General features: G+C 45.6%; 1 protein-coding gene across 1 annotated transcript; it reads left to right on the top strand.

Annotated features, from left to right (window-relative positions):
• Positions 1 to 44,796: 44,796 nt before the first annotated feature.
• On the top strand, positions 44,797 to 46,767 carry LOC122927195 (potassium voltage-gated channel subfamily V member 2-like). The gene is made up of 2 exons (XM_044278817.1): positions 44,797 to 46,032; positions 46,504 to 46,767. The coding sequence occupies exons 1-2, from the start codon at positions 44,797 to 44,799 to the stop codon at positions 46,765 to 46,767; spliced, it is 1,500 nt and encodes a 499-aa protein (XP_044134752.1).
• Positions 46,768 to 72,089: the final 25,322 nt, after the last annotated feature.

Here is a 72,089-nt window from a genome sequence, read left to right as displayed (position 1 = left end):
AAAACTCATGAATGCCTCTAACATTGTCCAGAATCAGATAATCATTGTCACCAATCAACACACCTTGGTTTTATACTGCATGACAGCAAAGGAGGGAGTTATTTGTCAGGTTGTAGGAACTACTTGTTGCCATTATATTGATCCCCAAGGTAACCTACAGGTAAAAGCTGGAATAGGAAAGGTGAAAACCATGAGAGACAAATGGTTACAGGAAAATAGTTCAAAGACTCATGGTAGGGAGACACCTTTTCCTTTCCTTGTCGTCCTACAGCAGCAGCACCCACGGGGATTTCTAATCCTCCTGAAAATGTAGAACAGGAGATGTCAATTAATCAATTTAACACAGCTCCTATAAAACTGCCTAACTTAGTCCCTCCTATTGTGTTTTTTTCTGTCCTTCCTGGGAAAGGACAGCCTTCTGGAGAAGGGGAGATGTTGAGAAGTATTTTGTTCTATTTATGATCTTGCTTTCCCTCCGCTATTTCTCTCAGGACTGGTGTCCTGTTGTTATATCATTAGGAGACGCTAGTTCTGGCGCTGCATTAACTGTATAGGGCTGCGGCTCTTAGGTAACTTACCAGGCGGCGCATCCCTCAGGTGGTTCCACCTCCCCCCGCTGGCGCTGTGTGCGTGCGTCTTGTGCGTGTGCCGCCTAGCAGGGAGGAGGGAGGGAGAGATAAAAGTTGCTGGCGTCCATCATTCTGTGCCGCTCTGCTGCCCTTTTGCCACGCTCCCACGAGGTAAGTAATCCTTGAGAATGTTGGTTTTACCTCCGGAGCTCTCTGCTGTGTTGCTGAAGCAATCACATCTTGCTAGTATGAGTGAGTGAGATTCAGGCTGGCCGGGCTGCAGGGAGTTGCTGCCATCTAGTGGATGGTTGCTCAAATTTCACTCACTCACAATACGGTTGTGTAGTAACCTTATTCAGTGATGGTTTCTCTGTTCTTAAACTTACTGCATAATAAAGGAATTAAGTTATAGTCATTTTAGAGCAGATTAAACTAATGCTTCTCTGCTCTATTATAGAAAAATGTCTCACGGTTCTGAGGATAGAGGCCCCACCACAAGGAAGTCTGCTGGGAAGCGAAAACATATGTCTTGCAGATCATGTAACACCCCCCTGCCAGATGGCAGTGAATTTTATTTCTGCCTAAATTGCAGAACTAATGACTTTCCTGTAGAGGATCAGCCCTTATCTAATAAAGACATGTTATTATGGATGAAGGACTTTGTACATGATGCGTTTAAGCAGTTCAAAGACAATGAAACTGGAGCTTCTCAGACAGAGTTAAGACCAGCGGCTACTACTAGAATGGATTCTTCTCCCAGAGAGTCCGACATGTTTGAGGAATATAGAGTCATAGACGAAGTTAACTCCTCAGAATCAGAGGAGAGTGATCAGGAAATAAATTTATTTCCGTTGCAAAGAATGTCAAGATTGTTCAAATCTCTTGAGCCTGAGTGTGTAGTGCAGACTGAAATAGTCGGTGAAGACGGTATCCCTAAAAGATCTAGAGCATTCGCAGTTGACCCCTTAGTGAAGAAACTTATGGTCAACGAGTGGAAGACACCAGATAAGGGGCCAATATTTAATAAAAGGTTCAAATCCATGTATGTGATTGACCAAGAAGAGGAGAGACAGTGGGGAGAGCCCCCCAAGGTTGACGTCGCTATTTCAAAGCTGTTCAGACGTACATTGGTTCCAAGTGAAGATGGATCTAATTTTACAGACCCAATGGATAAGAGGATAGAGAATGCCCTACGCCGCAGTTATCTCGCGGCCTCAGGGCAGTCTAAAGCAGCACTTGCTTCTTATGCAGTTGCCAAGAACCTGAGATCATGGCTTCTCCAGATGGAGGAGGACATAGATAAGGGGGTACCTAGAGATGACATCTTAGTATTTTTTAAGAAGATAGCTCTGGCCTCTGACTTTCTTTGTGATGTGTCGGTACAACAAGCAAGATCCATGGCATTGTCTACTACAGGCAGAAGATCCCTATGGATAAAGCCTTGGGGGGCAGATGCCCACTCTAAGAGTACACTGTGTGCAATGGAATACCGTCCAAATAAACTCTTTGGGCCTGAGCTAGACACACTCATGGAGAACTTGTCAGACAAGAAGGGTAAATCCCTTCCTTATGTTTCCAGGAGAAAGTGGTTTTCTTCCTTTCGCACAGCCAATAGAGGCACGGGACGCAGAAGATCAGATGGAGGAGAAACATCAGTGTCACGAGGAGGTAGCTCCAGAGGAGCCTCTACACTGCGGAGAAGAGGCCGTGGAAGAGGAGCTCCACCCCCCAGACGCAAGCTGGAATTCTGACCCAAAAGTATGCGTGTAGGGGGCAGATTGACCAACTTTCATATAGAATGGGAGAAGGTAGTAAAGGATCAATGGGTTGTAGATGCCGTAAGAAATGGCTATCGTATAGAGCTACAGGCCAGGCCCCCAGACAGATATGTCATAACACAAAGGTTAAAAGGCCAGAAGCAATGCCTAATAAAACAGGCTATAAAGGAGTTCATTCAGATGAATGTTCTGGAACCTGTTCCGGAAGAAGAAATCTTCCAAGGAGTGTATTCAAAGGTTTTTCTAGTTCCAAAGCCTCAGATGAGGTGGAGAACTATTATAGACCTAAGGTATCTCAACAGATTCATACGGAAGAAGAAATTCCGTATGGAGACAGTTCAGTCTGCACTAAGTCTACTGGACCCAGGAGATTACCTTGCTACAATAGATTTAAAGGACGCGTATTTACACATCCCCATTCACAAGGGTTACCGAAAGTTCCTTCGCATCACAGTCTTCTTAAGGGGACAACTACATCAACTGCAGTTTACGTCTCTCCTGTTCGGGATTTCGTCAGCCCCATTCACTTTCACAAAGGTGATAGCGGCAGTAGTAGCAGGCTTCAGAGAATTGGGAATAACAGTAATCCCATATTTGGACGACTGGCTGGTGAAGGGGTCAAGTGTGGATATTCTCAACGCACATCTCCAGGTAATATTCGACAGACTCCAGTCTCTAGGCTGGTTAGTCAATACGGAGAAATCCAGTATCAGACCAGCCCAGCAGAAGCAGTTTCTGGGGTTTATCCTGGACACCAAGGCAATGACTGTTTCTCTTCCTATGAACAGGATGAATGTTCTGCACCAGAATATACGATTGTTGAGACAGATCCGACCGATTTCCCTTCGTCAGATGATGAGGACGCTCGGTCTCATGACTGCTGCCAGCCAGGCAATTCTGTGGGCAAATTGGCACACGAGGCAGTTACAGTGGGAGATACTACAGAAATGGGACAGAGACAACAATTCTCTGGATCAAATGACAATAGTCTCAAAGGAGACAAGAAACTCCCTGAGGTGGTGGATGGCTGTGAACAATGGCAGGACGTTTGCCCTTCCCGTATGGACCGAAATCACAACCGATGCTTCAGCTACAGGTTGGGGTGCCCACATGAAGGGGCAGAGGGTGAAAGGTACTTGGACCCCAGTAGAGAGACAAATGTCGTCAAATCTCAGAGAGATGAGAGCAGTCTACAATGCTCTAACGCAGTTCCACCCTATGGTCCGGGATCAAGCCATAAAGATAAAATCGGACAACAAAACCACCGTTGCGTACCTAAATCGCCAGGGAGGTACCAGATCCTTAGCCCTCCTCAAAGAGGCGGAACGGATCTTCGGATGGGCAGAGGCCAATATCAAACAGCTGTCAGCTGTATACATCAGAGGGAGGAGCAATGTAGTAGCCGACAGACTAAGCCGCGACTTACCCCTTCCGGGAGAATGGTCATTGGACCCACAAATATTTGCGCAGCTCATGAAGCGCTGGGGGCGTCCCCAGATAGATCTAATGGCTACTCGGAACAATGCAAAGGTTCCTCTATTTTGCTCCCTATTCAAGGGGGACAACCCCTGGAGGTTGGATGCCCTCTCAGTCCCGTGGGACTTCACACTGGCCTACATATTTCCGCCCATACCTATGATCCCAAAGGTCTTGCAGAAGATCAGACGGGACCAGGTCTCAACAATTCTAATCTGTCCGTTCTGGCCCAAGAGGGCATGGTTTGCCTCACTGGTGGTGATGAGCAAGAACACCCTTTGGAAGCTCCCACAGATTCCGCACCTGGTGACGCAGGGCGACAGATGTGGTCCGCATTTACGCCACCTGCAGTTGACAGCATGGATGTTGACTGCCCCCTTTTAATACAAGAGGGCTTGTCCGAGGCAGTGATAAGAACCCTGCTACAATCAAGAGCAGGCTCTACAAATAGAGCTTACCTAAGAATCAAAAAAACCTTCAATCTTTGGTGCGAGAAGAATGGAGTACCCTCTCAGTCTCCTACTATTTAGGATAGAATTTTCTGCAGCAGGGGTTCGAAAAAGGCTTGAGGCCTGGCACGATTAAAGTCCAGATATCAGCCCTATCAGCGGCATTGGGAAGGAGATTATCACAGGAGCCTCTAATACAGAGGTTTGTCAAGGCGATAAGGAGGCTTAAGCCACAGGTCATCGAAAGTGGGACCTCTGCGTGGTTCTAGATCAGCTTTGCAATGCTCCCTTTCGAACCACTTCAAGAGTCAGAGATAAAGTTTTTGTCCCTCAAGGTCTGTTTTTTAGTGGCAATCAGTTCAGCCAAGCGGGTGAGTGAAATTCAGGCCCTGGCATGTGCTGAGCCTTACACAATTTTTCTTCAAGATAAAGTATTGCTGAGGACTTTACCTTCCTTTCAACCGAAAGTGCCTTCTTTTACAAATCTAAATCAGCAGATTAAGTTGCCCGTTTTTTTCCCAGATCCGGTTTCAGAGGAGGGGTGTAGACTTCACTCCCTGGATGTGGGCAGAGCATTAAAAATATATGTCCAGAGAACAGGACAGTTTAGGAAGACAGACCACCTGTTTATATCATATTCAGGGAAGAACAAGGGGGAAAAACTAACAAAAGCCTCAATATCCAGATGGATATGAGAAGCTATCACTATCTGCTATGAACTTAATGGATCAGAAGCGCCAAAACCCATAAGGGCTCATTCCACTCGCGCTATAGCCACATCATGGGCAGAGAAAAAATCTGTCCCCATAGACCAGATCTGTAGAACAGCGTCCTGGAGCTCGTCCAACACGTTTGTGAAGCATTACAGACTGGATATGAGACAAACAGGAGAGATGGCTTTTGGCAGAGCGGTAATACAGTCCGCGGTATAATGGAGAGCCCTCCCTGTAGGATTACTTGCTAAATCCCCATGGGTGCTGCTGCTGTAGGACGACAAGGAAAGTGTAATTTTTCTTACCGTAAATTCTCTTTCCTTTAGTCCAAAGCAGCAGCACATACTTACCCACCCAATAAAGTGATTGTTGAAACTTACCTTGAGTGTTATTTTTTATTTGTTTATTATGACTGGAAGTTCAGTTGGAAGTACACAATAGGAGGGACTAAGTTAGGCAGTTTTATAGGAGCTGTGTTAAATTGATTAATTGACATCTCCTGTATTACATTTTCAGGAGGATTAGAAATCCCAGTTTGTGCTGCTGCTTTGGACTAAAGGAAAGAATTTACGGTAAGAAAAATTACACTTTCTCAATCCTGCCAACTGGTTCAACAAGTGGAGTGGCTGGTTAATAAGGATTTTTCAAACAGTAGTACAAGTAGTGCTAATTATATTAGTCATTCACATTATAATCAAACGTATGCTTATGTGTATTAAAAAAGTTGGCAAAGAGAAAAAGAAACAGTATTGAGATTATGGAGAGTATCTGTAGTACTATTTCCCCCCTGGAAGGGATCCCAAAGGGCAGAATAGAATTAGCTTGTTCACAGACAGTCCACAGATGTCTCAAAGATGGAGGGTCCATCTTGAATATTTGTATCACTGATTGTTGGTTTAATCTTGCTTGTATTAGTAGTATATTGTATTCTGACATGTATTAGAAGGCTGCTTGGAAAGACTGCAGGCAGAAGTACCTTTTTACCAATTCCGCAGTGAGACTATGGATGAGCTCGAAACCCCAGTTCAACTGAACTTTGCATGGCTACCAGCAGATGTATATTTCTTCCATGAGGTGGAACATCTGGGGTACGTCCGGACGGATCTTACGGGCTCACCATGGTCTCAAATAGAGGAGATGTGAGGGATAGAGGAGATGTGAGGGATCTTTGTGTCTTTGTGTCTGCAGTGGCCATTTTACATTGTATGACCTTTTTTGAAGTTAATAGATCAGTTAATAGATCAGTCACTTTTTGCATGTCAATTTCTGCAGATGCTGGAAGGAGTAACTTAGCCCCCACCTTTACTATTCTCGAGAAATGAAAACTGCTTGGTGTGACATATATCTACTTTCTGTATTCTGATAAATGTATGTCTCTGCGGTTAACTGACATTTACATTTTCTGCTTTATAAACTTTTCTATATGTCTAGATGTTTCGTGATAAGTGTGTGGGTGTATAACCGGAAATGGCCTTGATGTGGTATAAGTATTTGCCTTCCATAAAAAAATAGACTGAGACTTGTTTGAATACAGCCTTGATGATTGTATTATTCAATTCTTCCGAGGAACTCAGCATAAATCAGAGTAGGGGTCTTTGCCCTGACATGACCAAGATAAAGTTTGGAAACTGTTTAGATTACCGTTTATGCCAAGTAAAGCTGTGTTCAACGTTACTACAAGTCTGGACTCAATTATTCCTTCATCATCCAAGTTACTCACCCCTTTTTGCACTGCTTCGCCTGACCACGTCTGGGATGTAAGGATATCCAGGTAGGAGCACTGTGACACATGCCTATAACATCTGCAGAGACATTGTAAGCCACTCTACACCACTTTGGCATTTCTACCCTGGGTTCCACCAATACCATCTACAAAGGGGACTCCATGTCCTTGTTGTTTAACTGCAACTGGCGTCACAACTACTTGCTCTGTAAGAGGGACATATATCGTAAAAACCTCCTAAGCGGCAAGGGATACCCCAGACGTCCGGCCTACGGGTGTTGCATAAAGTATCCTTTTCTATGTTTGTGTACAAACCTCCTTTCCTCCAGACACAGAGGATGTCCCCTTGTCACAGTCACAGTCTTGGAGATAAATAGATGATGGGAGAGATCTCTTTACTGACCCCTGATATATTTATACATAGTTTATTTATACATTAGATATCCCCTCAGTCATCTTTTTTCGAAAGTAAATAACCCTAATTTTGATAATCTTTCAGGGTACTGTAGTCTACCCAGTCCAGTTATTACTTTAGTTGCCCTCCTCTAAACCCTCTCCAGCTCTGCTATGTCTGCCTTGTTCACATGAGTCCAGAACTGTACACAGTACTCCATGTGTTTTCAGACTAGTGATTTGTAATGTGGCAGGACTATGTTCTCATCACGGGCATCTATGCCCCTTTTGTTGCAACCCATTATCTTATTGACCTTGTCAGCAGCTGCCTGACACTGGTTTCTACAGCTTAGTTTGCTGTTCACTAAAATTCCTAGGTCCTTTTCCATGTTAGTGTTGCCCAGTGTTTTACCATTTCGTATGTACTGGTGACTTGCATTATTCCTTACCATGTGCATAACCTTACATTTATCAGTGTTAAACTTCATCTGCCACTTCTCTGCTCAAGCATCCAATATATCCAGATCCATCTGTAGCAGTATACTGTCCTCTAGGGATGAGCGAACTCGAACTGTATAGTTCGGGTTCGTACCGAATTTTGGGGTGTCCGTGACACGGACCCGAACCCGGACATTTTCGTAAAAGTCCGGGTTCGGGTTCGGTGTTCGTCGCTTTCTTGGTGCTTTTGTGACGCTTTCTTGGTGCTTTTTGAAAGGCTGCAAAGCAGCCAATCAACAAGCGTCATACTACTTGCCCCAAGAGGCCGTCACAGCCATGCCTACTATTGGCATGGCTGTGATTGGCCAGAGCACCATGTGACCCAGCCTCTATTTAAGCTGGAGTTACATAGCGCCGCCCATCACTCTGCTCTGATTAGCGTAGGGAGAGGTTGCGGCTGCGACAGTAGGGCGAGATTAGGCAGATTAACTCCTCCAAAGGACTTGATTAATCGATCGATCTGCAGCTGTGCATCATTGAGCTGCTGAAATTCAATTGCTCACTGTTTTTAGGCTGCCCAGACCGTTTGTCAGTCACTTTTTTCTGCGGTGATCGGCGGCCATTTTGTGTCTTGTGGTGCGCCAGCACAAGCTGCGACCAAGTGCATTTAACCCTCAATGGTGTGGTTGTTTTTTGGCTAAAGCCTACATCAGGGTGAAGCTGTCACACCAAGTGCATTTAACCAGCAATAGTCTGTTTATTTTTTGGCCATATACTACATCAGGGGCAAGCTGCGCCTGTCACCAAGTGCATTTAACCCTCAATGGTGTGGTTGTTTTTTGGCTAAAGCCTACATCAGGGTGAAGCTGTCACACCAAGTGCATTTAACCAGCAATAGTCTGTTAATTTTTTGGCCATATACTACATCAGGGGCAAGCTGCGCCCGTCACCAAGTGCATTTAACCCTCAGTAGTGTGGTTGGTCAAGCTGTCACACCAGGTGCATTTAACCAGCAATAGTCTGTTCATTTTTTGGCCATATACTACATCAGGGGCAAGCTGCGCCCGTCACCAAGTGCATTTAACCCTCAGTAGTGTGGTTGGTCAAGCTGTCACACCAAGTGCATTTAACCAGCAATAGTCTGTTCATTTTTTGGCCATATACTACATCAGGGGCAAGCTGCGCCCGTCACCAAGTGCATTTAACCCTCAGTAGTGTGGTTGGTTAAGCTGTCACACCAAGTGCATTTAACCAGCAATAGTGTGGTTATTTTTTGGCCATATCCCAGTCTAATTCTGTCAGGAAATCCATAACGGTCACCCAGCGCCTAAATACTAGGCCTCAAATTTATATCCAGCTAAATCTGTTGTTACTGGTGTGGCTGGTCAAGTTATTTAGTGTCCGTCAAAGCACAGTTTTTGTTCTGGGTTGAAATACAATTCCCAATTTAGCCATTTCAAAATTTAGTGGTTTCTGCTATATCAGAGCTATTTGAAATCTATCCCTAAAAGGGTATATAATATTCAAGGTGCACATAGGGTCATTCAGAATAACTTCACACACACGCTACTGTGCATTTCCAAGTCTAATTCTGTCAGTAAATCCATACCGGTCACCCAGTGCCTAAATACTAGGCCTCAAATTTATATCCCGCTAAATCTGTCGTTACCGCTTTACTGTTGTGGCTGGGCAAGTTATTTAGTGTCCGTCAAAGCACATTTTTTGTTCTGGGTTGAAATACAATTCCCAATTTAGCAATTTCATAATTTAGTGGTTTCTGCTATATCAGAGCTATTTGAAATCTATCCCTAAAAGGGTATATAATATTCAAGGTGCACATAGGGTCATTCAGAATAACTTCACACACACGCTACTGTGCATTTCCAAGTCTAATTCTGTCAGTAAATCCATACCGGTCACCCAGCGCCTAAATACTAGGCCTCAAATTTATATCCCGCTAAATCTGTCGTTGCCGCTGTACTGTTGTGGCTGGGCAAGTTATTTAGTGTCCGTCAAAGCACATTTTTTGTTCTGGGTTGAAATACAATTCCCAATTTAGCAATTTCATAATTTAGTGGTTTCTGCTATATCAGAGCTATTTGAAATCTATCCCTAAAAGGGTATATAATATTCAAGGTGCACATAGGGTCATTCAGAATAACTTCACACACACGCTACTGTGCATTTCCAAGTCTAATTCTGTCAGTAAATCCATACCGGTCACCCAGCGCCTAAATACTAGGCCTCAAATTTATATCCCGCTAAATCTGTCGTTGCCGCTGTACTGTTGTGGCTGGGCAAGTTATTTAGTGTCCGTCAAAGCACATTTTTTGTTCTGGGTTGAAATACAATTCCCAATTTAGCAATTTCATAATTTAGTGGTTTCTGCTATATCAGAGCTATTTGAAATCTATCCCTAAAAGGGTATATAATATTCAAGGTGCACATAGGGTCATTCAGAATAACTTCACACACACGCTACTGTGCATTTCCAAGTCTAATTCTGTCAGTAAATCCATACCGGTCACCCAGCGCCTAAATACTAGGCCTCAAATTTATATCCCGCTAAATCTGTCGTTACCGCTGTACTGTTGTGGCTGGGCAAGTTATTTAGTGTCCGTCAAAGCACATTTTTTGTTCTGGGTTGAAATACAATTTCCAATTTAGCAATTTCATAATTTAGTGGTTTCTGCTATATCAGAGCTATTTGAAATCTATCCCTAAAAGGGTATATAATATTCAAGGTGCACATAGGGTCATTCAGAATAACTTCACACACACGCTACTGTGCATTTCCAAGTCTAATTCTGTCAGTAAATCCATACCGGTCACCCAGTGCCTAAATACTAGGCCTCAAATTTATATCCCGCTAAATCTGTCGTTACCGCTGTACTGTTGTGGCTGGGCAAGTTATTTAGTGTCCGTCAAAGCACATTTTTTGTTCTGGGTTGAAATACAATTCCCAATTTAGCAATTTCATAATTTAGTGGTTTCTGCTATATCAGAGCTATTTGAAATCCATCCCTAAAAGGGTATATAATATTCAAGGTGCACATAGGGTCATTCAGAATAACTTCACACACACGCTACTGTGCATTTCCAAGTCTAATTCTGTCACTAAATCCATACCGGTCACCCAGCGCCTAAATACTAGGCCTCAAATTTATATTTAGCTGAATTTGAATACAATACATTGGGTCAAATAATATTTTTGTTGTTGTGGTGAACGATAACAATGAGGAAAACATCTAGTAAGGGACGCGGACGTTGACATGGTCGTGGTGGTGTTAGTGGACCCTCTGGTGCTGGGAGAGGACGTGGCCGTTCTGCCACATCCACACGTCCTAGTGTACCAACTACCTCAGGTCCCAGTAGCCGCCAGAATTTACAGCGATATATGGTGGGGCCCAATGCCGTTCTAAGGATGGTAAGGCCTGAGCAGGTACAGGCATTAGTCAATTGGGTGGCCGACAGTGGATCCAGCACGTTCACATTATCTCCCACCCAGTCTTCTGCAGAAAGCGCACAGATGGCGCCTGAAAACCAACCCCATCAGTCTGTCACATCACCCCCATGCATATCAGGGAAACTGTCTGAGCCTCAAGTTATGCAGCAGTCTCTTATGCTGTTTGAAGACTCCGCTGGCAGGGTTTCCCAAGGGCATCCACCTAGCCCTTCCCCAGCGGTGGAAAGACATAGACTGCACTGACGCACAACCACTTATGTTTCCTGATGATGAGGACATGGGAATACCACCTCAGCATGTCTCTGATGATGACGAAACACAGGTGCCAACTGCTGCGTCTTTCTGCAGTGTGCAGACTGAACAGGAGGTCAGGGATCAAGACTGGGTGGAAGACGATGCAGGGGACGATGAGGTCCTAGACCCCACATGGAATGAAGGTCGTGCCACTGACTTTCACAGTTCGGAGGAAGAGGCAGTGGTGAGACCGAGCCAACAGCGTAGCAAAAGAGGGAGCAGTGGGCAAAAGCAGAACACCCGCCGCCAAGAGACTCCGCCTGCTACTGACCGCCGCCATCTGGGACCGAGCACCCCAAAGGCAGCTTCAAGGAGTTCCCTGGCATGGCACTTCTTCAAACAATGTGCTGACGACAAGACCCGAGTGGTTTGCACGCTGTGCCATCAGAGCCTGAAGCGAGGCATTAACGTTCTGAACCTGAGCACAACCTGCATGACCAGGCACCTGCATGCAAAGCATGAACTGCAGTGGAGTAAACACCTTAAAACCAAGGAAGTCACTCAGGCTCCCCCTGCTACCTCTTCTGCTGCTGCCGCCTCGGCCTCTTCTGCTGCTGCCGCCTCGGCCTCTTCCTCCGCCTCTGGAGGAACGTTGGCACCTGCCGCCCAGCAAACAGGGGATGTACCACCAACACCACCACCACCTCCGTCACCAAGCGTCTCAACCATGTCACACGGCAGCGTTCAGCTCTCCATCTCACAAACATTTGAGAGAAAGCGTAAATTCCCACCTAGCCACCCTCGATCCCTGGCCCTGAATGCCAGCATTTCTAAACTACTGGCCTATGAAATGCTGTCATTTAGGCTGGTGGACACAGACAGCTTCAAACAGCTCATGTCGCTTGCTGTCCCACAGTATGTTGTTCCCAGCCGCCACTACTTCTCCAAGAGAGCCGTGCCTTCCCTGCACAACCAAGTATCCGATAAAATCAAGTGTGCACTGCGCAACGCCATCTGTAGCAAGGTCCACCTAACCACAGATACGTGGACCAGTAAGCACGGCCAGGGACGCTATATCTCCCTAACTGCACACTGGGTAAATGTAGTGGCAGCTGGGCCCCAGGCGGAGAGCTGTTTGGCGCACGTCCTTCCGCCGCCAAGGATCGCAGGGCAACATTCTTTGCCTCCTGTTGCCACCTCCTCCTTCTCGGCTTCCTCCTCCTCTTCTTCCACCTGCTCATCCAGTCAGCCACACACCTTCACCACCAACTTCAGCACAGCCCGGGGTAAACGTCAGCAGGCCATTCTGAAACTCATATGTTTGGGGGACAGGCCCCACACCGCACAGGAGTTGTGGCGGGGTATAGAACAACAGACCGACGAGTGGTTGCTGCCGGTGAGCCTCAAGCCCGGCCTGGTGGTGTGCGATAATGGGCGAAATCTCGTTGCAGCTCTGGGACTAGCCAGTTTGACGCACATCCCTTGCCTGGCGCATGTGCTGAATTTGGTGGTGCAGAAGTTCATTCACAACTACCCCGACATGTCAGAGCTGCTGCATAAAGTGCGGGCCGTCTGTTCGCGCTTCCGGCGTTCACATCCTGCCGCTGCTCGCCTGTCTGCGCTACAGCGTAACTTCGGCCTTCCCGCTCACCGCCTCATATGCGACGTGCCCACCAGGTGGAACTCCACCTTGCACATGCTGGACAGACTGTGCGAGCAGCAGCAGGCCATAGTGGAGTTTCAGCTGCAGCACGCACGGGTCAGTCGCACTGCGGAACAGCACCACTTCACCACCAATGACTGGGCCTCCATGCGAGACCTGTGTGCCCTGTTGCGCTGTTTCGAGTACTCCACCAACATGGCCAGTGGCGATGACGCCGTTATCAGCGTTACAATACCACTTCTATGTCTCCTTGAGAAAACACTTAGGGCGATGATGGAAGAGGAGGTGGCCCAGGAGGAGGAGGAGGAGGAGGAAGAGGGGTCATTTTTAGCACTTTCAGGCCAGTCTCTTCGAAGTGACTCAGAGGGAGGTTTTTTGCAACAGCAGAGGCCAGGTACAAATGTGGCCAGCCAGGGCCCACTACTGGAGGACGAGGAGGACGAGGATGAGGAGGAGGTGGAGGAGGATGAGGATGAAGCATGGTCACAGCGGGGTGGCACCCAACGCAGCTCGGGCCCATCACTGGTGCGTGGCTGGGGGGAAAGGCAGGACGATGACGATACGCCTCCCACAGAGGACAGCTTGTCCTTACCCCTGGGCAGCCTGGCACACATGAGCGACTACATGCTGCAGTGCCTGCGCAACGACAGCAGAGTTGCCCACATTTTAACCGTGTGCGGACTACTGGGTTGCCACCCTGCTGGATCCACGCTACAAAGACAATGTGCCCACCTTACTTCCTGCACTGGAGCGTGATAGGAAGATGCGCGAGTACAAGCGCACGTTGGTAGACGCGCTACTGAGAGCATTCCCAAATGTCACAGGGGAACAAGTGGAAGCCCAAGGCCAAGGCAGAGGAGGAGCAAGAGGTCGCCAAGGCAGCTGTGTCACGGCCAGCTCCTCTGAGGGCAGGGTTAGCATGGCAGAGATGTGGAAAAGTTTTGTCAACACGCCACAGCTAACTGCACCACCACCTGATACGCAACGTGTTAGCAGGAGGCAACATTTCACTAACATGGTGGAACAGTACGTGTGCACACCCCTCCACGTACTGACTGATGGTTCGGCCCCATTCAACTTCTGGGTCTCTAAATTGTCCACGTGGCCAGAGCTAGCCTTTTATGCCTTGGAGGTGCTGGCCTGCCCGGCGGCCAGCGTTTTGTCTGAACGTGTATTCAGCACGGCAGGGGGCGTCATTACAGACAAACGCAGCCGCCTGTCTACAGCCAATGTGGACAAGCTGACGTTCATAAAAATGAACCAGGCATGGATCCCACAGGACCTGTCCGTCCCTTGTCCAGATTAGACATTAACTACCTCCCCTTAACCATATATTATTGTACTCCAGGGCACTTCCTCATTCAATCCTATTTTTATTTTCATTTTACCATTATATTGCGAGGCTACCCAAAGTTGAATGAACCTCTCCTCTGTCTGGGTGCCGGGGCCTAAATATATGCCAATGGACTGTTCCAATGTTGGGTGACGTGAAGCCTGATTCTCTGCTATGACATGCAGACTAATTCTCTGCTGACATGAAGCCAGATTCTCTGTTACGGGACCTCTCTCCTCTGCCTGGGTGCTGGGCCTAAATATCTGACAATGGACTGTTGCAGTGGTGGCTGACGTGAAGCCTGATTTTCTGCTATGACATGCAGACTGATTCTCTGCTGACATGAAGCCAGATTGTCTGTTACGGGACCTCTCTCCTCTGCCTGGGTGCTGGGCCTAAATATCTGACAATGGACTGTTGCAGTGGTGGCTGACGTGAAGCCTGATTCTCTGCTATGATATGAAGACTGATTCTCTGCTGACATGAAGCCAGATTGTCTGTTACGGGACCTCTCTCCTCTGCCTGGGTGCTGGGCCTAAATATCTGACAATGGACTGTTGCAGTGGTGGCTGACGTGAAGCCTGATTCTCTGCTATGATATGAAGACTGATTCTCTGCTGACATGAAGCCAGATTGTCTGTTACGGGACCTCTCTCCTCTGCCTGGGTGCTGGGCCTAAATATCTGACAATGGACTGTTGCAGTGGTGGCTGACGTGAAGCCTGATTCTCTGCTATGATATGAAGACTGATTCTCTGCTGACATGAAGCCAGATTGTCTGTTACGGGACCTCTCTCCTCTGCCTGGGTGCTGGGCCTAAATATATGACAATGGACTGTTGCAGTGGTGGCTGACGTGAAGCCTGATTCTCTGCTATGACATGCAGACTGATTCTCTGCTGACATGAAGCCAGATTGTCTGTTACGGGACCTCTCTCCTCTGCCTGGGTGCTGGGCCTAAATATATGACAATGGACTGTTGCAGTGGTGGGTGACGTGAAGCCTGATTCTCTGCTATGACATGCAGACTGATTCTCTGCTGACATGAAGCCAGATTGTCTGTTACGGGACCTCTCTCCTCTGCCTGGGTGCTGGGCCTAAATTATGACAATGGACTGTTGCAGTGGTGGCTGACGTGAAGCCTGATTCTCTGCTAGGACATGCAGACTGATTCTCTGCCGACATGAAGCCAGATTGTCTGTTACGGGACCTCTCTCCTCTGCCTGGGTGCTGGGCCTAAATATCTGACAATGGACTGTTGCAGTGGTGGCTGACGTGAAGCCTGATTCTCTGCTATGACATGCAGACTGATTCTCTGCTGACATGAAGCCAGATTGTCTGTTACGGGACCTCTCTCCTCTGCCTGGGTGCTGGGCCTAAATTTATGAAATGGACTGTTGCAGTGGTGGCTGACGTGAAGCCTGATTCTCTGCTATGACATGAAGACTGATTCTCTGCTGACATGAAGCCAGATTGTCTGTTACGGGACCTCTCTCCTCTGCCTGGGTGCTGGGCCTAAATTTATGAAAATGGACTGTTGCAGTGGTGGCTGACGTGAAGCCTGATTCTCTGCTATGACATGCAGACTGATTCTCTGCTGACATGAAGCCAGATTGTCTGTTACGGGACCTCTCTCCTCTGCCTGGGTGCTGGGCCTAAATTATGAAAATGGACTGTTGCAGTGGTGGGTGACGTGAAGCCTGATTCTCTGCTATGACATGAAGACTGATTCTCTGCTGACATGAAGCCAGATTCTGTTACGGGACCTCTCTCCTCTGCCTGGGTGCTGGGCCTAAATTATGAAAATGGACTGTTAGCAGTGGTGGGTGACGTGAAGCCTGATTCTCTGCTATGACATGCAGACTGATTCTCTGCTGACATGAAGCCAGATTGTCTGTTACGGGACCTCTCTCCTCTGCCTGGGTGCTGGGCCTAAATTATGACAATGGACTGTTGCAGTGGTGGGTGACGTGAAGCCTGATTCTCTGCTATGACATGAAGACTGATTCTCTGCTGACATGAAGCCAGATTGTCTGTTACGGGACCTCTCTCCTCTGCCTGGGTGCTGGGCCTAAATATATGACAATGGACTGTTGCAGTGGTGGCTGACGTGAAGCCTGATTCTCTGCTATGATATGAAGACTGATTCTCTGCTGACATGAAGCCAGATTGTCTGTTACGGGACCTCTCTCCTCTGCCTGGGTGCTGGGCCTAAATTTATGAAAATGGACTGTTGCAGTGGTGGCTGACGTGAAGCCTGATTCTCTGCTATGACATGAAGACTGATTCTCTGCTGACATGAAGCCAGATTCTCTGTTACGGGACCTCTCTCCTCTGCCTGGGTGCTGGGCCTAAATATCTGACAATGGACTGTTGCAGTGGTGGCTGACGTGAAGCCTGATTCTCTGCTAGGACATGCAGACTGATTCTCTGCTGACATGAAGCCAGATTGTCTGTTACGGGACCTCTCTCCTCTGCCTGGGTGCTGGGCCTAAATTTATGAAAATGGACTGTTACAGTGGTGGGTGACGTGAAGCCTGATTCTCTGCTATGACATGAAGACTGATTCTCTGCTGACATGAAGCCAGATTGTCTGTTACGGGACCTCTCTCCTCTGCCTGGGTGCTGGGCCTAAATATATGACAATGGACTGTTGCAGTGGTGGGTGACGTGAAGCCTGATTCTCTGCTATGACATGCAGACTGATTCTCTGCTGACATGAAGCCAGATTGTCTGTTACGGGACCTCTCTCCTCTGCCTGGGTGCTGGGCCTAAATATATGACAATGGACTGTTGCAGTGGTGGCTGACGTGAAGCCTGATTCTCTGCTATGATATGAAGACTGATTCTCTGCTGACATGAAGCCAGATTGTCTGTTACGGGACCTCTCTCCTCTGCCTGGGTGCTGGGCCTAAATTTATGAAAATGGACTGTTGCAGTGGTGGGTGACGTGAAGCCTGATTCTCTGCTATGATATGAAGACTGATTCTCTGCTGACATGAAGCCAGATTGTCTGTTACGGAACCTCTCTCCTCTGCCTGGGTGCTGGGCCTAAATTATGACAATGGACTGTTGCAGTGGTGGCTGACGTGAAGCCTGATTCTCTGCTATGACATGCAGACTGATTCTCTGCTGACATGAAGCCAGATTGTCTGTTACGGGACCTCTCTCCTCTGCCTGGGTGCTGGGCCTAAATATATGACAATGGACTGTTGCAGTGGTGGCTGACGTGAAGCCTGATTCTCTGCTAGGACATGCAGACTGATTCTCTGCTGACATGAAGCCAGATTGTCTGTTACGGGACCTCTCTCCTCTGCCTGGGTGCTGGGCCTAAATTTATGAAAATGGACTGTTGCAGTGGTGGCTGACGTGAAGCCTGATTCTCTGCTATGATATGAAGACTGATTCTCTGCTGACATGAAGCCAGATTGTCTGTTACGGGACCTCTCTCCTCTGCCTGGGTGCTGGGCCTAAATATATGACAATGGACTGTTGCAGTGGTGGGCTGACGTGAAGCCTGATTCTCTGCTAGGACATGCAGACTGATTCTCTGCCTGACATGAAGCCAGATTGTCTGTTACGGGACCTCTCTCCTCTGCCTGGGTGCTGGGCCTAAATTTATGAAAATGGACTGTTGCAGTGGTGGCTGACGTGAAGCCTGATTCTCTGCTATGACATGAAGACTGATTCTCTGCTGACATGAAGCCAGATTGTCTGTTACGGGACCTCTCTCCTCTGCCTGGGTGCTGGGCCTAAATTTATGAAAATGGACTGTTGCAGTGGTGGGTGACGTGAAGCCTGATTCTCTGCTATGACATGAAGACTGATTCTCTGCTGACATGAAGCCAGATTGTCTGTTACGGGACCTCTCTCCTCTGCCTGGGTGCTGGGCCTAAATATATGACAATGGACTGTTGCAGTGGTGGCTGACGTGAAGCCTGATTCTCTGCTATGACATGCAGACTGATTCTCTGCTGACATGAAGCCAGATTGTCTGTTACGGGACCTCTCTCCTCTGCCTGGGTGCTGGGCCTAAATTTATGAAAATGGACTGTTGCAGTGGTGGCTGACGTGAAGCCTGATTCTCTGCTATGATATGAAGACTGATTCTCTGCTGACATGAAGCCAGATTGTCTGTTACGGGACCTCTCTCCTCTGCCTGGGTGCTGGGCCTAAATATATGACAATGGACTGTTGCAGTGGTGGCTGACGTGAAGCCTGATTCTCTGCTAGGACATGCAGACTGATTCTCTGCCTGACATGAAGCCAGATTGTCTGTTACGGGACCTCTCTCCTCTGCCTGGGTGCTGGGCCTAAATATATGACAATGGACTGTTGCAGTGGTGGCTGACGTGAAGCCTGATTCTCTGCTAGGACATGCAGACTGATTCTCTGCCGACATGAAGCCAGATTGTCTGTTACGGGACCTCTCTCCTCTGCCTGGGTGCTGGGCCTAAATTTATGAAAATGGACTGTTACAGTGGTGGGTGACGTGAAGCCTGATTCTCTGCTATGACATGCAGACTGATTCTCTGCTGACATGAAGCCAGATTGTCTGTTACGGGACCTCTCTCCTCTGCCTGGGTGCTGGGCCTAAATATATGACAATGGACTGTTGCAGTGGTGGGTGACGTGAAGCCTGATTCTCTGCTATGACATGAAGACTGATTCTCTGCTGACATGAAGCCAGATTGTCTGTTACGGGACCTCTCTCCTCTGCCTGGGTGCTGGGCCTAAATTTATGAAAATGGACTGTTGCAGTGGTGGGTGACGTGAAGCCTGATTCTCTGCTATGACATGAAGACTGATTCTCTGCTGACATGAAGCCAGATTGTCTGTTACGGGACCTCTCTCCTCTGCCTGGGTGCTGGCCTAAATTTATGAAAATGGACTGTTGCAGTGGTGGCTGACGTGAAGCCTGATTCTCTGCTATGACATGCAGACTGATTCTCTGCTGACATGAAGCCAGATTGTCTGTTACGGGACCTCTCTCCTCTGCCTGGGTGCTGGGCCTAAATATTATGACAATGGACTGTTGCAGTGGTGGCTGACGTGAAGCCTGATTCTCTGCTATGACATGCAGACTGATTCTCTGCTGACATGAAGCCAGATTGTCTGTTACGGGACCTCTCTCCTCTGCCTGGGTGCTGGGCCTAAATTTATGAAAATGGACTGTTGCAGTGGTGGGTGACGTGAAGCCTGATTCTCTGCTATGACATGCAGACTGATTCTCTGCTGACATGAAGCCAGATTGTCTGTTACGGGACCTCTCTCCTCTGCCTGGGTGCTGGGCCTAAATATATGACAATGGACTGTTGCAGTGGTGGGCTGACGTGAAGCCTGATTCTCTGCTATGACATGCAGACTGATTCTCTGCTGACATGAAGCCAGATTCTCTGTTACGGGACCTCTCTCCTCTGCCTGGGTGCTGGGCCTAAATTTATGAAAATGGACTGTTACAGTGGTGGGTGACGTGAAGCCTGATTCTCTGCTATGACATGCAGACTGATTCTCTGCTGACATGAAGCCAGATTGTCTGTTACGGGACCTCTCTCCTCTGCCTGGGTGCTGGGCCTAAATATATGACAATGGACTGTTGCAGTGGTGGGTGACGTGAAGCCTGATTCTCTGCTATGACATGCAGACTGATTCTCTGCTGACATGAAGCCAGATTGTCTGTTACGGGACCTCTCTCCTCTGCCTGGGTGCTGGGCCTAAATTTATGAAAATGGACTGTTGCAGTGGTGGGTGACGTGAAGCCTGATTCTCTGCTATGATATGAAGACTGATTCTCTGCTGACATGAAGCCAGATTCTGTGTTACGGAACCTCTCTCCTCTGCCTGGGTGCTTGGCCTAAATTTATGAAAATGGACTGTTGCAGTGGTGGCTGACGTGAAGCCTGATTCTCTGCTATGACATGCAGACTGATTCTCTGCTGACATGAAGCCAGATTGTCTGTTACGGGACCTCTCTCCTCTGCCTGGGTGCTGGGCCTAAATATCTGACAATGGACTGTTGCAGTGGTGGCTGACGTGAAGCCTGATTCTCTGCTAGGACATGCAGACTGATTCTCTGCTGACATGAAGCCAGATTGTCTGTTACGGGACCTCTCTCCTCTGCCTGGGTGCTGGGCCTAAATTTATGAAAATGGACTGTTACAGTGGTGGGTGACGTGAAGCCTGATTCTCTGCTATGACATGAATACTGATTCTCTGCTGACATGAAGCCAGATTGTCTGTTACGGGACCTCTCTCCTCTGCCTGGGTGCCTGGGCCTAAATATATGCTAATGGACTGTTCCAATGTTGGGTGACGTGAAGCCTGATTCTCTGCTATGACATGCAGACTGATTCTCTGCTGACATGAAGCCAGATTGTCTGTTACGGGACCTCTCTCCTCTGCCTGGGTGCTGGGCCTAAATTTATGAAAATGGACTGTTGCAGTGGTGGGTGACGTGAAGCCTGATTCTCTGCTATGATATGAAGACTGATTCTCTGCTGACATGAAGCCAGATTCTGTGTTACGGAACCTCTCTCCTCTGCCTGGGTGCTGGGCCTAAATTTATGAAAATGGACTGTTGCAGTGGTGGCTGACGTGAAGCCTGATTCTCTGCTAGGACATGCAGACTGATTCTCTGCCGACATGAAGCCAGATTGTCTGTTACGGGACCTCTCTCCTCTGCCTGGGTGCTGGGCCTAAATATCTGACAATGGACTGTTGCAGTGGTGGCTGACGTGAAGCCTGATTCTCTGCTAGGACATGCAGACTGATTCTCTGCCGACATGAAGCCAGATTGTCTGTTACGGGACCTTTCTCCTCTGCCTGGGTGCTGAGCCTAAAATTATTAAAATGGACTGTTACAGTGGTGGGTGACGTGAAGCCTGATTCTCTGCTAGGACATGCAGACTGATTCTCTGCCGACATGAAGCCAGATTGTCGGTACGGGACCTCTCTCCTCTGCCTGGGTGCTGGGCCTAAATTTATGAAAATGGACTGTTGCAGTGGTGGGTGACGTGAAGCCTGATTCTCTGCTATGATATGAAGACTGATTCTCTGCTGACATGAAGCCAGATTCTGTGTTACGGAACCTCTCTCCTCTGCCTGGGTGCTTGGCCTAAATTTATGAAAATGGACTGTTACAGTGGTGGGTGACGTGAAGCCTGATTCTCTGCTAGGACATGCAGACTGATTCTCTGCCGACATGTAGCCAGATTGTCTGCTACGGGACCTCTCTCCTCTGCCTGGGTGCTGGCCTAAATTTATGAAAATGGACTGTTGCAGAGGTGGGTGACGTGAAGCCTGATTCTCTGCTATGATATGAAGACTGATTCTCTGCTGACATGAAGCCAGATTGTCTGTTACGGGACCTCTCTCCTCTGCCTGGGTGCTGGGCCTAAATTTATGAAAATGGACTGATGCAGTGGTGGGTGACGTGAAGCCTGATTCTCTGCTATGATATGAAGACTGATTCTCTGCTGACATGAAGCCAGATTCTGTGTTACGGAACCTCTCTCCTCTGCCTGGGTGCTTGGCCTAAATTTATGAAAATGGACTGTTGCAGTGGTGGCTGACGTGAAGTCTGATTCTCTGCTATGACATGCACACTGATTCTCTGCTGACATGAAGCCAGAGTCTCTGTTACGGTACCTCTCTCCTCTGCCTGGGTGCTGGGCCTAAATATCTGACAATGGACTGTTGCAGTGGTGGCTGACGTGAAGCCTGATTCTCTGCTAGGACATGCAGACTGATTCTCTGCTGACATGAAGCCAGATCCTTTGTTACGGGACCTCTCTCCTCTGCCTGGGTGCTGGGCCTAAATTTATGAAAATGGACTGTTACAGTGGCGGGTGACGTAAAGCCTGATTCTCTGCCACAACATGAATACTGATTCTCTGCTGACATGAAGCCAGATTGTCTGTTACGGGACCTCTCTCCTCTGCCTGGGTGCCTGGGCCTAAATATATGCTAATGGACTGTTCCAATGTTGGGTGACGTGAAGCCTGATTCTCTGCTATGACATGCAGACTGATTCTCTGCTGACATGAAGCCAGATTGTCTGTTACGGGACCTCTCTCCTCTGCCTGGGTGCTGGGCCTAAATATCTGACAATGGACTGTTGCATTGGTGGCTGACGTGAAGCCTGATTCTCTGCTATGATATGAAGACTGATTCTCTGCTGACATGAAGCCAGATTCTGTGTTACGGAACCTCTCTCCTCTGCCTGGGTGCTTGGCCTAAATTTATGAAAATGGACTGTTGCAGTGGTGGCTGACGTGAAGCCTGATTCTCTGCTATGACATGCAGACTGATTCTCTTCTGACACGAAGACAGATTCTCTGTTACGGGACCTCTCTCCTCTGCTTGGGTGCCGGGGCCTAAATATCTGAGAATGGACTGTTCCAGTGGTGGGTGACGTCAAGCCAGATTCTCTGCTATGGGACCACTCTCCAATTGATTTTGGTTAATTTTTATTTATTTAATTTTAATTTTACTTCATTTCCCTATCCACATTTGTTTGCAGGGGATTTACCTACATGTTGCTGCCTTTTGCAGCCCTCTAGCCCTTTCCTGGGCTGTTTTACAGCCTATTAAAGTGCCGAAAAGTTCGGGTCCCCATTGACTTAAATTGGGTTCGGGTTCGGGACGAAGTTCGGATCGGGTTCGGATCCCGAACCCGAACATTTCCGGGAAGTTCGGACGAACTTCTCGAACCCGAACATCCAGGTGTCCGCTCAACTCTACTGTCCTCTACTTTACACAGCGTCATTTACAAAAATTTATATTTTACTGTGCAAACCTTCTACAAGATCATTAATAAATATATTGAAGAGAATATGGCCCAATACAGACCCCTGTGGTACTTCACTAGTGACAGTGACCCAATCTGAGTGTGTACCAATAATAACCACCTTCTGTTTACTATCACTGAGCCAGTTACTTACCCACATACAGACATTTTCCCCCAGTCCAAGCATTCTCATTTTCTATGGCAACCTTTTATGTGGTACAGTGTCAAATGCTTTGGAGAAGTCCAGATATATGACATCCATTGATGCATCCCGGTCAAATCTAGAACTTATCTCCTCATAGAAACTGATTAAATTAGTTTGACTTGACATATCCCTCATGAAGCCATGCTGATATGGCGTTATTTGCTTAATTTCATTGAAGTACTCCAAGATAGCATCTCTTTAAAAACTTTCAAACTGTTTACCCACTACAGATGTTAAACTTACAGGCCTATAGTTTCCGGGCTCTGTTTTTGGCCCCTTTTTGAATATTGGCACCACATTTGCTATGCACCAATCCTGTGGAACACTCCCTGCCAGTACAGAGTCCTTAAATATCATAAATAAGGGTCTGGCTATGACATTACTTTTTAATTCTCTTAGCATATGGGTGTGTCTGCCATCTGGGGCCGGCGATTTGTCTATTTTAAGATTTTTAAGACGCCGCTGTACTTCTTCCTGGGTCAGACAGGGCACTTTTAATGGGGAATATACTTTTGCATTCTACATTTTATCTAACAGTGGAGAAAAAAAGATTCAATAGTTTTGCTTTCTTCTCATCGCTCTCTGCAAATCCCCCCTCATTACTATGTAAAGGGCCGACACCTTTAGATTTAAACTTTTTACCATTAATATTGAAGAATATTTTACGGTTAGTTTTACTCTCTTTGGGAATTAATCTCTTGGTCTCTAGTTTGGCTGCTTTTATTTGTCTCTTACATATTCAATTTTTTTCCATATAGTTTTCAATGCTTCCTCGCCACCCTCCTGTTTTAGTGATTTAAATACTTTCTTTTTGTCATTTATTGCTTTCTTTACATTTCTATTTTCCATATTGTTTTTTCTTGTTCCTTAACCTTTTATTCCCATAAGGTATGTACCTCTCACAATAAAATTTTAGGATGCTTTTAAAAATATCCCATTTTGTGGCTGTATTTTTATTTTTGAGGGCTTTGTCCCAGTTAGTTAGGCCTATGGTCTCTCTTAGTTGGTTAAATTTAGCTTTTTTGAAGTTTGGTATTTTTCTTCCTCCCTGAAGAAACACTCTTTTGAATGACAATTGGAAGGTTATTATTTTATGGTCACTATTTCCCAGGTGTCCCCCAACCTGTACATCTGGTGTTCTGTCAGGTCTATTGGTTAATACTAAGTCTAGTGTGGCTGTCCCTCTAGCTGGGAAAGGTACTTATCTTTGGTTATTGCCAAGAACTAGTGATGAGCAAGCATGCTCGGCCGAATACCTGTTCGGCTCGAGCATTGCTATGCTCAGCACATGGCGGTACATCATGTGCTTGAGCGCCATGCTCGAATCTCCTACCCGCACGTTTTGCGGCTGCTAAGCAGCCAATAAACGTGCAGGTAAGTACTTCCATCACTGTAATGCAAGTAGCCATGTTGGCTGCTGGCATTACAGTGATTGGCTGGCCAGAACACATCATCGGGTGCTATATAGCACCCAATGGCACGCTCTCGGATCAGTCATAGTCAGGGAGAGAAGAGCATAGGAAGGGAAAGGCAGTGTAGGGAGCAAAATTCACAGTTATTCTAATAAAGCTTTTCAAAGTCCCAAAAGTCCTTTTAAGGACTATTGTGTGTATGTGTGTGTGTTTTAGAGCGTTTTCTGTGACATATACTGTCCTCCATCTGAAAACTGTGTCTATATTGCAAAATCAAATAATCTGGGCCTAAAATAGTGTCCATAATCTGTGGTGTTCTGTGACATATACTGTCCTGCATCTGAAAACTGTGTCTGTATTGGAAATTCCAATAATCTGGGCCTAATATAGTGTCCATATTCTGTGGGTTTCTGTGACATGTACTGTCCTGCATCCAAAAACAGTGTCTTTAGCTGACTGTAAAATAATCTGCGCCACATCTAGTGACAAAACCATTAATATGAAGAAGGAGAGCACTAAGAAACGGGGAAGTGGGCGTGATACTGATGGTGCACGCAGGGGCCGTGGCCATGGGCGCAATGAAACTGCCAGTGCACCAGAAAAAATTAAAACATCCACCGTACCCAGCTTCATGTTCAACTTAGCTGGGCGGCGCAGGACAACACTGTCCAGTGCGAACAGTTGGTCGGTTGGAATGCTGAAGATAATACTTCCAGTCGGTTAGGCACCACCCTCTCTTCCACCAAGTCCAGTCTCTGTAGCCATCAGTCTGGTCAACCAAATCCTCACTCTGATCATCCTTCCTCCCACCATGGAGAGGCTTGCCAAACGACTGATCCCACACTCGGATATTTCGAGGAGCTCTTTCCAGCGCCACTATTACATTTGGCCCTTGCGCCCAGCACGCTTGAAGAGGGACCTGAGATATTGTGCCCTGATTCCCAGCCTCTTGAGCCTTCACAGTCTCAAGAAGATGACGGTGGTGAACGGCAATCATTCGTTCACAAGATGGATGATGATTAGACACAGTTGTCAATCACTGTGGTTAGGTCAAGTCAGGAGGATGAGCAGAGTGAGGAGATGGTTGACGATGAGGTCACTGACCCAACATGGGAAGGTGAAAAGCCGAGCGAGGATAGCAGTACAGAGGGGGAGGGATCTGCAGCACAAGCTAAAAGAGGCTGTGGGGTTGCAAAAGGGAGAAGTCGGCCCACACTAAACAGGCCCCAACCGTTGCACCGAGCACCCTTATGCGTAAATCTACCTTACCAAGGAATAGGTGTTCCACAGTATGGCACTTTTTTTTAGGAAAGTGCAGACGACAAAAGAGTAGTAGTTTGCAACCTGTGCCATACCAAAATGAGCCGGGGCATGAACACTAGCAACCTCACCACTACCAGCATGATCCGCCACATGGCATCCAAGCAGCCTAATAAGTAGGCCGAACGCCTGGGTCCACAATCTGGGTCTGTGGGTCACACCACTGCCTCCTCTTCCCCTGTGTTACACACTGCTGGCCAATCCCCTGTCGAAGGTGCAGACCCAGATGCGCCTCGCTCTGCACCTGGACCTTTGCATGAACCATCAGCAACAACATCCACTTCCCTGTCCCAGCAAAGCGTCCAAATGTCCATAACACAGTCATTTCAACACAAGCGCAAATACCGACCCACAGACCATAGCACAAAATGCGCAACTTTTGAAATTACTGGCCCTTGAAATCTTGCTATTTAGGCTTGTGGACACTGAGGGCTTCCGCAGCCTGATGTCGACGGCCGTCCCTCGGTATGCAGTCCCCAGCCGCCACTATTTTTCACGGTGTGCCATGCATGCCTTACACCAGCATGTGTCAAGGAACATCACCTGTGCCCTGACCAACGTACTGGGAAGGTCCACTTAACCACGGACACATGGACAAGTGCTGGTGGCCAGGGACGCTACATTTCCCTGACTGCACACTGGGTGAATGTTGTGGAGGCCAGGAGTGAGTCGTATCCTGGGATGACACAGGTGCTACCCACGCCCAGGATTGCAGGCCCTACATCCATCAGGGTCTCCGCCAGCAGCTATGTTACTGGCTCCAGCCCCCTCTTCTCCTCCTCTGCCACCTCCTCCTCCACTTCCATCCCCAGCCGCAGTCAGCCATCAGTCGCTAGCGGGAAGCAGTGCAGCACTGCTGTGAGTAAGCGTTAACAGGCCATACTGAAGTTGATCTGCTTAGGGGACAAACAGCATACCGCCGCAGAGCTGTGGCAGGGTATAAGGGATCAGACTGAGCTGTGGCTCTTACCACTCAACCTACAACCAGGCATGGTTGTGTCTGACAATGGCCATAACTTGGTGGCGACTTTGGAGCTACTGCAATCTGACACACATCCCATGCCTAGCCCACGTCTTAAACTTACTGGTTCGGCGGTTTATCAAAACCTACCCCAATTTGCCAGAGCTACTAGTGAAGGCGCGCCACGTATGTCCCCATTTCCGCAAGTCGTCCACAGCTTCAGCCGGTCTGTCAACGCTGCAGCAGCGCTTGCGGCTTCCAACTCACCGACTGTTGTGCGACGTCAGCACGTGCTGAAACTCTACGTTCCACATGATGGCCAGGCTTTGTGAGCAGCAGAGGGCAGTTGTGGAATACCAGCTGCAACATGGTCGTCGCCTTTGGAGTCAACTGCCACTATTCACAAGCGAGGAGTGGGCATTGATGTCAGACCTCTGTGAGGTTTTAAAATACTTTGATGAATCCACACAGATGGTTAGTGGCCATAAAGCTATTATCAGCATAACCATCCCACTGCTGTGTCTACTCAAACGATCGCTGCTCACAATTAAGGACGACGCTCTGAATGTGGCAGACGAGGAAATGGGGGAGGACATTGCACAGGGTGATAGCCAGACCACCCACAGTTCGTCTTCTCAGCGCGAATTGGACCATGAAGAGGAGGAGGAGGAGCTGGAGACAGTTGCCTCTGCTGCAGAGGGTAGTACCCATGGAACTTTAATGCCATCTGTTCAGCGTGGATGGGTAGAAGAGGAGGAGGATGAGGAGATGAAGAGTCATCTTGATGTCGACATCGACATCTTGCCTGTTGGTACTCTGGCAGACATGGCTGACTTCATGTTAGGCTGCCTTTCCCGCATTATACACATTTTAGATAACACGATTTACTGGGTGTTCATCCTTCTCGACCCCCGCTACAAAGAGAATTTCTCATCTCTAATTCCTGTGGTGGAGAGGAGTAAAATGGTGAAATACCAGAAGGTACTTGTTGAGAGATTGCCCCAAAATTTTCCATCTGACAACGCAGCCGGCAGAGTCCGTACTTCCTTAGGCAACCGAGAAATGGAGACAAGGGGAACACACAACAGTTCCAACAAAGGCAGGGCAACACTCACCAAGGCATGGGACACTTTTTATGACACCCCGCCAGCAACCTCACCCAGAAGCGCGGCCTAGTGGTACAAGGGGGGAAAAGTTTTGGAAGATGGTGAGGGAATATATAGCAGACCGTGTCAGCGTTCTAAATGATACCTCAGTGCCTTACAACTACTGGGTGTCCAAGCTGGATAAGTGGCACGAACTTGCGATCTACGCCTTGGAGGTGCTGACCTGCCCTGCCGCCAGCATTTTGTCTGAGCATGTATTTAGTGCTGCTGGTGGCATTATAACAGATAAGTGTAACAGATCCCCTTGTTTAAAGTTAAAGATGGCTTTTAGCCAGGACCTTAGATACCTACTTTTAACAATGGAGCAGACATCTATGTGTAACAGGTACATAGGTGTAGACACACTTCCAGACAGTCAGTCCACTCTAACATCAAGACTGACCTACTTAATTGCAATACACAAGAAAACACTCTGGTCTATTATCTGGGTAAAGACACAGTGTCTACTTGCAAGCTATGTGACCAAGCCCCGGTTTGTGAGTGCATTATCTTTTACTGTATATTGATTGGTTGCTGTAGTTTGTGTTCCTGCATAAAAGGCTGAGCTGTGGTCATCAATAAAGAGAGTTCTTCTTCACCCTCAATCTAGAGTCTTGTCTCTTATTGGGAGTAACAAATATACAGCTATCACACTAGCGCTTGGAAGAGCTTCTTCCCTTGGATCACCACTGGATGCTGAGCAGACTCCACAACGATCGGGAAAAGGACACCATCCAGCGGTGAAAACCCCTCTACTCTCCAGGGGTAACCGCTACAATAAGCGTATCTACTTGTCCACTTGCAATGCTGACAGGTTGACTCAAGGTCTGGATTGCCCTGACTTTTCAACTCCACCAGAGGAGAGCTGAGCTGATGATAAATCATTTATAATGTACTCAATCTACTGTAGTGTATTCCCATGCACCTTTTCCACCACAAAAAAAGAGTATATGGTTGAATCTTGCTTCATCCTCCTCCTCATCCAGATTATATATATTCCCTCCACTCTAATTTTTTTTAATAGGTCAGCTCAACTGCAGGCCCTCAATTCAATTTTTTTTATAGGGCCAGCTTAACAGCATGCACTCGCATATAATGTTTTAGAGTGTCAGCTGTACAGCATGCACTCGCATATAATGTTTTAGAGCATCAGCTCACCTGAAGGCACTCGCAAATAATGTTTTAGAGCGTCAGCTGAACAACATGCACTTTAAAATAATGTTTTAGAGCGTCAGTTCACCTGCAGGCACTTGCAAATAATGTTTTAGAGCATCAGCTGAACAACATGCACTCGCATATAATGTTTTACACCGTCAGCTCACCAGCAGGCACTCGCCCCCTAATGTTTCAGAGGGTCAGCTCAGCAGCAGTCCCTCAAATATAATGTTTTACAAGGTCAGCTCAACTGCAGGCCCTCGCATATAATGTTTTACAGGGTCAGCTCAACGGCAGGCCCTTGCATATAATGTTTTGCAGGGTCAGCTCAACTGCAGGCTCTCCCATATAATGTTTTACAGGGTCAGCTCACCTGCATGCCCTGGCATATAATGTTTTACAGGGTCAGCTCAACTGCAGGCCCTCACATATAATGTTTTACAGGGTCAGCTCAACTGCAGGCCCTCCCATATAATGTTTTACAGGGTCAGGTCACCGGCAGGCCCACACCTAAAATCTTTTACAGGGTCAGCTCAACTGCAGGCCCTCGCATATAATGTTTTATAGGGTCAGCTCACCTTCAGGCCCTCACCTACAATCTTTTACAGGGTCTTGCCTGTGGGTACTCTGGCACACATGGCTAACTTCATGTTTGGCTGCCTTTCTCACGACCCGCGCATTATACGCATTTTAGACAACACGGCTTACTGGTTGTTCACCCTTCTCATTCCTCTGGTGGAGAGGACAAGCAAAACGGTGCTATACTAGAAGGTCCTTGTTGAAAAATTGCTCCAAAGTTGATAGGGCAGACATCCAAATGGATCGTCGCCATCACAGGGACGTGCGATCGCCTAGAAGTTCTCTAGAGTCAACAAAGTGGCAGAAGGCCCTCACCTACAAGTCCAGTCTCAGTAGCCAAGAGTCTGGTCAACACAACGTTGTGGGGACCAGGAGCAAGTTGGCTGCTGGCACCAGACTTGCCCTCCAATAGATCCTCGTTAACAGAAAGTGTACTCATTCCAATAACAGGGCCGCTTAGGAGTGCTGTATTGTTATTTATCATCACTACCTTCCTGAGTCAGGAGTGGGTAATTGCTGTGCGCCTGCTGCCTTCCTTGGATTCTTGTGCTTTAATAACTTGACCCACCCTCTCTGGGTGGTTCACAATTAGAAAAAAAAAGTGGCAAGGCAACAACAGCCAATCAGATTTTAGCCATTGACCTCCCTTGGATGTGGTATCCCTTTCTCAAGTTCCCTCTCCGACATCGAACCCTGATTCCCCATTACCCATGATCACCATGGTAGGCGCAGAAGAGAACATCGAAAGTTGATAGGGCAGACATCCAAATGGATCGTTGCCATCACGGGGACGTGCAATCGCCCAGAGGTTATCTAGAGTCACCAATGTTGCAGCAGGCCCTCGCCCTTGAGGTTTTAGATGGTCAGAATAGCAGGCCCTTGCTCCAAATATTTTTGAGGGTCACCAGCAGGCCATCAATCATAATTTTTCAAGGGTGTGTATGATGCCCTCCTTTATGTGTAACAAAGGGTGTTTTGGAGTGCCAGTTCCTTGTAATTTTTGTCAGCCCTTTCATGAGTGTATCCAATTGTACCACAATGTAAATGAGGCCCTCCTTTATGTGATATACAGGCTGTTTCGGAGTGCCTCTTGCTTATAATTTTTTGCAGCACTTGCACTTTATATACAATTGAATATACAGGAAAGAATGCTTCCTAACAATTTTTCCTGTAAAATGTATTTTTGTGGGGGTTTTGTGCTTATTTTTGTCACTCCGTAAAAGTGACCTGGGAGTCCAAGATGCATCCAGACCTCGTCCCCATGCTGTTCCATTCATCCGGATTAGTGGATATCTGTTGATTATCCCTTCTTTTTAGGCGTTGTCTTTGTGTAAAGTCTTTGTAACATGCTTGCATGCACCTCAAACCAACAAAAAATTCAGGTCACAGAAAGGTGGAGTTTGTCTTCTCTGGTAAAAATTAAGCATTAAAATTACATATTCATTTGTCAAAGTAGACATTTTATAAAACTCTGGAGGCTCCCACAAACTTGCCTCTTTAGCTGCTCTCTTAGCATACTGATCACCCAATTTTTCATTTCTGCATGAACTGAACCTTTGGAATGACCTTTGACCTTAATTATTGCACATGGGGGCCTTCCTTTCTATAGCAAGTTCCAATTATAACTCAATAATCTTGCATGCACTAAAGGTCTGCCATCTATAGATCTGAATCCATTGGCAACAGAGAGGGGTAGTATGGTCAATGTGTTCACCACATATGAACTGTCACTGTGAATATTTATACCTATCTCCGGACACTCCTGCAAAATACTCACAATCACAGCCAACTCTGCATATTGAGCCAAATGTACCTTACGTGAACGCATTAATATCTGATCTGAAAACACAGCTGAAAACGTAGTATGAACCTTACCTCGATCATGGTAAGAAGAACCATCACAATATATCCATCCCAAGCACTAAGGTATCAGAGAGAGAATTGGAAGGAATGGAAAGGTTAGAGGGTAAAGGGCTTTCATATGGATCTTCTGGGTATAACAAGAAAGCCACTAGCAACATTATTTGTTTTGGGATAATCGTCCAAATCTTAATCCAGCAATCAAAGATAGAGTTTTAATGCATGGGTCAATGAGAAAGTACAAAATCCGGCTAGAAAATTAACCCTTCCACATAACAGTTACTTCAATATTTTATTTATAATCTCAAGACATATACTGATTGTCCATAGTGGGTAACTCCACACAGCAGGCTATGTAGGTTAGCTATGGGCGGGGACAATGTCCCTATTATGAACCCTAGACTAAACCCTTTGCCCAGGGACGGCCCCTAATGGTGGGGACTCCCTGTCCTCGAGCCTAAGGCTAACAGCTCCTATATAACCCTTATTGGTTTGCTGCTAGAAGAAAGCCTATCAGTGGAGGACCTACATGGACAGCAAGACAAAACAAACACAAAAATAGTGCAAAATGTATACACCCCTAATGATGTAGAAACATCAAAAGGTACATGATGCACAAGACTTACTTATTAAAAAACACCCTATTATATGGATGTTTGTGGTCACCAAGAATAGATACGTGGACCAAACGAATGATACACTTGAACCCCAACGCGTTTCCCCCACGGTGTGGGATCATCAGGGGGTGAATGGATCTATAGGTTTAAATGGATAATGTATCAACATAAATTCTGCAATAAATCAGCAGCATATAACCTCATAAATCACACTGAGAGAGGGTGAAGGCCCATGTAATGAGACTGCTGTATTAGTGGGTGTTTATCACCGTTCTCAGTGTGATAGTGTCTGTTATCGCACAGATATCAATAAGGACTGGACCTATTGGCATTGGACGATATTATTATTGGGAGGAAAGGGAGGCACATCAAGCATCGTATACCGCTTGTACACGGTTATTAAATACAGAAATGCAGGACTTCAGAGTGGATTTCTGTAAAAAGAAAACAGAAAAACACACATGTATAGTTGCATGACATATTCAGCACTGACTCATCACCTGATAGTTGTGTACCCACCACCGCGCTAATCACACAGCACTTATGGGTGACTCACTCTGTCCAGGTATTTTGATGTCAGTCCTTATGTGGTATATGGGATGCCACCAGGGCACAAGTTAAGTAGTGTGGAACGAGCATCCACGTATGATATATACGTGCAGCTGAAAAAGTGAGACACACATATAAGGTTGATAATCAATGTTTGAGACCACCACCTTTCGAATCTCATAAGTATAACGGTAACGCTACCTCAGATACGTCCCTCGTTTAGTAAGCATGAGCCCATATATACGGCTAGTTGATTAAGGTGACCTAAATAATAAAAGGATTAAATAGTAGAAAAAATAATGTCCAAATCTGTCTGCATCAACATCAACGTCCATCGTGATAATTGGATTTAGGAAATCATGTTGTTGGTGGACTGTAAAGAATTATGCTGTGTAGCCCAGAAGGTCGCTAATAGATGTCTTTCACATGCAGTATACTTGACTTCTACCCAGGGGAGGACTAGCAATAGACCCTACAGAGAATTTTCCTGGTGGCCATAGGACTATGCAAGCTCTCCTCACTGCCACTGGCTGAGTACATGCTAATGGGAGAACGATAGAGGTATTTTTTTGAGAAGTCCAGGAAGCAAGTTGAAGGTACTGTAGGACGGCTTGGTGTTAAGGTTCACATCTAACCTCCCAATCCCAAGAGGAAAAAGAGGAGAACAGAATGTGGCAGATATTGATGGTCATGACAGAGGGACCACTTCTAAGGAGGAGTACCAGTGCTGCACTGTGGTATTTGGTTCTGTGGGATGGTATTATTTGCTGCACTGTGGTATTACTGACCCTGATAAGTTGTATAGGCCCCATCTACTTGTGTTGCCCCACCTTCTGTCAATTTGGACCCACCTACAACATTGGAGCCACTTTTAGTTTTTTTCCAGGGGCACGTTAAGTTCCAGTTCACCCTGGCTTCCACCAGAGATAAAACTTGAGACCCATAGGCAATGGGGCGCAACCGTCCATGTCTTTACTGGCATAAGACCGCTGATAACGCTTCATCTGTGGCTGCTACTTCTAGAGAATAAGTATATTAAAGAGGTTATCCCAAAAAAATGAAAATCAGACATAATATAGTACATGACAATCTCTAACAAAGCTAGAACCAGCCCTTGTACCTCTCATGGATCCCAAGATCCCCCATTCATTGCTCTGCTAGATTTATATCAAGCTTCCAGCTCAAGTGCAGTGTTTTTTTCTGCTGCAGATAAGAGGGTGTGTCTCAGCTCTTCCTATCACAGCTCAGGAGACAGTTGAAGGATTAAACTGAGCATGTGCGGCCTTCTCAGTGAGCAGGTCAAAGAAATAAGAAAAAAAAACAGCAAGTGGCGCTATCCAGATACATTTTATTGACTAAGTAAGTGGCTATGCTAATTTTTTAATTTCATGCAATTACAAAAGTATTCAGATCCAGATGCTGGTTTGAAAACTGTAGAATATTTTTCGAAGAAAAACCCTTTTAACCCCTTAAGGACACAGCCCTATTTCACCTTAAGGACCAGGCCATTTTTTGCAAATCTGACCAGAGTCACTTTAAGTGCTGATAACTTTAAAACGCTTTGACTTATCCAGGCCATTCTGAGATTGTTTTTTCGTCACATATTGTACTTCATGACACTGGTAAAATGAAGTCAAAAAAATTATTTTTTTTGCACCAAAAAATACCAAATTTAACAAAAATTTGGAAAAATTAGCAAATTTCAAAGTTCCAGTTTTTCTACTTCTGTAATACATAGTAATACCCCCAAAAATTTGGATGACTTTACATTCCCCATATGTCTACTTCATGTTTGAATTATTTTGGGAATGATATTTTATTTTTTGGGGATGTTATAAGGCTTAGAAGTTTAGAAGCAAATCTTGAAATTTTTCAGAAATTTACAAAAACTCAATTTTTAGGGACCAGTTCAGGTTTTAAGTCACTTTGCGAGGCTTACATAATAGAAACCACCCAAAAATGACCCCATCTAAGAAACTACACCCCTCAAGGTATTCAAAACTGATTTTGAATACGTTGTTAACCCTTTAGGTGTTGCACAAGAGTTATTGGCAAATGGGGAGGAAATTTGAGAATTTTATTTTTTTGTCTAATTTTTCATTTTAACCCATTTTTTCCACTAACAAAGCAAGGGTTAACAGCCAAACAAGACGGTATCTTTATTGCCCTGACTCTGCCGTTTACAGAAACACCCAATATGTGGCCGTAAACTACTGTACGGCCACACAGCGGGGCGTAGAGTGAAAGGTGCGCCGTTTGGTTTTTGGAAGGCAGATTTTTATGGACTGGTTTATTTACACCATGTCCCATTTGAAGCCCCCTGATGCACCCCTAGAGTAGAAACTCCATAAAAGTGACCCCATCTAAGAAACTACACCCCTCAAGGTATTCAAAACTGATTTTACATACGTCGTTAACCCTTTAGGTGTTGCACAAGAGTTATTGGCAAATGGCGATGAAATTTGAGAATTTCATTTTTTTGCCTAATTTTCCATTTTAACCCATTTTTTCCACTAACAAAGCAAGGGTTAACAGCCAAACAAGACTGTATCTTTATTGCCCTGACTCTGCTGTTTACAGAAACACCCCATATGTGGCCGTAAACTACTGTACGGCCACACAGCGGGGCGTAGAGGGAAAGGTGCGCCGTTTGTTTTTTGGAGGGCTGATTTTTATGGACCGGTTTTTTGACACCAAGTCCCATTTGAAGCCCCCCTGATGCACCCCCAGATTATAAACTCCATAAAAGTGACCCCATCTAAGAAACTACACCCATCAAGGTATTCAAAACGGATTTTACAAACTTTGTTAACCCTTTAGCTGTTGCACAAGATTTAATGGAAAATAGAGATACAATTTCAAAATTTCACTTTTTTGGCAGATTTTCCATTTTAATTTTTTTTTTCCAGTTACAAAGCAAGGGTTAACAGCCAAACAAAACTCATTATTTATGGCCCTGATTCTGTAGTTTACAGAAACACCCCATATGTGGTCGTAAACCGCTGTACGGGCACACGGCAGGGCGCAGAAGGAAAGGAATGCCATACGGTTTTTGGAAGGCAGGTTTTGCTGGACTGTTTTTTTTTACACCATGTCCCATTTGAAGCCCCCCTGATGCACCCCTAGAGTAGAAACTCCAAAAAAGTGACCCCATTTTAGAAACTACGGGATAGGGTGGCAGTATTGTTGGTACTAGTTTAGGGTACATATGATTTTTGGTTGCTCTATATTACACTTTTTGTGCGGCAAGGTAACAAGAAATAGCTTTTTTGGCAGCGTTTTTTATTTTTTTATTTACAACATTCATCTGACAGGTTAGATCATGTGGTAATTTTATAGAGCAGGTTGTCACGGACGCGGCGATACCTAATATGTATACAATTTTTTTTATTTATGTACGTTTTACACAATGATTTCATTTTTAAAACAAAAAAAATGTTTTAGTGTCTCCATAGTCTAAGAGCCATTGTTTTTTCAGTTTTTGGGTGATTATCTTAAGTAGGGTCTCATTTTTTGCGGGATGAGATGACGGTTTGATTGGCACTATTTTGGGGTGCATATGACTTTTTGATCGCTTGCTATTACACTTTTTGTGACGTAAGATGACAAAAAATGGCTTTTTTTACACCGTTTTTATTTTTATTTTTTTACGGTGGTCACCTGAGGGGTTAGGTCATGTGATATTTTTATAGAGCCGGTCGATACGGACGCGGCGATACCTAATATGTATACTTTTTTTTATTTATGTAAGTTTTACACAATGATTTCATTTTTGAAACAAAAAAAATGATGTTTTAGTGTTTCCATAGTCTAAGAGCCATAGTTTTTTCAGTTTTTGGGCGATTATCTTAAGTAGGGTCTCATTTTTTGCGGGATGAGATGACGGTTTGATTGGCACTATTTTGGGGTGCATATGACTTTTTGATCGCTTGCTATTACACTTTTTGTGACGTAAGATGACAAAAAATGGCTTTTTTTACACCGTTTTTATTTTTATTTTTTTACGGTGGTCACCTGAGGGGTTAGGTCATGTGATATTTTTATAGAGCCGGTCGATACGGACTGTGGCGATACCTAATATGTATACTTTTTTTTATTTATGTAAGTTTTACACAATGATTTCATTTTTGAAACAAAAAAAATGATGTTTTAGTGTTTCCATAGTCTAAGAGCCATAGTTTTTTCAGTTTTTGGGCGATTATCTTAAGTAGGGTCTCATTTTTTGCGGGATGAGATGACGGTTTGATTGTTACAATTTTGGCGTACATGCGACTTTTTTGATCACTTTTATTACCTTTTTTTGGGAAGTAAGGTGGGCAAAATTTCAATTTCATCATAGTTTTTTATTTTTTATTTTTATGGCGTTCACCGTTCGGGTAAAGTAACATGACCGTTTTATAGATCAGGTCGTTACGGACGCGGCGATACCAAACATGTGTAGGGAATTTTATTTTTTTAATTTTTAATCAGTGATAAATGTGTTTTTTGATTTTTACCTTTTTTTCACTTTTTTTTGACCCAGACCCACTTGGTTCTTGAAGATCCAGTGGGTCTGATGTCTGTATAATACAGTACAGTACAATATATATTGCACTGTACTATATTTTACTTACACTGAACAGATCTATGCTTTCAGCACAGATCTGTTCAGCACCATGGACAGCAGGACGCCTGAGAGGCGTCCTGTTGCCATGGGAACCTTCCCCGTCTGCTCAGTTATGGTCAGAACTGCGCAGACGGGGAAGGGTAAGGACGGGGCTCTGGGGGGGCTGTCTGGGGGCTCTCTCCCTCTCCATTGAGGGGCTGCAAAGGCACTGCAGCCCCCCGATCGGAGAGGGAGGGAGCTCCCTCTTACTGTTAACTTTTTCCATACAGCGGTCCGTACGGACCGCTGTATGGAAAGGGTTAAACGGCTGACATCGCATCACCGCCAGGGTGCAGCAATTGCTGGCACCCTGGTATACCCACTGTACACCAACGATTACGCAATAGGAGGCGGGCGGGGGATCGCGATCCCGCCTGCCGCACCGCCCGCCTCCCGCACCGCCCCCACCGCCCGCAACACCCCCCCTGCACCTCCCACCGGGCTAAAATCATTCAGAGGTGCAGGGGGGGTAATAAATATATATTTTCGCCACACTAAAGTTTCTGATCGCCGCGGTCAGGGACCGCAGCGATCAGAAACTGCAGAAAGCGCAACAAACCGCAGGTCTGAATTGACCTGCGGTTTGTTGCGATCGCGGACATGGGGGGGTCACGGGACCCCCCCGCGCATTTAGCCGAGGTGCCTGCTCAATGATTTGAGCAGGCACCTTGTTCCGATCACAGCCGGCCGCACGGCAGTGATCGGAACAACACATGACGTACCGGTACGTCATGTGTCCTTAAGGACTCGGGAAACATGCCGTACCGATACGTCATGTGTCCTTAAGGGGTTAAGGATCAGGGGTGACCAATGTAGTTGCCTCCATGTCTTTTTTCAGCCTTATAAACTATGTTACTATGTACTATGTTACTATGTGCTGGTCAAGCCTTTTACCATCAGGTGTGATATTGACCCCTAGAAAGGACAGTGAGGTTTGCATTAACTGACATTTCTTGGGATTTAGCTTCAGTCCAGCTTTCTCCAGCAATTCCAGCAACTCTTTTAACAACCACAAATGTTCTTCTTTACTCTCAGTTGCCAAGAGGAGATCATTGACATACTGCAAGACAGCTTCAGGTTTGAAAAATTTTGTCAATCAGCCATCATTCTTCCTTCTCATGGAATGTTGTTGGTGAATTATGTAAACCTTGTGGTAGTCGAGTACATGAATACTGTCGGTCTTTCCAGGTAAAGGCAAATTTCTATTGTGAATGCCCCGCAACAGGGATGCTCCAGAAGCCATTACTGATGTCTAAGATGCTGAATACTTTTGCTTTGGGAGGGAGTTGGGAATGAAATGTAAGGGTATCTCTGACAACCGCTGCACAGGCAGGTGTAACGGAATACAAGTTTCGATAATCCAAACAGAGCCTCCATGATCCACCTGGTTTCCTGATTGGGTACAAAGGCAAATTTGTTACTGATTCACATTCTCACAATATTCCTTGCTCTAGTAACGACTCAATAGTTTGCTGAATATAAGGCTTACTATGTTTTGGAAGAGGGTACTGCTTTTGGGGCTCATGTGCTCTACCTGAAATAACCTCCTCACCATCCATTTTACCACAGTCATGTTAAACACATATTTATGCTCTTGTATTATCTTTGACACCCTTGCATCATTATGGCTGGAAAGTACAAAGACCTGCAGTTTCTTACTTGGATACACAGCAGTGGAATCAGAGACAGCATAATACTCTCCATTACCATGAAACCAGCTACATGTTGTCCCAGAAATCAGAACCTAAAATAGAGACTGAGTCAGGAAAATTCATCAAATATGCCTTTATATCAATTCCTGTTTGTCTATCCATAACACGATCTTTTTTTGCTTCTATGGCGACAGCATGGGATCCCTGAAATCCTTGTAAACTGAGTCTCCACCCTGTAGACAAAGGATGTAGATGGGGTTGAGGTACATATAAAATTGAGAGAGAGGCTGTGGTATCAATCAACATTTTCTGCTGTGGGTCTCTTTCCATGGCAGCAAATATAATCAGTCTATTACATCCATCTCTCTTGAACTCTATAACAGGAACGATAATGGCAATAATTTACTAGGCGGAGCTTGTCTGATGAGAATTGTTAATGAGATCTTAAAGGGGTTGTCCCACAAAAATTATTCAACAGTTTTCAAACCAGCACCTGGATCTGAATACTTTTGTAATTGCATTTAATTAAAAATGTTCTATAGCCATGGAGTTATTCAATAAAATGTATCTATATAGTGCAACTTAATTTCTTATTTCGTTGACCAACTCATTAAGAAGGCCGCACATGCTCAGCTTCATCTTTCAGCTGTCCCCTGATCTGTGATAGGGAGAGCATGGACACACCTCCTGAGCTGCAGAAGAAAAGACACTCCCCTTGAGCTGTCAACTTGATGAAAATCTAGCAGAGCAATGAATGTGGAGATCTCTGGACCCATGTCTGGTACAGGGCTGGTTATAGCTTTGTTAGAGTTTGGCATGTACTATATGATGTCCAATATTCATGGGATAACCCCTTTAAGAGTAATTGGTACATTAGATCTAACAATTTGACCATCAGTTTAAATTGCTTTCAGTTTCTCAATCTCTCTTAAGGCATCTGACAAATGATGCTGCAACTGAGATATCAGCAGGTGGTGCAATTGCTTTTGCTTGCCTATATGTGGAATTCCAAAAAATTTGACCCACCCGACCACATACAAAACAGGTAAAGGCTTGTCCTGTTCATAGGTGTCACAGATGATGTTGCAGATAGCTGGAACTTATGAATAAACATCTGACTGGCTTGATCCCAAACTAAGGAGCATATAGGTGAGCCCTATAAAACCCTAAGAGCTCTCCTTGACTGCTATGCCCATGCAAGGGTCTCAATGGTAGACAATTGCATGCCCACGTACCTAAGACTGTGCGACACCTGAAAACCCTATAATAGTGAGGGGACACGACCACCGGCTCCCTGCACTTAATACGGACGGAGTCGGGGTCACCTAGAATCAATCCAGCAAGGAAACACAATACATGAAAAGACTTATCTGAGTAAACAGCAGCAGCAGCAGCCTCCAGCAGTGAACACTTCATCCAGGAAGTAGTATAAACAGCAAAGTGAGGCAGTATGGGAGGGAATATAAAGGGAGACGATTAGACTAAATAGGTGACACCTGTGAGAAGGAAAGGAGATGACAAAGTGAAACCAAAACAAAGAACATCATGCAAGAGGTAGAGAAGGACGTCTGCCAGACCTTCTCACAGAACTGGCGGTGACAGTACTCCTCCCTCTACGGGTGGACTCCGGATACTTAGAGCCCACCTTCTCAGGATGAGACCTATGGAAAGCCCTGATGAGACGAGTGGCCTTAATGTCCGCCACTGGGACCCACATCCTCTCCTCAGGACCATAACCCTCCCAATGAACGAGGTACTGGAGAGTACCGCATATAATGCAAGAATCCACAATCCTAGAGACCTGAAATTCAAGATTACCATCAACAAAAATCATAGGAGGAGGCAAAGAGGAGGGTACAGTGGGTTTGACATAAGGTTTTAATAGGGACCTGTGAAAAACATTATGGATCTTCCAAGTCTGAGGAAGATCAAGACGGAAGGCAACGGGATTGATGACGGACAAGATCTTGTAAGGCCCAATAAACTTAGGACCCAACTTCCAGGAGGGAACCTTTAGTTTGATATTCTTTGTAGACAACCACACCAGATCACCCACATTCAGGTCCGGACCAGGCACACGTCTTTTATCCGCCACACGCTTATATCTCTCACTCATCCTCTTCAGATTACCCTGAATCTTTTGCCAAATAAATGACATAGACAAGTAAAATCTCTCCTCATCAGGTAAACCAGAAGACCCCTCTCCAGAGAATGTCCCAAACTGCGGATGAAACCCATATGCACCAAAAAATGGTGACTTATCAGAAGACTCCTGGCGACGGTTATTTAAAGCAAACTCAGCAAGGGACAAATAAGAATACCAATCCTCCTGATTCTCACAACAGCGCAAATATGTCTCCAGATTCTGATTGACGCGTTCGGTCTGATCATTCAGTAATAGGGTGTCTGGCTCCCTCTAACCAATGGCGCCATTCCTCAAAAGCTAATTTGATGGCCAACAACTCCCTATCTCCCACATCGTAATTTCTTTCTGCAGAGGAGAGTTTCCTTGAGAAAATGGCACACGGTCGCCATTTGGCAGGAGAGGGACCCTGAGATGAGACCGCACCCACACCCACCTCAGAAGCATCCACCTCAACAATAAAAGGTAGAGAGACATAAGGTTGTACCAAAATGGGAGTGGAGCATTCATCAAACCAAAGGGCATAACCAAATTCTCGAATTGACCATCAGGGGTATTGAAGGCCGTCTTCCATTTGTCCCCTTCCCTGACCCTGACTAGATCGTATGCCCCTCTTAAATACAACTAGAAAAAACTTTAGCCCCAACAATCTGGTTAAACAGGTCCGGGATCAGAGGAAGCGGATATGGGTCACGAATCGTGATACAGTTCAGCTCCCTGAAATCCAGACAAGGTCTTAAAGAACCATCTTTTTGCTTAACAAAAAAAAAAAACAGCAGCAACAGGTGACTTCAAGGGCTGGATGTGTCCCTTGCTCAGGCTGTCAGAGATATAAGTATGCATAGCGACTCTTTCAGGTTGGGAGAGATTGTATAAACGTGATTTTGGCAGCTTGGAGCCTGGGATGAGATTAATAGGGCAGTCGTACTCCCGGTGAGGGGGCAACTCCTGGACACCAGTCTCTGAAAACACATACAAAAATTCAGAGAGAAAAGATGGTACAGTCTTGGTAGAAACCTCTGAAAGAGACGCCGTGAGGCAATTCTCTCAGCAAAACTCACTCCAACCATTTATTTGCCTTGTTTGCCAATCATGGGTGGGGTTATGTTTAGTGAGCCAGGGGTAGCCCCAACACTAGACGAGTAGGTAATCCGCTTAGGACGAAACATGACATATCCTCAACATGAGCGTCACCCACAGTCAAACAGAGATTGTGAACTATGCCATTTAACGATCTTTGAGAAAGTGGAGCAGAATCGATAGCAAAAACAGGTATATCCTTTTCCAAAGTGCATACCTCAAAACCATGCGTTATTGCAAATTGATTATCAATGAGATTGACAGCTGCTCCACTATCTACAAAAATCTCACAATGTTCTTGCTGTCTAGCGCCACCCTGGCAGGTAGGAGAAAAATGGGAACTACAAGCAAACGGCAAACCTTCAATTTCCGCATCAACCTTGCCATTACTGTTTATAATGTCACAGATGATGTTGCAGATAGCTGGAACTTAGATGGGGGACTAAAATGGGGGACTGACACTGACACTGAAGTCTAAAGGAGGTCTGATTGAGGTTTGAACATAGCAGAGCTGGAGAGAGTTCAGAGGAGGGCAACTAAAGTAATAACTGGAATGGGTGGACTACAGTACCCTGAAAGATGATCAAAATTAGGGTTATTCCCTTTAGAATAGAATAAAGATGACTGAGGGGAGATATAATAACTATGTATAAATATATCAGGGGTGTGACACAGTGAAGGGTATTGTCTGGGAAAACAGGCATTTTCCTCCCAGTGTGCGCTGCTGGACTGATTGACGGCCAGGTGGGGTCAAACACTGGACTGGATCTCAGGTGCCGCTCCGGGGTTTTGGCAACACCTAGCTGCCTTTAAAAGACAGCTGGGATCAACAGAGGGGATCTCTGTGTTGGGATCTGAGGCTTGTGCCAAGTTGTAGGGGATACAGGCCTCCTAAAGCCTGCTCATGGACTTGACGAGGCAGAACTGCCAGCAGGGTGTGAACTAACACCAAGGAGATAAGGTGACTTTCTTGCTTTATGAACTATTCGTGTGTGTGAACAAACACCAAGTCTGCAAAGTGACTTGCGTTTTGTGCTATACCTTATGTGTGAATAAACACTGAAGTTTTGCTTTACAAACTCGTTTTTGCCTCTGTACTGCGTCCGCTTACCCTGCCTACCAGAGCGAATTCCTACAGGGGTCAGTACAGAGATCTCTCCCATCATCTATTTATCCCCAGGACTGTGACTGTGACAAGGGGACATCCTCTGTGTCTGTGGCACTCTCTGCCCGAGGAAGTGGTGATGGTGAGTTCACTAAAAGAGTTCAAGAGGGGCCTAGATGTATTTCTGGAGTGCAATAATAATACAGGCTATAGCTACTTGAGATGGTTCGTTGATCCAGGGAATTATTCTAATTGCCTGATTGGAGTCGGGAAGGATTTTTTTCCCCTAAAGTGAGGAAAATTGGCTACTACCTCATTTTTTATTTTTTTTGCCTTCCTCTGGATCAACTTGCAGGATAACAGCTTGAACTTGATGGACAAAAATCTTTTTTCAGCCTTCTAAAGTATGTTACTATGTTACTATTTTATATGACCTATCCACCTGATATGACCTATCCACCGACACGCCGATCAACTATTTGAGACAATACACGGTGCTGTGCTTGGTGCCTTCTCAAACAGCAGATCAGCAGGGGCCCCAGGTGTCAGACCCCCACTGATCAGATACTGATGACCTCTCCTGAGAATAGGTCATCATTGGCGAGGTTTGGGAGCAGGCAGGGCTGGCGGCCCGACCATAATTTATCATCTTCTATGCCAGTTTTATGATGTAGAGGAACAGGGGCAGGCATAGATTTCGGTTGAGGCGCACAGACTGCCAGATACTCCACCTAATTTATGACAAGGCGTATGCCTTATTATAAGTTATGCACAGCATCTGTCAGCACACCTGATTATATCAATCATATACTTCATGGATTGTAATAAAAGTCAGATGTCATCAGTGGCACCTGATTTGTCATATTCTGCACTCAAATACTGTATGGCAGAGCACAAGTCCTGCCAAGTTTACTTTAATAGTAGAAACACAAATTTAAGTAAGGTCCACAAATTATAAACTAAGTACAAACCTAAAGCGAACTTACTTAAGAAATGTATTAAAATAATAAAAATCTTATGAGTTGAATAAAGCCCCCTTAGATAGTAGGTTTGCATAAGTCACTCCACCAGTTCTGCTCATGATGTACTCATTTGGCACTAGAAAATCCTATTAAAGCGTTTAAAGAAAAGCTGTTTTTAGCCACAGCAATAGCCTTTACTAAATCATCCCTTTTATCCTCTTTTATCCCTGAAACGGATTACTTTATATCAAAACACAACAGTTGTTTGAGAACTGAAGAGCACACATATAAAAGACTTTTTTTGCAGCCATTACATTTTTCTCCTATCCTTAAGCAATAACTAATAACAGATGAGATTTTATTTTGCGACTTGGAAATTTAGACCATGAAGGAGGTATGCATTAGAGGAAAAACCCTTTCTGCCACTGTGAAGTTAGGAGAACACACTCATAGTCTAACAGATATCTACAAAGGAACTTTGTATGCTACGTTTACTGATGGGAACTCTGAACATGAAGGCCGAGATGTGTTTCTATCATCAAAAAGAAAGAATAATCCTTTCATCCTCAACCTGAATGTTGGAGGGAAATTTTTTTATCTTGATTGCTTTGCAGCAGCAAAATATCCAGTCACTAGAATTGGAAAAATCGCAACTTATACAGATCCATTAAAAAGATTACACCTATGTGATGACTATTCAGTGCAGAAAAATGAATATTTCTTTGACCGGGATCCTACAGTTTTCTGCTACATATTCCATTTCTATCGCAGTGGAATCTTATGGATTATGGATGAACTGTGTCCTCTTAACTTTGTTGAAGAGATAGAATACTGGGGTATTCATATAAATTATACACCTAACTGTTGTCGTACTCTGTTTCAAGAGCATCAAGATGAGCTGAAAGAGCATATTAAGATACAGAAGGACCTGCAAGCTGAACTTGAACGCCATGATCATGAAAAACACTTTGAAGGCAAGTGGCTTGGAGATTTGAGAAACAAGATATGGAATTTAATGGAAAATCCATATTCTTCTATTCCAGCTAAAATTATAGCCATATTATCTAGTATTTTTGTCTTGATTTCTATTGTAACTATGTGTCTCAGTACAGTGGAGGAACTTAAACATATGAACCTCTATGGTGTATCCTATATGGAACATATGGAAATGGCTTGTGTCATTTTCTTCACCACTGAGTATGTCATGAGACTATTATCAACTTCAGATATTAAAAGATTCCTAAAAACAGTGTTAAATATTGTAGACCTTATTGCTATATTACCATTTTATATCCAGATTATATTTGAGAGGTTCTCAGAAGAAGCATATGTCCATCTACACCCTGATGATATGGAAAGAATGGAAAGAGTGGGACAACTTGGAAAAGTGCTAAAAATAATTCGTCTCATGCGGATATTTCGGATCTTGAAACTGGCCCGTCATTCAATTGGACTGAGAGCTTTTGGTTTCACTATACGTCAGTGCTACCAACAAGTTTGCTGTTTGTTTTTGTTCATTGCTATGGGCGTGTTTACATTCTCTGCTCTAATGCATTCTGTTGAACATGACATCCCTGGCACAAATTTTCCCAGCATTCCAGATGCTTGGTGGTGGGCTGCGGTATGTTTTCATTTACGTTTCATAACTTTGTGCAGGAAGCATAATTTAAGTTATTTTATTAATAATAATAATAGCATATACAGTATATATACTAAATAAAAATAATTGAATGCTATTTAAAATACCACAATGCATACATTGAAAGAGATAAAATCTACCATAAATTGTCTTCATTAGTTACAAAGGTTAGAAAGGACACAGGTTCACCAAGTTCAGCCTTTCTTAGATCAATTGTACAACATGAGTGCTAGTCTTATATGAAACTTGCCATAATGCAGCATTTTAACATAAGGCACCCTAACGAAAAATATTTACGTAGTTCATGTTTAGATACTAATGTCTAATTACAAACTTTCCAAGTACATGTAAATGTTCCAGAAAGGACTTCAGCTTTAATGAGATTACCTAGACTGTATTCTGGTGTGATATATCGAGTTTATATGTTGTATGTTTTTTTCTTCTTTTTTATAGGTCAGTATTTCAACTGTGGGATATGGTGATACAATTCCTGATACAATTTTGGGGCGCATTGTAGCCTTTTTGTGTATATCTTTTGGGATTATTCTCAATGGCATGCCGATATCCATACTTTACAACAGATTTTCAGACTTTTATGCAAAACTAAAAGCACATGAAAGCACCGGTGTTATGAAAATTTATACTGAAATCAAATTTAAAGAAAGAATCATGGAAAAGATCAAAACTTGTTGTGACACAAGACAGAATGCTGATTAAAGGATTTTTAAAATGTCGCATGGACTATTGATAGATTTTGGTGAGGACAGAAGAAAACTATTACCTGTATCTCCCTTTGTGAATTAGATCCAAGCAGCAGGAGCTCTCTGTCAGCCCTTATGTCACTCCTTTACCTCTATAAGCAGTGTTAATCAGCTGAGCTTTCTCCCATCTGCACTGTCTTTGAAAGGAGCACTTCCTATAAATAGTTGAGCACAAACAATAAAAGAAAAAAAGAATTCATTTTCTTTGAAAAAATTAAAATTGAGAGTTCTCAGTTCTTGATAGCTTTTAAAGGGCTTCTGTCACCCCACTAAACCTTTTTTTTTTTTTTGCTTACTTATAATCCCTACACTGCGATTTATGGCTACATGATCAAATTAATCATTTTGGTCCTGTAGATTTAGTTTAAAACAAGCTTTTAAAATATGCTAATTACCTTGCTACAAGCAAGTAGGGCGGCTACTTGCTGGTAACAGCCGCATCCTCCGATCGTAAAGACGCCCCCTCCACATTGTGATTGACAGGGCCAGGGAACGGGATCGTTCTCTGCTGGCCCTGCCTGTTTGCATTTAAAATCTTGCGCCTGCGCCGCAGCCGTACCTGTCTTCAATTGGCGCAGGCGCACTGAGAGGCGGCCGCTCCATCCTCAATGCGCCTGCGCCGGGTGTAGATGTGGCCAATTGAAGACAGGTACGGCCGCGGTGCAGGCACAAGATTTTAAATGCAAACAGGCAGGGCCAGCAGAGAACGATCCCGTTCCCTGGCCCTGTCAATCACAATATGGAGGGGGCGTCTTTACGATTGGAGGATGCGTATGCTACCAGCAAGTAGCCGCCCTACTTGCTGGTAGCAAGGTAATTAGCATATTTTAAAAGCTTGTTTTAAACTAAATCTACAGGACCAAAATGATTAATTTGATCATGTAGCCATAAATCGCAGTGTATGGATTATAAGTAAGCAAAAAAAATATATAAGGTTTAGTGGGGTGACAGAAGCCCTTTAATAGCTAACTGAAAATATTATGACACATAGCAGGCTGTCAAGACTACTTAGGTTTCTTCCTCAGGAATGATGATGAATGCCAGTTGTTTTTAAAGCTATCTCAAAAGTAAATTTCCTTATTCGCTCAAACATGTACAAAGTCTCAATCTCCAAGAGGTCTTTTTTGACTAGTCCCAAGGTGCAGTGTATGTAAGTATTTATAGACAGTATTCCAATTAATTATGTACATTGATAATTAACCCCTTGCTGGTCCGAATTTTTATTAATAATCTCAAGACATTGGGGCAGATTTACTATAAAAAAATGTGGCAAAAACTGGCAAACATGTTTTGCACTGCATTTATGACCATTTTAAGCCTCATCTGACAAGGAGGTATAGCTTAGTGGGAAGGTGTATGGCTTCACAAGAAAGGGGTGTATTTTAAATGCACTGCCTCATACCACATAATTGGTGAAAATTTTGACGGAACTTTAAAGTAAAGCAAACCCAATTTATAGGTAGTGTAAACTTAAATAGTCAATCTAAAGAAACAACATCAGCCACAATTAAATAAATATGGTGTAGGTTGACTGTCTAATCTAAGGTTACACTTTCTTACTTTTTGGCAGTATTATTAAATTTGTCCTATGATCTATGTTATTCTACTATATAACAAGTGTCTTCTCTCTAAGGGATGGAGTGGAAAACAACTATGCACAGGGGTAAACATTTAAATCTTTCTCAGTATATGGCAGTTAGAACTGAGCATGTGCCTGCACCTTTCATGTTACTAGGTAACTATATATACACACATTTCCCCAGTATATATAAAGAGGTCCGAAGTATTGAATAAATCCTCCTAATTACCAGTTTAAACAAAGAAAATATAATGTATCCCATCCAGCCCCTTACAACCTTTAAGAATGTAGATAAGTAGATGAATGTAATTCAAAATATTCCATGTAAATATTAGTGTATGCTGGTAGAACACTAGAATCCTTAGCAGTATCTCTATGTTGTGTTGCAAAATAATCTCCAATAAAGAAATAATACATTTATTTTGTTTATTGCCTTGGGTCCAAAGTCGCATTAACAAAGTCACTGCCTGAATACTTTTTCATGTTCACTGGTAGTATACAAACTAACTAAAGGAAACTAAAAAGTACAGTGATCCCTCAAGATACAATGGCGTAATAATACAATATTTTCAACATACAATGGTCTTTTCTGACCCATGATAAGTTGAAACTTCAATGCCTCAGATTCAGATACAAGTCCACTTCTCTGGTTAAACAGCTGTATTAGTTGCTAGTAAGCAGCTATTCCTGACTATTATATGTAAGAACTTGTTTTATCTGTCTTAGTTATCTGCTTATTTTTCTTAAATCTTAATTTTCTGTTATTTTGGATGACAGTTTGGGGCTTTGGAGCCAATTACTCAACGTACAGTGGTATCAACATACAATGGTTGTCCTGGAACCAATTAATATTGTATCTTGAGGGACCACTGTAGTCTTTAGATAAGTTCCAACATGTTCAGAAATGTTTAGTAGAGATGGCCTTGCGGTTTGCCAGGCAGTAGTTTTGCGGCGAACTTTGCTCGTTCGCGGTTTGCCGAACGGGCGAACATATGGCGATGTCCACCGGCGCCATATTATTTTACATTGTGAAGAAATTTGACCCATGACACATCCATCAGGTAGTACAGGACAGCCACTTGAGACACTTCAGCACATGGACATAACACCAACCTTATAAATAAACCTGATCTAGCCGCCATTTTACATTCAGTCTTTTGCCAGTGTAGAGAGAGGTTGCTGTGTGGAGCATTAAAAGACTATTAGTGACACCAAATGCTAGATAATAGGGCCACAAATGTCATTTTAAGGACTAGTATAGGTGTGCAATAGATAAGTGTGATACACAGAGGGGTGTAATATACTTATAATATACTTTCTAACATAGAAAGTATATTCTAGAGCATTTGTATTGTGCAGCAGTTGTGTGCGGTTCTGCTGCGATACAGCAGCTACACAGAGTGCCAAACGCTATTGGAACAAATAATTTCTACTGGTGTGATTTACCAGTTGCCCCCCCCAAAAAATTATTAAAGCAGGGGTGCTATATACCAATAATAAAGTTTCTATATAGTGCATTTAGTTAGTGCAGCATTTGTTTGTGGTTTTGCTGCGTTACCGCAGCTACAGATAGTGACAAACGCCATTGGAACAAATAATTTCTACTGGTGTGATAAACCAGTTGCCCCACAAAAAAATTGATTGAAGCAGGGGTGTTATATACCAATTATATACTTTCTATACAGTGCATTTGGGTAGTGCAGCATTCGTTTGCGGTTTTGCTGCATTACCTCAGCTACAGATAGTGACAAAAGCAAATTGGAACAAGTAATTTCTACTGGTGTGATATACCAGTTGCCCCCCCAAAAAAATTGATTGAAGCAGGGGTATTATATACCAAAAATATACTTTATATATTGTGATAGTGGGTAATGTCCCTAAAAAAATCAGATTGAAGCAGGGGTGTTACCACTACCACCACAGCCACCACAGCCGCTTCACTTGATCCCTCAGAGAAGTTATTTACACATAAGTTGGATGAAATTAGTGATGCGCAACCATTATTGCCAGGGGATGTAGATAGGAAAAATTCTTACCTGGGATTTTACTTTCCTTGAGTCCGTAGGCAGCACAAGTATACCCGCCCTAATAAATGTTTTCTTGGCATAATTCTTGGTCTGAGTCTATTTGTATTAACACAAGGAGGTTCTGAGGAGGTAGCCTTTTATTGGTCACTGATAATGAGTTAATTATTTTAATCTGTACCTTTTATCTAGGTGAAGCGGTCCGGGGATCGGATGAGAACAAAGTTAACCCATTCTGTGCTGCCTACGGACTCAAGGAAAGTAAAATCCCAGGTAAGAATTTTTCCTTTCCCATCTCGTCCTACGGCAGCACAGAATGGGATTTTCATAGATCACAAGGGGGGGTCTCTTCATTGAGAGCTGCAGACAGAACCCCGGTACCAAAGGCTGAGCTCCTAGCGTTAACATCCAAACGATAATGCTTGACGAAGGTCAAGGATGAGGACCAGGATGCTGCATTGCAGATTTCCTCCATCGAGACTTGTGCGACCTCTGCCCAAGAAGTAGCCGTGGCCCTGGTGGAATGCGCTCTCACTGGAAACGGAGGAGGTATGTCTTCCAGAGAATAAGCTTCTAATATTGTGGTCTTGATCCATCTTGCCAACGTATCCTTAGAAGGAGAAGAACCCTTCCTTGGCCCAGAGAAGAGGACAAAAAGGTTCTCCACTGTTCTGAAATCCCTTGTCCTTTGTAAATAGATAAGCAGGGCTCTTCTAACGTCCAACGTATGCAAGAGCTTCTGGTTCTCATCCAGAGGCTCAGGAAAGAACACTGGGAGGAATGATTCTCTATTCTTGTTTGCTGCTGAAGGGATCTTAGGCAAAAAAGCTGGCATAGTACGGAGTAGAACCCCATCTGGCAGAAAACGTAGGTACGGAAACTTTGAAGATAAAGCCTGGAGTTCGCCCAGTCTTTTGGCAGACGTAATTGCTGTCAGGAACAGAGTCTTGCAGGAGAGCCATTTGTAGTCCACTTCCTGTAAAGGCTCAAACGGGGGAGCTGCAAGCCTTCTTAGTACCAGAGAAAGATCCCAGACCGGAACCGGGTCTCTATGAACAGGTTTGAGCCTCTTTATCGCCTTAAAAAAACGGAATATCAAGGGATGATGAAGGAATTCATTCTCTGTTACCGAGTTTATTGCCGTCATATGGGATCTTAACGTATTCGGCTTGAGTCCTTTCTGGAATCCGTCTTGGAGGAACTGCAAGATGGAAGAAATATTGATGGTCTCATGGCCGTTCTGCGACATCCAGGATAGAAATTTCCGCCAAACTTTAGTGTACTTCCTGTTGGTAGAGTCCTTCCTAGATGCCAGCAGGGTGTCAATCACCGATTGTGACAGGCCCCTTCTCTCTAGTCTGCTTCTTTCAGCCTCCAGGCCGTAAGATGTAGATGCTGCAGACTCTGATGGTACAGGTTGTCCTGTAGCAGGAGATCCGGCCGCAGGGGAAGTCTCCAGAAGTTCCCCCTGGACAGGTGAAGCAGAAGGGGAAACCACGACCTTCTTGGCCAGAAAGGTGCGATCACAATGGCCTGAGGCTTCTCCTCTGCTATCTTCCGAAGAACCCTCGGGATGAGAGGTATCGGGGGAAATATATAGATGAACAGGTGTTCCCAGCTCATGGAGAAGGCCTCCACCACTGTTGGATTGTCGAAGCTGTTCAGTGAACAAAACTGGCTCAATTTCCTGTTCCCCGCTGTTGCCATTAGATCCCAAGCAGGAGAGCCCCACTTCTCCGTAATCTGGTGGAAAACGGACTGATTGAGCTCCCATTCGGCTTGGCTCACCATTCTCCTGCTCAGACGATCCGCTTGCATATTGCAGCAGCCCCTGATATGCGCTGCTCTCAGTTCCAGCAGGTGTGATTCCGCCCAGCTGAAGATAGTCTTGCACAGCTCCAGAAGAAGTCCGCTCCTCGTACCTCCCTGTTTGTTCAGGTAGAACACGGTAGTCAAGTTGTCCGACCGGATCAGAACTGATTTCTCCAGAATATCGGCCTTGAAGTGGCGAAGAGCCAACAGAACTGCCTTCAGCTCCTTGTAGTTTGACGACTTCCCCCTGTCCTCGTGCGACCAGAGGCCCTGTGTCCACTTGTCCAGAAGATGGGCTCCCCATCCTTGACCGGAGGCATCCGTAGTAATGATGACTGGGGACAGGAACCGGAAGTTCTTTCCTCTGACTAAGTTTTCCGTGCGTAACCACCATTTGAGGGACCGAATTGTCGCTGGTTCCAGCCTGATCCTGGCGTCTAATCTGAGTCTGGAGAGTCGCCAAGCCCGTAGCATATTCAACTGGAGATCCCTGCTGTGGATATTCGCCCAAGGGACAGCCTCTGAAACTGATGTCATATGACCCAGAGTCTTCATAACCCTTCGTACTGAAGGGGAGTGGAGGGACATCAGGGTTCTCATCTCCTTCTTCAATGCTTCCACCTTTGGCATAGGAAGATAGAGCTTCATGGCGACAGTGTCTACTAGAAACCCCAGGAAGATTTTGGATGTTGCTGGGACCGTATCCGATTTCTCCCAATTTATCAGGAAACCTACAGATTGTAGGAGGCTCACTGTCTGCTCCAGATGTTGATGCAGAAGCTTCTCCGTAGCGGCCACCAACAACCAATCGTCTAAGTATGGGAAGATCTGAATCCCCCTGAGGCGAAGTTCCACTGCAATGAATACCGCCATCTTCGTGAATATCCTTGGGGCTGAACATAACCCAAAAGGAAGAGCTCTGAACTGGTACCGCAGAATGGTTCCACCTCTCTTGATGGCAACTCTCAGAAACCTTCTTGACTGTGGGTTTATCGGAATATGCAAGTAGGCGTCTTTGAGGTCTAAAGAAGCCATGAATAGGTTTTTTCTGAGGACAGCAGTAATGGACCTTATAGTCTCCATCTTGAAATGGATCTTTCTTAGGTGACGGTTTAAGTAGCGCAGGTCTATAATTAGTCGACTCTTCCCATTTCCTTTGGGAACGCAAAAGATTCTGGAGTAGATCCCAGAGTCCTTTGAATCGTCTGGAACTGGCTCCAAAGCTCCTTTTTCTATGAACTCTCTTAATAAAAGGAAGATCTGAGGGTCTCTCGGTTTGTTTATAGTGAACCTGTCCCTTGGTGCGTGATGGAACTCCAGACTGTAGCCATTTCGAATGATGTCCAGCGCCCAGCTGTCTGATGTGATTTGGAGCCAGCTCTGGTAAAAACGGGATAAACGACCTCCTACTCCTACAATTCTGGCGTCAGAATTCCTGTTTCTGAGGCCTATTGTCCTCAGTCTTCTTCTTAGTTTTCTCCGAGGAACCCCAAGTTCTACGGTCAGGTCTTCCTCGGTTTGAGCGACCTCTAAATCCTGATCTTCTGGGATCCTGCCTGTAGGAACGAAAACTCCTGGGTTTCTCCTTCCGTTTGGTGTGAGGAAAATTCAATACTTTATCCTCCATATTTGCTTCTAATAGCTTATTCAGGTGAGACCCGAACAATTCTCCTGGCTCAAAAGGGAGGGAACATAAATTGTTCTTCGAAGATGGATCCCCAGACCAGAGTTTCAACCAGAGCGATCTTCGTATGGAGTTGGTGAGAGCCATATTCTTCGCCGTAAACCTAATCGTATCCACTGGGAAATCACAGAGGAACTCTGCTGCCAGCTTCAGGTTAGGTATCTGTTTCAGGAGTTCCTCTCTGGAGACACCGTCTTCAATGTCCCTACCAAGATGGCTTAACCATACTCTGAGGGCCCGAGCCACTGGGACTGATGCCATGGCAGCTTTATTAAGGGATGCAAGGTAGGTGTGTGATCTCTTAAGGAGGCCATCCGCCTTCCTCTCCATGGGGTCTTTTAACAAGGCCGAGTCGTCAGATGGAAAAAAGGATTTCTTGGCTAACCTCGCCACCGCCGGGTCTACCCTAGCAGGGCCTTCCCAGCTTGAGGATTCTGCCGGATCCGTCTTATACACTGCTCTGAATCTGGAGCCTAGGTTCAGCCTTGCCACCGGATGTTCCCACTCCTTACGCATCACCGAATCCAGAACAGGGTGACCTGGAAACACAGACGCCTTCTTCTTCGGGAAGTAGAAGAGATTATCTTCATCATGGCTACTGGCCTTTTCTTTACTGGTCTCCATGATACCTTTCACTTCTTTAATTAGATGATTCGCATCAGACTTGTTGAAAAGAAAGTTATCTTCTAAAACAGGAGCCTCAGAACTAGAGGAGATCTCGCCTTCCGATCTTGATTCCACTGAAGAAGACGACGGAGACTGACGTCTCCTCTTTTTTGATGACTTCTTAGACTTAGCTTGTTTAAGGAAGGCCTTAAATAGGGACATCATCTCGGCAGTGTCGTCCTCCGACGCTTCACCTGGATGGGAGCATTGCTCACAGATGTTAGAAGCATGATCCCCCAGAAGTGGCTGTAAACAGGAGATGCAGCGTGCAGATTCAGTTCTCTGCTTCTTCTTTGCAGGTACCGGTTCCTGTGTGTCCTGGAAACACCTGAGGCAGAGATCCTGCAGGAAGTCATCAGGGAGAGGTTGTTCACAACCCTGACACAATCTGTGTCTGCTCTTACGAGCCCTCTTGCTGGATGTGGAGGACATCTAGGGAAACAGAAGAAGGGCATAAGTCACTCAAGCAGAGTACAAGGCAGTCAGGGGGTTAAGTGCCTGGCAATAGGACAGGTGATACCTTAAAACCGCTAGAGCTCAGCTGCCTAAGGACCAGGGCAACTGAGCTCTGCAAAAACCCGCTTTTTATACCTCAGAATTTGAATTTGGCGCCCAAGGAGCAGGGGCGCGTACCTATGACGTCAGACGCATCGCGTCTGCGTTCCACGATGCGTTCCAGGAGGAAACCGGAAGTCACTCCTCTGCTACAGCGGTACAGCGATCCACAACCAACGCAATGGCCGGACGCTGGAGAACGCAGGGGGAGGTAAGCGGGACGAGAGTGAAGCCAGGAAACATACATGGCTGCAGGAACACTCTCTGGCCTCGACCTGGGAGAACCAGGTACAAACGGCCATCTCCAAGAGGATCATAGGTGGGCTTCATCCTTCCGATGAGGACAATAAAAAAACACAAGGAGGTTCTGAGGAGGTAGCCTTTTATTGGTCACTGATAATGAGTTAATTATTTTAATCTGTACCTTTTATCTAGGTGGGCGGTCCGGGGATCGGATGAGAACAAAGTTAACCCATTCTGTGCTGCCGTAGGACGAGATGGGAAAACAGAGATATGTCTCAGTCAGGCAGCATTACACACATGGACGTACAGTGTGATGATGATGATGATGATGATGTTGCACCCGCTGCTGCTTCCTTTGCTGAGGTGTCAGATACAAGTGAAGTGGTTGATGATGACGATGTGTCCGTGGATGCCACGTGGGTGCCTGCTCGAAGAGAAGAAGAAGAGGGGGAAAGTTCAGAAGGGGAGACAGAGAGAAGGAGGAGACGAGTTCAAAGCAGGGGGAGGTCGTCGCAAGGAGCTAGTAGCACAGTCAGACAGCATGTATCGGCACCCGGGGTCAGCCAGACAGAACGCCAATCAACGCATGCTGTTGCCACCACCAGAATGTCGTCATTGCAAAGCTCAGCAGTGTGGCATTTTTTGTGGGTGTCTGCCTCTGACAACAGCGATGCAATTTGCAACCTGTGCCAAAAGAAACTGAGTCGTGGGAAATCCAACACCCACCTAGGTACAACTGCTTTGCGAAGGCACATGATCGCACATCACAAACGCCTATGGGATCAACACATGATGACGAGTAGAAGCAGCACACAAGCTCAAAGCCACCATCCTCCTCCTGGTCCAGCATCTTCAGCCACGTCAACCACTGCTGTCCTCCTTGCCCCCTCTCAACCACCCGCCACTCCGCCTCTCACCTTCAGCAGTTCTATCTCATCTGCCCACAGTCAGGTGTCTGTAAAGGAAATGTTTGAGCGTAAGAAGCCAATGTCACAGAGTCACCCCCTTGCCCGGCGTCTGACAGCTGGCTTGACGGAACTCTTAGCCCCTCAGCTTTTACCATACCAGCTGGTGGAGTCTGAGGCCTTTAAAAAAAATTGTCGCTATTGGGACACCACAGTGGAAGGTACCTGGACAAATTTTTTTTTTCTAATAAGGCAATCCCAAACTTCTACTCAGTGATTGAAAAGGAAGTCATGGCATCTCTGGCATACAGTGTTGGGGCAAGGGTCCATCTGACCACTGATACCTGGTCTACAAAGCACGGTCAGGGCAGCTAAATCACCTACACTGCGCATTGGGTCAACCTGCTGACGACTGCCAAGCATGGAATGCGTGGCTCTGCAGCGGAGTTGGTGACACGGCCACGACTTGCAGGCAGGCCTACTGCCACCTCCTCTACTCCTCATACTCCATCCTCTTCCATAACCTCCTCGGCGGAGTCCTCTTCTGCTGCGGCGTCTGGCTGCACATCAACTGAATCCCCCCAGCTCCCCAGGGGCTATTCCACATCACGGATACAACAGTGTCACGCTGTCTTGGGGTTGACTTGCCTGAAAGCAGAGAGCCACACCGGACCAGCACTCCTGTCCGCCCTGAACGCACAGGTGGATCAGTGGCTGACCCCGCACCAACTGGAGATCGGCAAAGTGGTGTGTGACAATGGAAGCAATTTGTTGGCGGCATTGAATTTGGGCAAGTTGTCACATGTGCTGTGCATGGCACATGTGTTGAATCTCATCGTATAACGCTTTGTGTCTAAGTACCCAGGCTTACAGGACGTCCTCAAGCAGGCCAGGAAGGTGTGTGGCCATTTCAGGCGTTCCTACACGGTCATGGCGCACTTTTCAGACATTCAGCGCTGAAACAACATGCCAGTGAGGCGCTTGATTTGCGACAGCCCGACACGTTGGAATTCAACACTCCTAATGTTCGACCACCTGCTCCAACAAGAAAAAGCCGTCAACTAGTGTTTGTATGACCGGGGTGCTAGGACAGCCTCTGCGGAGCTGGGAATTTTTTTGCCACGTTACTGGATGCTCATGCGCAATGCCTGTAGGCTCATGCGTCCTTTTGAGGAGGTGACAAACCTAGTCAGTCGCACCGAAGGCACCATCAGCGACCTCATCCCATTTGTTTTCTTCCTGGAGCGTGCCCTGCGAAGAGTGCTGGATCAGGCTGTAGATGAGCGTGAAGAGGAAGAGGAAGAGTTGTGGTCACCATCACCACCAGAAACAGCCAAAAAACTGATTGAAGCAGGGGTGTGATATACAAATTATATACTTTCTATATAATGCATTTGGATAGTGCAGCATTTGTTTGCGGTTTAGCTGCGTTACCTCAGCTCACAGAGTGACAAACGCCATTGGAACCAGTAATTTCTACTGGTGTGATATACCAGTCGCCCCTCCAAAAAATTGATAGAAGCAGGGGTGTTATATACCAATAATATACTTTCTATATAGAGCATTTGGGTAGTGCAGCATTTGTTTGCGGTCTAGCTGCGTTACCTCAGCTCACAGAATGACAAACGCTATTGGAACAAATAATTTCTACTGATGTGATATACCAGTCGCCCCCCAAAAAAAATTGATAGAGGCAGGGGTGTTATATACCAATAATATACTTTCTATATGTTGCATTTGGAAAGTACAGCATTTGTTTGTGGTTTAGCTGCGTTACCTCAGCTACAGATATTGACAAACGTCATTGGAACAAATAATTTCTACTGGTGTGATATATCAGTTGCCTCCCAAAAAATTGATTGAAGCAGGGGTGTGATATACCAATAATATACTTTCTATAAGGTGCATTTGGGTAGTGCAGCATTTGTTTGTGGTTTAGCTGCGTTACCTCAGCTACAGATAGTGACAAGCGCCATTGATGCAAATAATTTGCACCCCAAAAAAATCTGATTGAAGCAGGGGTGTTATATACCAATTATATCCTTTCTATATAGTGCATTTGGGTAGTGCAGGATTAGCTTGCGGTTTTGCTGCATTACCTCAGCTCACAGATGGTGACAAATGCTATTGGAACAAATAATTTCTACTGGTGTGATATACCAGTTGCCCCACAAAAAAACTGTTTGAAGCAGGGGTGTTATATACCAATAATATACTTTATATATAGTGAATTTGTGTAGTGCAGCATTTGTTTGCGGTTTTGCTGCGTTACCTCAGCTACACAGAGTGACAGATGCTATTCGAACAAATAATTTCTACTGGTGTGTTATACCAGTTGCCTCCCAAATAAAGTGATTGAAGCAGGGGTGTTATATACCAATAATATACTTTGTATATGGTGCATTTGGGTAGTACAGCATTTGTTTGCTGTTTAGCTGCATTACCTCAGCTACAGATAGTGACAAACGCCATTGGAACAAATAATTTCTACTGGTGTGATATACTAGTTGCCCCACAAAAAAACTGATTGAAGCAGGGGTGTTATATACAGTCAGGTCCATAAATATTGGGACATCGACACAATTCTAACCTTTTTGGCTCTATACAACACCACAATGGATTTAAAATGAAACAAACAAGATGTGCTTTAACTGCAGACTGTCAGCTTTAATTTGATGGTATTTACATCCAAATCAGGTGAACGGTGTAGGAATTACAACAGTTTGCATATGTGCCTCTCACTTGGTAAGGAACCAAAAGTAATGGGACAATTGGCTTCTCAGCTTTTCCATGGCCAGGTGTGTGTTATTCCCTCATTATCCCAATTACAAGAGAGAGATTATCAGAGAGATAGCAAAAACATTAGGCATGGCCAAAACAACAGTTTAGAACATTCTTAAAAAGAAGGAACGCTCAGCAACACCAAAAGACCCGGAAGACCACGGAAAACAGAGCATCACCAGGGATGAAACCCAGCGTCTAGTAATGTCTATGTGTTCCAGACTTCAGGCTGTAATTGACTGCAAAGGATTTGCAACCAAGTATTAAAAAGTGAAAGTTTGATTTATGATTATTATTCTGTCCCATTACTTTTGGTCCCTTAACAGGTGGGAGGCACATATGCAAACTGTTGTAATTCCTATACCGTTTACCTGACTTGGATGTAAATACCCTCAAATTAAATCTGAGAGTCTGCAGTTAAAGCACATATTTTTCATTTCATTTTAAATCCATTGTGGTGGTGCATAGAGCCACAAATGTAAGATTTGTGCTGATATCCCAATATTTATGGACCTGACTGTACCAATTATATACTTTCTATATAGTGCATTTGGGTAGTGCAGCATTTGTTTGCAGTTTTGCTGCGTTACCTCAGCTCACAGAGTGACAAACGCTATTGGAACAAATAATTTCTACTGGTGTGAAATACCAGTTGCCCCCCCCAAAAAAAATTTGATTGAAGCAGGGGTGTTATACACCAATAATATGCTTTCTAGATAGAGCATTTGGGTAGTGCAGCATTTGTTTGCGGTTTGGCTGCGTTACCTCAGCTCACAGAGTGACAAACGCTATTGGAAAAAAAAAAATCTACTGGTGTGATATACCAGTTGCCCCCAAAAAAACCTGTTTGAAGCAGGGGTGTTATATACCAATATTATACTTTATATAAGGTGCATTTGGGTAGTGCAGCATTTGTTTGCGGTTTAGCTGCATTACCTCAGCTACAGATAGTGAAAACGACATTGAAACAAATAATTTCTACTGGTGTGATATACCAGTTGCCTCCCAAATAAAGTGATTGAAGCAGGGGTGTTATATACTAATAATATACTTTCTTTATAGTGCATTTGGCTAGTGCATCATTTGTTTGCTGTTTAGCTGCGTTACCTCATCTACAGATAGTGACAAACGCCATTGGAACAGATAATTTCTACTGGTGTGATATACCAGTTGCCCCACAAAAAAAACTGATTGGAGCAGGGGTGTTATATACCAATAATATACTTTCTATATAGTGCATTTGGGTAGTGCAGCATTTGTTTGTGGCTTAGCTGCGATACCTCAGCTACAGATAGTGACAAACGCCATTGGAACAAATAATTTCTACTGGTGTGATATACCAGTTGCCCCCGAAAAAAACAAATTGAATCAGAGGTGTTATACACCAATTATATACATTTCAGTAGTGCAGCATTTGTTTTCGGTTTTGCTGCGCTACCTCAGCTATAGGGATGAGCGAACCCGAACTGTATAGTTCGGGTTCGTACCGAATTTTGGGGTGTTCGTGACACGGACCCGAACCCGAACATTTTTGTAAAAGTCTGGGTTTGGTGTTCGGCGCTTTCCTGGCGCTTTTTGAAAGGCTTCAAAGCAGCCAATCAACAAGCGTCATACTACTTGCCCCAAGAGGCCATCACAGTCATGCCTACTATTGGCATGGCTGTGATTGGCCAGTGCAGCATGTGACCCAGCCTCTATTTAAGCTGAAGTCACGTAGCGCTGCACGTCACTCTGCTCTGATCAGTGTAGGGATAGGATGCAGCTGCTGCTGTTAGGGCGAGATTAGGCAGGGATTTACTCTTCCAAAACACTTAATGAAGTGATCGATCTACAGCTGTGAATCATTCAACCTCTGCTATTTAAATGCTCACTGTTTTTAGGCTGCCCAGAGCGTTTTTCTGTTTTTCTGTCACTTTTTTCTGGGGTGATCGGCGGCCATTTTGTGTCTTGTGGTGCGCCAGCACAAGCTGCCACCAAATACATTTAACCATCAATAGTGTGTTGTTGTTTTTTTGCTATATCCTACATCAGGTGCTTGGCTGTGCTTGCTATTTTATTGAGGGGTGAAATACTATTGCCAAAATAGCAGTACCCTAAATCTGGTGTTTCAGCTGTGGCTAGCCAATTGTAATACTGTCTGCTGTCTGGCAAAGGATATATTTTTGTTCTGGGTTGAAATACAATTCCCAACTTAGCAATTTCCTAAATCAGTGGTTTCTGCTGTATCAGGCCAAGTTTAAATCTGTCCATAAAAGGGTATATTACATTGAAGGTGCTGATAGGGTCATTCTCAATAACTTCACACGCTACCGTGCATTTCCAAGTCTAATTTTGTCCGTAAACGTGTACCTGTCATCCATCGCCTAAATAATAGGCCTACAATTTATATTCAGCTAAATTTGTTGTTACTGCTGTGGCTGGTCAATTTATTTAGTGTCCGCCAAAGCACAGTTTTTGTTCTGGGTTGAAATACAATTCCCAACTTAGCAATTCCCTAAATCAGTGGTTTCTGCTGTATCAGGCCAAGTTTAAATCTATCCATAAAAGGGTATATTAGATTGAAGGTGCGGATAGGGTCATCCTCAATAACTTCACACGCTACCGTGCATTTCCAAGTCTAATTCTGTCCGTAAAAGGGATACCTGTCATCCAGGGCCTAAATACTAGGCCTACAATTTATATTTAGCTAAATCTGTCGTTACTGCTGTGCCTGTATTAGTGTAATACAGTACCTAAATAGATAGCCAGATAGTGTTAGGTGCCTGTAAAAAAAGGCCTGAATTTGAATTCAATACATTGGGCCAAATGATTTTTTTCTTATTGTGGTGAACGGTAACAATGAGGAAAACATCTAGTAAGGGACGCGGACACGGACATTGTCGTGGTGGTGTTAGTGGACCCTCTGGTGCTGGGAGAGGATGTGGCCGTTCTGCCACAGCCACACGTCCTAGTGAACCAACTACCTCAGGTCCCAATAGCCGCCAGAATTTACAGTGATATTTGGTGGGGCCCAATGCCGTTCTGAGGATGGTAAGGCCTGAGCAGGTACAGGCATTAGTCATTTGGGTGGCCGACAGTGGATCCAGCACGTTCACATTATCTCCCACCCAGTCTTCTGCAGAAAGCGCTCAGATGGCGCCTGAAAACCAAGCCCATCAGTCTGTCACATCACCCCCATGCATATCAGGGAAACTGTCTCAGCCTCAAGTTATGCAGCAGTCTCTTATGCTGTTTGAAGACTCTGCTGGCAGGGTTTCCCAAGGGCCTCCACCTAGCCCTTCCCCAGCGGTGGAAGACATAGAATGCACTGACGCACAACCACTTATGTTTCCTGATGATGAGGACATGGGAATACCACCTCAGCACGTCTCTGATGATGATGAAACACAGGTGCCAACTGCTGTGTCTTTCTGCACTGTGCAGACTGAACAGGAGGTCAGGGAGGAAGACTGGGTGGAAGACGATGCAGGGGACGATGAGGTCCTAGACCCCACATGGAATGAAGGTCGTGCCACTGACTTTCAGAGTTCGGAGGAAGAGGCAGTGGTGAGACCAAGCTAACAGCGTAGCAAAAGAGGGAGCAGTGGGCAAAAGCAGAACACCCGCTGCCAAGAGAGTCCGTCTGCTACTGGCCACCGCCATCTGGGACCGAGCACCCCAAAGGCAGCTTCAAGGAGTTCCCTGGCGTGGCAGTTCTTCAAACAATGTGCTGACAACAATACCCAAGTGGTTTGCACGCTGTGCCATCAGAGCCTGAAGCGAGGCATTAACGTTCTGAACCTTAGCACAACCTACATGACCAGGCACCTGCATGCAAAGCATGAACTGCAGTGGAGTAAACACCTTAAAAACAAGGAACTCACTCAGGCTCCCCCTGCTACCTCTTCTGCTGCTGCCGCCTCGGCCTCTTCCTCCGCCTCTGGAGGAACGTTGGCACCTGCCGCCCAGCAAACAGAGGATGTACCACCAACACCACCACCTCCGTCACCAAGCCTCTCAACCATGTCACACGGCAGCGTTTAGCTCTCCATCTCACAAACATTTGAGAGAAAGCATAAATTCCCACCTAGCCACCCTTGATCCCTGGCCCTGAATGCCAGCATTTCTAAACTACTGGCCTATGAAATGCTGTCATTCAGGCTGGTGGACACAGACAGCTTCAAACAGCTCATGTCGCTTGCTGTCCCACAGTATGTTGTTCCCAGCCGCCACTACTTCTCCAAGAGAGCCGTGCCTTCCCTGCACAACCAAGTATCCGATAAAATCAAGTGTGCACTGCGCAACGCCATCTGTGGCAAGGTCCACCTAACCACAGATACGTGGACCAGTAAGCACGGCCAGGGACGCTATATCTCCCGAACTGCACACTGGGTAAATGTAGTGGCGGCTGGGCCCCAGGCGGAGAGCTGTTTGGCGCACGTCCTTCTGCCGCCAAGGATCGCAGGGCAACATTCTTTGCCTCCTGTTGCCTCCTCCTCCTACTCGGCTTCCTCCTCCTCTTCTTCCACCTGCTCATCCAGTCAGCCACACACCTTCACCACCAACTTCAGCACAGCCCGGGGTAAACGTCAGCAGGCCATTCTGAAACTCATATGTTTGGGGGACAGGCCCCACACCGCACAGGAGTTGTGGCGGGGTATAGAACAACAGACCAACGAGTGGTTGCTGGCGGTGAGCCTCAAGCCCGGCCTGGTGGTGTGCGATAATGGGCAAAATCTCATTGCAGCTCTGGGACTAGCCGGTTTGACGCACATCCCTTGCCTGGCGCATGTGCTGAATTTGGTGGTGCAGAAGTTCATTCACAACTACCCCGACATGTCAGAGCTGCTGCATAAAGTGCGGGCCGTCTGCGCGCGCTTTCGGCGTTCACATCCTGCCGCTGCTCGCCTGTCCCGTAACTTCGGCCTTCCCGCTCACCGCCTCATATGCGACGTGCCCACCAGGTGGAACTCCACCTTGCACATGCTGGACAGACTGTGCGAGCAGCAGCAGGCCATAGTGGAGTTTCAGCTGCAGCACGCACGGGTCAGTCGCACTGCGGAACAGCACCACTTCACCACCAATGACTGGGCCTCCATGCGAGACCTGTGTGCCCTGTTGCGCTGTTTCGAGTACTCCACCAATATGGCCAGTGGCGATGACGCCGTTATCAGCGTTACAATACCACTTCTATGTCTCCTTGAAAAAACACTTAGGGCGGTGATGGAAGAGGAGGTGGCCCAGGAGGAGGAGGAGGAGGAGGAAGAGGGGTCATTTTTAGCACTTTCAGGCCGGTCTCTTCAAAGTGACTCAGAGGGAGTTTTTTTTCCAACAGCAGAGGCCAGGTACAAATGTGGCCAGCCAGGGCCCACTACTGGAGGACGAGGAGGACGAGGATGAGGAGGAGGTGGAGGAGGATGAGGATGAATCATGTTCACAGCGGGGTGGCACCCAACGCAGCTCAGGCCCATCACTGGTGCGTGGCTGGGGGGAAACGCAGGATGATGATGATACGCCTCCCACAGAGGACAGCTTGTCCTTACCTCTGGGCAGCCTGGCACACATGAGCGACTACATGCTGCAGTGCCTGCGCAACGACAGCAGAGTTGCCCACATTTTAACGTGTGTGGACTACTGGGTTGCCACCCTGCTGGATCCCCGGTACAAAGACAATGTGCCCACCTTACTTCCTACACTGGAGTGTGATTGGAAGATGCGCGAGTACAAGCGCACATTGGTAGACGCGCTACTGAGAGCATTCCCAAATGTCACAGGGGAACAAATGGAAGCCCAAGGCGAAGGCAGAGGGGGAGCAAGAGGTCGCCAACGCAGCTGTATCACGGCCAGCTACTCTGAGGGCAGGGTTAGCATGGCAGAGATGTGGAAAAGTTTTGTCAACACGCCACAGCTAACTGCACCACCACCTGATACGGAACGTGTTAGCAGGAGGCAACATTTCACTAACATGGTGGAACAGTACGTGTGCACACCCCTCCACGTACTGACTGATGGTTCGGCCCCATTCAACTTCTGGGTCTCCAAATTGTCCACGTGGCCAGAGCTAGCCTTTTATGCCTTGGAGGTGCTGGCCTGCCCGGCGGCCAGCGTTTTGTCTGAACGTGTATTCAGCGCGGCAGGGGGCGTCATTACAGACAAACGCAGCCGCCTGTCTACAGCCAATGTGGACAAGCTGACGTTCATAAAAATGAACCAGGCATGGATCCCACAGGACCTGTCCATCCCTTGTGTAGATTAGACATTTATAACTACCTCCCCTTAACCATATATTATTGTACTCCAGGGCACTTCCTCATTCAATCCTCTTTTTATTTTCATTTTACCATTATATTGCGAGGCAACCCAAAGTTGAATGAACCTCTCCTCTGTCTGGGTGCCGGGGCCTAAAAATATCTGACAGTGGCCTGTTCCAGTGTTGGGTGACATGAAGCCTGATTCTCTGCTATGACATGAAGCCTGAATCTCTGCTATGGGACCTCTCTACTCTGTCTGGGTGCCGGGGCCTAAAAATATCTGACAATGGCCTGTTCCAGTGGTGGGTGACATGAAGCCTGATTCTCTGCTATGACATGAAGCCTGATTCTCTGCTATGGGACCTCTCTCCTCTGTCTGGGTGCCAGGGCCTAAAAATATCTGACAGTGGCCTGTTCCAGTGTTGGATGACATGAAGCCTGATTCTCTGCTATGGGACCTCTCTCCTCTGTCTGGGTGCCGGGGCCTAGAAATATCTGACAGTGGCCTGTTCCAGTGTTGGGTGACATGAAGCCTGATTCTCTGCTTTGACATGAAGCCTGATTCTCTGCTATGGGACCTCTCTCCTCTGTCTGGGTGCCAGGGCCTAAAAATATCTGACAGTGGCCTGTTCCAGTGTTGGATGACATGAAGCCTGATTCTCTGCTATGGGACCTCTCTCCTCTGTCTGGGTGCCGGGGCCTAAATATCTGACAGTGGCCTGTTCCAGTGTTGGGTGACATTAAGCATGATTCTCTGCTATGACATGAAGCCTGATTCTCTACTATGGGACCTCTCTCCTCTGTCTGGGTGCCAGGGCCTAAAAATATCTGACAGTGGCCTGTTCCAGTGGTGGGTGACATGAAGCCTGATTCTCTGCTATGACATGAAGCCTGATTCTCTGCTATGACATGAAGCCTGATTCTCTGCTATGGGACCTCTCTCCTCTGTCTGGGTGCCGGGGCCTAAAAATATCTGACAGTGGCCTGTTCCAGTGTTGTGTGACATGAAGCATGATTCTCTGCTATGACATGAAGCCTGATTCTCTGCTATGGGACCTCTCTCCTCTGTCTGGGTGCCGGGGCCTAAAAATATCTGACAGTGGCCTGTTCCAGTGGTGGGTGACATGAAGCCTGATTCTCTGCTATGACATGAAGCCTGATTCTCTGCTATGACATGAAGCCTGATTCTCTGCTATGGGACCTCTCTCTTCTGTCTGGGTGCCGGGGCCTAAATATCTGACAATGGCCTGTTCCAATGGTGGGTGACGTGAAGCCTGATTCTCTGCTATGACATGAAGCCTGATTCTCTGCTATGACATGAAGCCTGATTCTCTGCTATGACATGAAGCCTGAATCTCTGCTATGGGACCTCTCTCCTCTGTCTGGGTGCCGGGGCCTGAATATCTGACAGTGGCCTGTTCCAGTGGTGGGTGACATGAAGCCTGATTCTCTGCTATGACATGAAGCCTTAATCTCTGCTATGGGACCTCTCTCCTCTGTCTGGGTGCCGGGGCCTAAATATCTGACAATGGCCTGTTCCAGTGGTGGGTGACGTGAAGCCTGATTCTCTGCTATGACATAAAGCCTGATTCTCTGCTATGACGTGAAGCCTGATTCTCTGCTATGACATGAAGCCTGATTCTCTGCTATGGGACCTCTCTCTTATGTCTGGGTGCCGGGGCCTAAATATCTGACAATGGCCTGTTCCAGTGGTGGGTGACGTGAAGCCTGATTCTCTGTTATGACATGAAGCCTGAATCTCTGCTATGGGACCTCTCTCCTCTGTCTGGGTGCCGGGGCCTAAATATCTGACAGTGGCCTGTTCCAGTGGTGGGTGACATGAAGCCTGATTCTCTGCTATAGGACCTCTCTCCAATTGATATTGGTTAATTTTTATTTATTTTATTTTTATTTCGATTCATTTCCATATCCACATTTGTTTGCAGGGGATTTACCTACATTTTGCTGCCTTTTGCAGCCCTCTAGCCCTTTCCTGGGCTGTTTTACAGCCTTTTTAGTGCTGAAAAGTTCGGGTCCCCATTGACTTCAATGGGGTTCGGGGCGAAGTTCGGGTCGAGTTTGGAACCCGAACCCGAACATTTCCGGGAAGTTCGGCCGAACTTCTCGAACCCGAACATCCAGGTGTTCGCTCAACTCTACTCAGCTACACAGAGTGACAAACGCTTTTGAAACAAATAATTTATACTGGTGTGATACACCAGTTGCCCTCCCCCCCCCCAAAAAAAATAAAAAAAATATTGAAGTATTGGTGTAACATACCAATTATATACTTTCTTTTTTTTTTTTAAATATAAACTTTTATTTTTTTAGTTATCATACAAAAAGATACATAACAATATACCATTTACAATGCTATAAAATCCAAAAGTCCGTCAGTTCTAGTCCTTAAAGCATAGTTAAATATGATTTCATGCAAATACCCATAATTATATAGATATTAACTAAAATCAAATAGAGGTCTCACTGCCTGGGGGGGAAGCAGGACCCACCCGGCATCGAAGGGTTTAGCATTACAGATAGAAAGAGACATCTTATTTAATATTATTATCTCTATACTGGGAGGGAGCATAGGCCCGAGGCCCGGGCGGCCCACCGAGCAGCGAACACGCACCTCCCACGGCCTCCCTCAGACGTAAGTAAGCACCACGGACAGGACCAACACCCGTGGGGCGAATCCTCTGGTGCTCACCTATCCCGTATGGGGCAGGCTCACAGCGATCTTTGATCGCACCCTTCCGTAGAACCGAAGGAGAACGGAGGGGGGTCCAGCAGTCTTCTATCCCAGTGGTATAAAACCCACTCCCAGGATTTCCTGCCTCATCCCCATATAGTTGGATTAAATGTTAATGGCTTGTTTAAGCATAACTCGCATGAGTTCACCACGGTGTCTCGTGGAGAGAGGACACAAATCAAAGTGTCGCTCAACAATCTCCAGCACTTGGGGAGAAAAAAACGTAGCCAGCCAGCACTGTCTCATTAAGAGAGCAGAGCCCAGCATCAACTCCAGTTCATTAAGAAGGGACAAATGACGGGACCCAAACCACACCCGTGTCAGATCACTGCCCGTGGTAAAAACTCACGTCCAAGAGGAAAAGCCGCATCCCGGGTCACACCCGATGCCCGGACCCCCCAAGATCCCGAGCCCTGAACCCTTACCAGAGTATTAGTCAATATTTTAGATTAATCAAAAATTAACCAATATCCGATGCCGGTGAGTCCTGCCAGCCCCCGGCATTTCTAAAGATGCTCCAATGCTCTATTATGGCTTCACATTCTGCATTAATACATTGCATACAAAAAGAAGCCGGACAAATTGGATCTTCCCCAAAAAATCCCCCACCATACCCCCCCCCCCCGCCCCCCACCTTGCAGACAAAAAAAATAAAAAATATATATATATATATTTAAATTAGTTGATCGTATCCCAGTCTTTCCACAATTTATCCCACTTTAAGTAGGACCCTCGTTGTTTATACAAGATCTTCTCGTAGCTTTTCACCTTCTCAACCAAACCCAGCCAATTATTACAATCTGGAGCGGAGGGGCAAAACCATGCTCTAGAAATGAGAAGCCTAGCCAGAAACATCACCTTAATCAACAATCGACCATTTGCGGGTTGGTAATTGACCTCCGATAAGTCTCCCAGAACCCATATCCTGGGAGTGAAGGGAACAGCAATGTTGAGTTTACGAGCCAGGTTGGTTTGAACCGATCTCCAGTACCTGCTCACCATTGGGCAGTCCCAGAACAGATGTAAATGATCTGCCTCGGATTTACCACAGCGTGGGCAGTCAGAGGAGGTTCTAAGTCCTCTCCTATATAACCATATAGGTGTCACATATATTTTGTGCAAAATATTAAATTGTACCACAATGTGATTAAAATTGTGCGAGACCAATTTTAAACTTTCCCCTATATTCTCCCAGTTTGGAGAGCCCGTCGCTGAAAGCGAGGATGACCAGGCTCTCTGTCCTGGTGAAAGAACATCAAAAAAAAACTTTTTCATTAAGTGTCTATAACAGTGAGATACTTTAATTCTCGTGACAATTTTCTTGGAAATTAAATCATGTAAAAATTCAGGAGTTTCGGGAGATTCGCAGTGCTAGAAAGTGCTGACCTTAATTGAAAATATGCATACCAAGCCACCTCACCTAGATTTGCCCCTTGCTTTAAATCCGCAAGGGGCAAAATGTGTCCACCACTGACCACTTGATGCAGGTACTGAATATTCTTGGTCCTCCAATACTGGCTGCAACTCAGGTCATTTAAATTCAAAAGCTTTGGATTATGCCACAATGGAGTACAAATAAGTGATGCCCCAGCTCCACACCAGTTCCTTATATTTCGCCAAGACTTTATAGCCATTCTGCAGAAGAGTGTATACCCATTTACTGCATTTAATAAATAGTCAGACTCAAGTACTGTAAAAAAATCTGCAAAGCCTGAATCTTTCACCACCCTGCTGCAGAACTGGCTATTTTCCCATTCATTAAACAAGCAGAGTTGAGAGGCCACAAAGTACCCCCTAAAATAGGGGAGGTTAAGGCCTCCCCGATTATAGGGCATAGAAAAATAGAGTACCTTCAATCTCACACGCTTCCTCCCCCATATTAAATCATTAAGCATCCGCTCTATCAATCTAAAGTACTTATCTACAATCCATACAGGCGAGTTGCGCAAGATATATAGAACCTGGGGCAGCACCACCATTTTTATTAATGAAATTCTGTCGGCTCTCGCCGAAAGGATTTTTTGCCATATCTTTATTTTAACCCTCAGCTTTATCAACAGAGGGAGCAGATTGAGTTGTAGATATTCCTGTGGTTTGGCAGAAACTGTTATCCCCAGGTACTTTATTGAATCTGAGATCGTTAGCTGGTTGTACCGTTCGCCCCGCAGTTCATCTATAGGGAGGAGAACGGTCTTCTCCCAGTTGATCTCGAGACCGGAAGGACCGGAAAAGAGACCAACCAGGTCCATTATGCGAGGAAGAGTCGCGTCTGTCTGATGCATAAAAATCAAGATATCGTCTGCATAAAGTGATACTCGATCGTGATTCCCCATTGTGCCAAAACCGGCCACCCTCGGATCCTGCCTAATACTAGCCGCTAAGGGTTCAATGTAAATATTAAATAACAGGGGGGAAAGAGGGCAGCCCTGACGGGTACCTCTTCCTAATATAAAACTCTCTGTAATCATATCATTGATCCTTATCCTAGCAACTGGGGAGTTATATAGGAGCTGTACCATCGCCAAGAATCTTGGGCCAAAGCCCATTTTTTTCATCACCTCCCAGAGAAAGGTCCACTCCACCCTGTCGAAGGCTTTGGTAGCATCCAACGACAGGATGGAGCGGGCGCCGCTCCCCGGGGACTGAATATTCATAAATAGCCTATGCAAGTTATGATGGGTGCCCCTTCTTGGCATAAAACCATTTTGATCTGGATGGATAATAGTGGAGATAACCCGCGAGAGCCTCCTAGCCAAAATTTTTGATAGTAGCTTAACATCGGTATTTAATAAGGAAATTGGTCTATAGGAGCTCAATTCTGCCGGGTCTTTATCCTTTTTTCGGAATTAAAACAATAAGAGCCTCCATCATGGAACATGGTAAGCCCCCTCCCTGGATCGCTTGGGAAAACACCTCAAGTAACTGGGGGAGGAGCGTCTCACCATACCTACGATAAACTTCATATGGGAGGCCATCCAATCCTGGCGATGAGCTCCCCGAGATAGACCCCAGAGCCTCCTTCAGCTCAGAAAGGGACAGCTCCTCCTCCAAAAATTCCACCTGAGCTTCATTCAAAGTAGAAAGTGGAATCCTCTCCAAGAATCGCATCGCCAGTTCGGATGTCGTGTCGGGAGGGGGTCTATATATCTGAGCAAAATATTGTAAGAAGGTATCCCTAATCCCCTCTAGATTTGTTATGGTTTCCCCCTCTAAATTACGAATTAAAGTGATGGATTGATTTTTCCTATCTTGTTGAGTAATTATTCTTGCTAAGAGCTTACCAGGACGTCCGGACTCCGAGAAATATTTAAGCCCCTTAAAGAATACTCTATGATTTGCTTTCTCTACTAAATACTTTTCCAAGCAACAGCTAGCCTTCTGCATCTCTTCCCTGTTGTGTTCCGTGGGTTGACTGGTAAAACACTCATTGGTAGAGACAGCGATCTTAACCAGTTCCTCCTCTTTACCCCTAAATGTTCTCCTTGCTGCAGCAATCTCACTGATGAAGACCCCTCTTAGATACGCTTTCAAGGCATCCCATACTACATTGATGTTAGCAGAGGGAAAGTTTACCTCCCAAAAGGAGGATATCAGTAATGTAATAGACTGAGGATTCTCCATAACGGCAAGCCAATATGGGTTCAACTTGAATCCTAGCCCCCTTATGTCCTTATTCTCCCCAGTGCGAACCTCAATTAGTACGGGTGAGTGGTCCGAAACGGTTCGTACTCCGTATCGAATCTTGCTGATATTACTCAAGTTGCTCTCATTAGTGAGTGCTAGATCAATCCGAGACATTGCTCTCCCCCCCCTGCTGACGCAGGAGTATACTCTCTTTCCTCCGCCGAGGTGTTCCCATATATCTACCACTCCTACCTCTAAACAGAACTGGGGCAGCAAGGAGTTACAGGGGTTCCTCCCCCGGTCTGCATCTAAAGTGAATCTATCCTTGTTGGGGTCCATAACCGCATTGAAGTCCCCCATCAGGATTAGCCGGCATTCTGATCTATTTTCAGCAAAAAGCAATAGCTGAGTCAAGGGATACAT

This window comes from Bufo gargarizans, chromosome 1 (assembly GCF_014858855.1).
Source record: "Bufo gargarizans isolate SCDJY-AF-19 chromosome 1, ASM1485885v1, whole genome shotgun sequence".
NCBI classification, from domain to species: Eukaryota; Metazoa; Chordata; class Amphibia; order Anura; family Bufonidae; genus Bufo; species Bufo gargarizans.
Note: the sequence above shows the minus strand (reverse complement) of the source record. Positions and strands in the feature narration are given on the sequence as shown.

Coding starts and splice junctions, on each gene's coding strand:
- LOC122927195 (XM_044278817.1), top strand. CDS start 44,797: ATGAAGGAGGTATGCATTAGAGGAAAAACCCTTTCTGCCACTGTGAAG. Junction 46,033..46,503: donor ATGCTTGGTGGTGGGCTGCG/GTATGTTTTCAT, acceptor TCTTTTTTATAG/GTCAGTATTTCAACTGTGGG.